At 30.2% G+C, this 72,089-nt stretch overlaps 1 protein-coding gene across 1 annotated transcript; it reads left to right on the top strand.

The window, feature by feature from the left end:
* Positions 1-36,113: 36,113 nt before the first annotated feature.
* Positions 36,114-39,794, top strand: LOC135955840 (basic proline-rich protein). Its single transcript, XM_065506209.1, has 2 exons — positions 36,114-36,303; positions 37,294-39,794. The coding sequence occupies exons 1-2, from the start codon at positions 36,301-36,303 to the stop codon at positions 39,523-39,525; spliced, it is 2,235 nt and encodes a 744-aa protein (XP_065362281.1). The 5' UTR covers positions 36,114-36,300; the 3' UTR covers positions 39,526-39,794.
* The last annotated feature ends 32,295 nt before the right edge of the window (positions 39,795-72,089 follow it).

A 72,089-nucleotide genomic window follows, 5' to 3' on the forward strand; every position in this document is an offset into this window, starting at 1 on the left:
CATTCGGTACAGTTTCCCTGTGATAGTTTGGCCAGATTTCAGCAGACCCTTTTGCTCTTTTATAGCGTTCAAGCAGCATTTCATACATACAAAATCGGCGTTCAACGTATCTCGGTCTCAGTTCGTATTGTATTGTTCCAAAGTGAAGCCTAACACAGAGAGAGCATTCTACATCGATCGAAACAAATAGAAATCAGACGTGGCAGGGTCTGGACTATACCACTTCTTTCTAAATATTTTTTAATAGCGTGTTTCAAGGTCTCTCAGTTTAAATTTGTATGGTACCCAATTTCCCTGCTTTTGGGTAAATCCTGCTTGCAAACGTTTTGAAATTGTTGATTGAGTAGCTCCCACTGATTTTGCAAGTTCTTGTTGAATTTTACAACAATATTCATGGTCTCCAATTCTTGATCTTCAAACTTTTTTGGCTGGCCTGAGCAATAATTGACTTCCGTGTCAAAATCACCAATTTCTCGCACGTTGAAACCGATAAAACACATTTACCGCAAGGCTCCGTTCTTTATCCTACTCTATTCCTTATTTTTCTAAACGATCTTCTACGTAAATCTTGAAATCCTATATATTATTTTGCCATTCATATTCATTCAATTACATGAATGATTCAAAACATGAATGATTCACTTAATTAGGACCTTCAGACAATCTCTGAATGTGGTCGTGCGAATAGGGTCGCTTTCAACGCTCGCAAGACTGAAGAAGGATGGTATAAATATTGTGGAATCAGACGCTCTTGATGTTCTCGGCATGATAATATGATGTCCGCTGGTGTAAACACATTTTTCAAGTGTCGAAAGAAGCATTCAAGTATCTCGGAGATCTGAAACGATGTAGAAATTACTTCACTCAATCTGCTCTCCTCAGTATTTACATCACCTATATCCGACCGAAAATGTAATACAATTCCCATGTATGGGCAGGGCCGATGCTTCAAAGTCTATTTTGAGCTTCTCGACAGGAGAGGGCGAAGGTGATTATTGGTGACAGTAGGGTATCCAACTCTATTGACTCGCTGAAGCATTGTCACAATGTGGGCTGCGTTTCAATTTTATATTGGTACTACAATGGAATGTGTTCTGATGAAGTTAGGGAACTTGATCCTGATACCCGCAGATTTTTATGTAATACACGTTTTTTATGAAGAACACATCCCTTTATGAAAACTCGTTCTTTAGCCGCACTTTACGTATGTGGAATAAACTTTCCGCTGCAGTGTTTCATGTCATTTTCAATGTAGGAAAGTTCAAATCGAATGTCCACAAACACTACTCCGTCTTTGCTCCCTCCCATAACCTATTTTTCTAGTTCCAACAAAATACTTCTGATTGCTGGTCCAAGAAGAAAAAAAAGTCCCAAAAAGGTGTTACAAGTTGTCAAAGCACTTCTTTTTATCTAGATTTGCAGAACATAATTCCTAGTATTAATAATTTCTCATAAAACCCCATTTTTATCTAAACTTTCTAAGCAACCAAATTACTCCCAGATCATGAAATTCCAAATATTATATATTTGCCTACAAACCACTGTACCTTCATGCATTATTTACTAATTTAGCTGGCTACTTAAATTATTAATTGTTAACGATTTGACAAGTATAATTTTTGTTTAGCATCAGCTAAGTTAGCAAATAAATTACACAACATTTTACTTAAGCAGCAACAGCATCATCATCTTTTACATGATTTGTTAATGACCATTGATTGCAAATGTCTTAAACAAAATCTGCATATTATTTAACACCTCTCAAAATGTGCAGCAGCAAAAAAATATAAAAAAAATTGGTGCCAAGTCTATGAAAACAAACTCAATGGATTGTGGAAAACATTGTTTTATAGGCGCAAATTGCAAAAGAGAAAAAGTCAAAGTCATAAACTTAAAATAAAGTCAAGCGTGTGTAAAGTACTTAATTTATACAGACAAAATCAAATAAGATATAAGACGAATATTTGAAATGCTATAGATTTACCTCCCATATTCATAATACAATTTTAAGTTTATCAAAAAAGGTTTATTAAATAAATTTCCTTAAAAAATTTGTTTTAAAATCTTTTGATATATTTAAACATGAATTATTAATAAGGCCTTTAAAACTTAAAGTTATATTCTCCAATAAAAGCTGAATATAGTCTAAATAAAATGCAATAATTTATATAAGTCTCTTTAAGATACGATTACACTATTGGTCGTCATAAATATATGCTCCTTTTTCTATTAATCAGACCAGCTATTGATTCTGATTTTTTGATGATGAACCACTCAATTATGTTTGCTCTGAGTGTCTATGAGTGCCGACCACTGGTCTGAGGGTTGCACAAATCGAGTGTGTTAATATTGATTATCTAAGACAGTCGCGGATTCAGGGGGTGAATAAAGAAAATCCCACCCCCAAAACCGAAAAGTTTTAATATAAAAAAGAGAAAAAATAAAAATATGAAACATGGGTCTGCACTGGGAAGTATTTGAATATTTTTTTTCAACTGTTTTACGTACACATTAAAACTAATGTAACCCACTGTAGTGCTTTATGTAGGGCACATTAACCCATAAAGTTATATTTTATGCAGTTTAACTTTTAAAATTTCCTTATGACTATTTTGTTTTGTTATACCAGTGTTTACCAGCCAGTCTGTCTGTCAGTCTATTTGTTTTTCTTAACAAAACCTCATGTTGTTCACATATGCAATTTAGTATTTTTAAACCTAAACGTTTCTTTTCAAGTTGAAAATTTAAAAGCAGCAGTAAAATATTTAATATTTATTTGATGCTTTTTTTTTTGTTAGTCACTTATGAAATATAAATGAAAATCGTGATTTGTTTAAAAATGGTCAAAAGTTTAGGTTTTTACCATTTCTACAGACATACAAATTTAGACTCATGGCGGATTTCCTTAATAAAATTGTTCACTGACATCATATAACCAAATCAAATTTATTTTCTGGGAATTGTTTGCAAATCATGCAAATAAGATTTTTTCAGGCTTTTGAGTTCGAGATTATTGTAATTTAAAACAAAAATCATTATGGCGTCAATTTTTGTTTAAGTTCCAAAATGTTTCCTTTCATTTCGTTGATCTTGGCAATATTAATGTAAAGATCAGTAAAGTTTTGAAAACCAAAAAAGTTTGACAGCTGACAGTTTAGGGTTAGTAAAAATTGAGCTACTGGAGAAAACAATTTGTTTTCATTGCTGAATAATATTTCAAATAGCATTCTAAGCCATGAACTCCATTTGGCAAAATCGTCCTAAGCAATGAATCTCATTTTCACCTTCATGACTTTGTTAATCGTCAAAATTGGCTCATTCGGCGTTCAGAGAACTCATATGTGATTATCGAAAAAACATCGAAAAGATTTTTTTTAAATTTGTACATCAAAAATTAAAAATAAAGTATAGACTTTTTTCCACCCAAAAATCGATTTCGACTTTTCGATATTTTTCAGCAAAAAGTCGATTATTTGAACATTCGCTCCCGTTTCGGTGATCAGAATTGGCCTCCTACATCATGTGATTTAATAACTAAAATTTTGTGAAATTGAGCGAATTCACTTAATTGTGAAGAAATTCGATAAGAATCCACCCATTTTTATGATCAATATATCATTTTGTTCCCATTACATGTGGCTTTACGATAATGTAATAAATCTGAATAATTGTTGTCGTTTTCGATTTTTTATGATTTTTTTAAAACAAAAAAAAAAATTTTTTCACGTAAAAATTATATTTTTTTCTTCAATTTGTTATCATAACTCGGAAACTACTGAGCCGATTGAAACGCAATATATATGTGAAAATTTATGCATAGCATGATGAAAATGTTTTCAAAATCCAATCAATCGAAAGAAGAACTTTAACTACTCAATTTTATGTATATCAAACAAAATACAAAAATTTTGTGAAAATGAGCGAATTCACTTAATTGTGAATAAATTCGAAAAGAATCCACCCCTTTTTATGATCAATATCTCATTTTATTCCTATTACATGTGCTTTGCGATAGAGCATTAAAACTGAACAATTTCAGCAGGTTTAGATTTTTCATGATTTTTATAAAGCAAACAAATTTGCTATTTTCAAGTAAAAAATATATTTTTTGCTTCAATTTGTTTCATAACTCCGAAAATACTGAGCCAATTAAAGAGCAATATATATGTGAAAATTTGTGCATAGCATGAAGAAAATGTTTTCAAAATCCAATCAATCGAAAGAAGATACAAAAAACTAAAATTTTGTGAAAAATGAGCTAAATCACTTAATTGTGAATAAATTCGAAAAGAATACACCCATTTTTATGATAAAAATATCATTTTGTTCCCATTACATGTGGCTTTGCTATAATGTAATAAATCTGAATAATTTATGTCGTTTTCGATTTTTTATGATTTTTTTAAAACAAAAAAAAAAAAAAAATTTCACATAAAAATTATATCTTTTTTCTTCAATTTGTTATTATAACTCTGAAACTACTGAGCCAATTGAAACGCAATATATATGTGAAAATTTATGCAAAGCATGAAGAAAATGTTTTCAAAATCCTATCAATCGAAATAAGAACATTAACTACTCAACTTTATGTATATCAAACGAAATACTCAATTTTTGTGAAAATGAGCGAATTCCCTTAATTGTGAATAAATTCGAAAAAATCCATAAATATTTATAAACAATATTTCATTTTGTTCCTATTACACGTGTCTTTGCGATAAATTGATAAACCTAAATAAATTTTGCCGTTTTCGATTTTTCATGATTTTTTTAAAACAAAAAAATTTCCTATTTTCTCATAAAAATATATTTTTTCCTTGCATTTGTTATTATAACTCCGAAACTACTGCGTCGATTGAAACGCAATATGTAAACGGATTAAAGGCCATGTAAATTCCAGTTTTAATAAGTTTATTTTAATAATATTGGACTAACCGTTTTTGAGTAATCATTATGTGGAGAAACGTTTAAAAAATTCACAATTTTACTTAAATTTTTTTTTTTTAAAAAACCTATTCATAGAATTTAAAATTTGGACCATATTTATACCACTGGAACCACAATACATCAAAATGGTATAGTGGTTTAAAAAGCCTCTCAAAGAACCTAAGTTTGTTGTCAAAAACCTAAGTCTTGCAACAACAGAATACATGTAAGTATGTAATCGAATTTTGGTCCGAAAAATGGGTGATCACAGATAGAGCTCCTTTTCTTGATTCAACGGTAATGGCCAAGTTATTAGCAAATTTAGATATTTTGAGTTTTTATATAAAAAATCGATTTTTGTTAAGAATTATGAGTGATCACAGAACGAGCTACTTTAGATATTTTGCGTTTTTATATAAAAAAATCGATTTTTGGTCAGAAATATGAGTGATCACAGATCGAGCTCCTTTTCTTGATTAAACGCTTATTGGCCAAGTTATTAGTGAATTTAGATATTTCGAGTTGTTATATAAAAAATCGATTTTTTGTCAGAAATATGAGTGATCACAGATCGAGCTCTTTTTCTTGATTTAACGCTTATTGGCCAAGTTATTAACGATTTTAGATATTTCGAGTTTTTATATAAAAAATCGATTTATGGTCAGAAATCACAGATCAAGATCCTTGTCTTGATTAAATTCTTATTGGCCAAGTTATTAGCGAATTTAGATATATTGATTTTTTATATAAAAAATCGATTTTTGGTCAGAAATAACAGATCGAGATCCTTTTCTTGATTAAACGCTTATTGGCCAAGTTATTAGCGAATTTAGATATTTCGAGTTTTTATATAAAAAAATTGATTTTGGGTCAGACATATGAGTGATCACAGATCGAGCTCTTTTTCTTGATTAAACGCTTATTTGCCAAGTTATTAGTGAATTTAGATATATTGATTTTTTATATAAAAAATCGATTTTTGTTTAGAAATATGACTGATCACAGATCGAGCTATTTTTCTTGATTAAACGCTTATTGGCCAAGTTATTAGTGAATTTAGATATTTTGAGTTTTTATATAAAAAAACGATTTTTGTTAAAAAATATGAATGATCACAGATCGATCTCTTTTTCTTGATTAAACGCTTATTGGCCAAGTTATTATCGATTTAAGCTATTGTAAGTTTTTAATCAGTAATCGAATTTTGGTCTGAAATATGATTGATCGCAGACCTATGTATTTTGCAGATGTATTTAATAAGTGGGCGTGTTAGTGGACATGGACAATTTTTATTTATGTAAAAACTTTTGCGGACTATGTATTGCGAACATTAAAAAAAATAGTTAAATCGGTCTATGCGACCATGCGTTTTTAGATATATGGAAAAAAAATTGGAGTGGTCAATTATTCTTTCAGTACAAACTTAAATTGGATTACTATGATCATTTAAACAAAAAATTAGCCAAATCGATGTAGACGTTTTCCGATTTAAGATAAATCGAAAAAAGTGGGCGTGGTCAATTTTTCATTCCGTAAAACCCTATGGCTATGACCAACATTTTAAAATTTGTCTAAATCGGTCCGGCCGTTCTCTACTGATGCAATTACCAATGAACGACATTTGATTTTTATTTATATAGTATGTAGATGACAATACTCAGCAGTTAAGCAAGAATCCCTTATAGACAACAAAAATCACTAATGTCTGATCACATGTCTAACTACAATTTATATATTTTAGGTCATATGACACTTATAAGCTCCTTGTAGTGCAGAGAGAAGTCAATTGATTACTTTATACATACCATGTAATCTAGCATGAAGGCAATTGACACTTAGGTGTCTCTAAGTAATCTGGAGTGTAGTCACTTTAAACGTTTTTTGTGAGTTATTCGTACAAACTTGTTTTATATAAATTGTGTTGATATAATTCTCATACAGTTTATTTTCTTTTTGCTTAAGTGTACTGACATCCCTTTTAATCTGGCGTGAAGTCAATTGTCTCTTCAGTGTAATCTAGAGTGTAATCACTATAAACCTTTATTTTGTACTGCCCTTTAAGGTATTTATAGACGGCAATACTGAGTATTAACACTTTTCAAATTTAAAATATTATTGAAATCAGTCGGTATTTCAAAAAATCGTTTCGAAAAAACATTTATTGTTTACACGATAGTATTACAAATATTTTATTTCTTTGTTGATTGATATTTTTCTGAAAATTTTATTTTTAATTTATATTTTCTCGACATTTTTATTTGCCTTATTTGTTTTTATAAATACATACCCGATACATATGAAAATAAAAAGTTTTTGAATTGTTTTAAACAAATTTTCAATACCGACCGTAAATCAAAAAAATCATTTGTATTTTTTGAAAATCTAATACAAATTTTGTTTAGACGATGAAATTGTATTATGATACTTGAGTTTTTGACAAATATTAATACTCAGTATTGCCGTCTATAAATACCTTTAGAAAGTAGTTATTTTAGCCACCAGAAATAATATATTGGAGATTTGTTTGTTTGCAAGCAATCGGTTATTGCACTATCTATGAGATGTCTTTTTAACTGACTATTTCCTGTTTAGGACATACAAGGGTTAAAATAACTAGTCACGTAGCTAGTTATGTAGCCAATTGTCACCCTAAATTATGGGTAAAATCACTAGTTCTGGACAGTCTCCTAGAACTGCTGTGCAGTTTCAAATTTAAATTGAAAATTGTTTGGATATGTATAAACTTTTATGTAACACCCTTGAGATGGATTTTACTAATTAAAAAAATAAGTAGATACTTACAAAGCATTTCGTGTTTATTGGCAAACACGAAAAGCCAAATTCTTTTATATCATTGTAAGATTTTGTTGTGAAATTAGAAACCAAGAAGTTCAAGGGTGTACGAAAACTTATGGCCTTGACTGTGCATGTTTATAGATTTAAGATTTAATACCTAAATCAAAGATTTGCTCATTAACTATGCGACCTTAAATTAAATTTGTTTGTATAATTTTTGTTTTCTTTTATATTTTTATTTATAAAGTATTTATTAGCTCCATAATCTTAAGCAAATGGGCTAATTTAAAAAGATTTTTCATTAACCAATTGTTTAAATGTCAAACTTTTAAAAGTCTCCTTTTAATAAATTTTACCCAGTCTTAAATTCCTTTAAGACTGCTTAAATTCTCTTGAAATTGACACCTTCTTTTTAGGCCAATTAGTGTAAATTATTAATTTAGTCGTTCTTAATTAACACTGGCTTAATCCAAGAAAAAATCTTTTCATTAAACAATTATTATTTTATTTTTTTGTTTTATTCTAAAATGTTGTTTTTGATTGTTGTTTTTTTTTTTTTGCTTTTTTGAGCCATCATTAACCACATCTTCTACTTGACTTTTCCATTGAATTTTTATGATTTTTTTCAAGTACAAAACTTTAATGGTTAATTATATTATTATTAATAATATTATTTGTGGAATTAATTAAGCTTAGATTTTGAATGGCAAAATTCATTCATTCAATCAAGTTTATGCATGCATTTATGTTAATCATATGTTGAGTTTTGTTTTATTGTAATTTAATTTTATTAATTATAATTTTCAGCGGAGGTTTCTATTAAATTTTTTTCAAAAAAGTATAAATTTGTCTGACAGTTATTGGTTTAATATGTGACATAAAGATGTAATATAGAGATAATAATGAAAAACCCTGAAAAAAGAATTTAAATACATTTTTGCGAATCACAAAATTAAAAAAACAAGTAAGAGTGCTATATTCGGCTGTGCCGAATCTTATATACCCTTCACCAAATTATACTTCAAAATTTGAAATATTTTTAGGAAACAAAATTAAATTTTTTTTCCAGTTTTTTTTTCATTTTTTGGAAAAAAAAATTTTTCGATTGTTATTTTAAATTTTTTTTTTTTAAATTTTAAAATTTTTTTTTTTATTTTTTAAATTTTTTTTGTGAAAAAAAAAATTCGGGTTAAAATTTTTTTTTTCCGATTTTGACCCATTGTAGGTCCAACTTATATACGTCGTTGCAAATGTCTTTAAAATATCTATCATTAGATATCCATATTGTCTATATTAATGTCTTAGTAATCCAGATATATGTAGGTCAAAAATAGGTCAAAAATCGAGGTTGTCTTGGTTTTTTCCTCATATCTCAGCCATTTGTGGACCGATTTTGCTGATTTTAAATAGCAAAATTCTCGAAAGCATGTCTGACAGAATTATTGAAGATTTGGATCCCGAAGATATCTGGGGTCTTCAGAAAATTGATTTCAACAGACAGACAGACAGACGGACATGGCTTAATCGACTCCGCTATCTATAAGGATCCAGAATATATATACTTTATAGTGTCGAAAATGAAAAATATAGAAATTACAAACGGAATGACAAACTTATATATACCCTTCTCACGAAGGTGAAGGGTATAAAAATAAATTGTGGGAGGGAGTATTTTATTTATTTCAATTGCAAATATCTATAGCTTCGATGCAGCAGCCAAACATTCATTATTGGTTATGCTCCATTTTTACTCAATCTGTTTAATTTACTTGTCAACGCTTTACAAGTTACGCAAATGAAGGCAATTGAAATCATGAAAGTGTGAATTATTAACGCGATCGCGTTCGGCTCCTGGTGACTATTAGTGCCGATCACTGATCTATATCATTAATTTTACACAGATCTTCAAATGAAAATAGGATAGGACGATAATGATCTAAAGACCTTCAACATAATGTGAGTGCACCTTCTCGCCTTCAGAATGAAGACAACACTCATTTCATTCAAAGCATAAATAAATATTTATTGTTATAAACTCATATGAATATCTTGTCAAAAATATTCTCGCATCCGTACGTTTTATTACCGAGTGATTAAAAAAACCACAAACGACTTAACAAAGTACATACAAGATGTCAATGGTGTTGATGACGAATTGATGATAGTGATCATAGTAATTGCGATCTTCAAACGGAGTTGCAAAGGCGGTAGCTAAAGCTAAAATATATATGTACGTACATATTAAAACAAGAAACCACAAAGATAAACATGATTTGAAGATCTGTGAGTGCTGGTTAATTGCATTACATTAATACATCAAAATGTGGTGTGTGGTTTTTATCAGGTGCACAACACTGCACAAGAATTGGAGGCATTACTCCATGAATATTGTTGTAAAAGTCAACAAGAACTTGCAAAATCATTGGGAGCTGCTCAATCGGCAATTTCAAAACGTTTGCAAGCAGCAGGATTCATCCAAAACCAGGGAAATCGGGTAGCATACAAATTGAAACTGAGGGGCATTGAAAGACAATTTTGCATGTCCGTAGTGATGCTTAAATCATTTTTGCACGAATCAGTACTTGCGATGAAAAATGGATCCATTACGATAACCCGAAGTGTTTCAAATAACTACTCAGTTTTATGTACATCAAACAAAAAACTAAAAATTAATGAATTCACTTAATCTATCAATGTATATAAATAAAAATCAAAGAACGGCCGGACCGATTTAGACAAATTTTTTTTTTAAAATCTTGGCCATAGCTCAACTTAGGTTTTTACGGAATGAAAAATAGACTACGCCTACTTTTACGTCCATTTTTTTTGATTTATCTAAAATCGGAAAACGGCTACATCGATTTGGCTATTTTTTTGCTTAAAAGTTTTTACTGAAAGAAAAATTGACCACGCCAATTTTGTTTTCTGGTCCGATTTAAATATTTTCTTTAATGTTCGCAATAATAGTCCGCAAAAGTTTTTACATAAATAAAAATTGTCCATGTCCACTAATAATCCCACTTATTAAATACATTTGCAAAGTACATCGGTCTGTGACCAATCATATTTCAGACCAAAATTCTATTACTTTTATAAAAACTCACAATAGCTCTTAAATCGATAATAACTTGGCCAATAAGCGTTAAATCAAGAAAAAGAGCTCGATCTGTGATCACTCATTATTTCTGACAAAAAATCGTTTTTCTATATAAAAACTCAAAATATCTAAATTCACTAATAACTTGGCCAATAAGCGTTTAATCAAGAAAAGGAGCTCGATCTGTGATCACTCATATGTCTGACCAAAAATCGATTTTTTTATATAAAAACTCGAAATATCTAAATTCGCTAATAACTTGGCCAACAAGCGTTTAATCAAGAAAATGAGCTCGATCTGTGATCACTCATATTTCTGACCAAAAATCGATTTTTTATATAAAAAATCAATATATCTAAATTCGCTAATAACTTGGCCAATAAGCGTTTAATCAAGAAAAAGAGCTCGATCCGTGATCACTCATATGTCTGACCAAAAATCGATTTTTTATATAAAAACCCAAAATATCTAAATTCGCTAATAACTTGGCCAATAAGCGTTTAATCAATAAAATGAGCTCGATCTGTGATCACTAATATTTCTGACCAAAAATAAATTTTTTATATAAAAACTCAAAATATCTAAATTCAATAATAACTTGGCCAATAAACGTTTAATCAAGAAAAGGAGCTCGATCTGTGATCACTCTATTTCTGACCAAAAATCGATTTTTTATATAAAAAATCAATATATCTAAATTCGCTAATAACTTGGCCAATAAGCGTTTAATCAAGAAAAAGAGCTCGATCCGTGATCACTCACATATCTGACCAAAAATCGATTTTCTATATAAAAAATCAATATATCTAAATTCGCTAATAACTTGGCCAATAAGCGTTTAATCAAGAAAAGGAGCTCGATCTGTGATCACTCATATTCTGACCAAAAATCGTTTTTTTATATAAAAAAAATATCTAAATTCGCTAATAACTTGGCCAATAAGCTTTTAATCAAGAAAAAGATCAAAAAATCAATTTTTCATATAAGAACTCAAAATATCTAAATTCGCTAATAACTTGGCCAATAAACGTTTAATCAAGAAAAATAGCTCGATCTGTGATCACTTATATATCCGACCAAAAATCGATTTTTTATATAATTTATAAATTTTTTATATAAAAACTCAAAATATGTACATTGATTTACATGTATTATGTTGTTGCAAGACTTAGGTTTTTGACAACAAACTTAGGTTCATTGTCTCTATTAGCCCTTCTATGTATATTTTATTCTATGTCCTATATGAATAAAAATTATCTTTCAATAATACGTTTTTTTTTCTTTTTAACTATTTTTACCCTTTTCAAACCGCTTCTCACAAATTCACAAATCGAACACAAGCATTCTAGTTGTAAGCTAGTTGTAAATAAATTCGGAAATAATCCATCGATATTTATGATCGATATCTTATTTTGTTCCTATTATATGTGGCTTTGCGATAAAGGCATAAATCTGTAAAATGTTTGCCGTTTTCGATTTTTCATGATTTTTTTAAAACAACTATATTTATACCCTACACCACCATAGTGGGGAGGGTATTATGCGTTTGTGCAGATGTGTGTAACGCCCAAAAATATTGGTCTAACACCCACCTTAAAGTATACCGATCGACTTAGAATCACTTTCTGAGTAGATTAAACGATGTCCGTCCGTCCGTCTGGTCGGCTGGCTGGCTGTCCATGTAAACCTTGTGCGCAGAATACAGGTCGCAATTTTGAAGATATTTCGCTCAAATTTGGTACATATTATTTTTTTGGCCCAAGGACCAAGTCTATTGAAACTGGCTGAAATCGATCCATTATTTCACCTAGCCCCCATACAAATGTCCTTCCGAAATTGGACTTTATCGGTCATAAATATTTAATTTATAAATGTATCTCCACAAATTGCACTCCAAATAAGTTTTATATATACACAATTCATGTCACCAAATTTTGTTACGATCGGTCCATAATTACTCGTAGCCCCCATATAATGCCCACTTCCGAAAATCACTCAAAAATACAAATTATTGAAATTTTAAAAGAAAAATGTTTTTACTCTTTTACTTAGTGTAGGGTATTATATGGTCGGGCTTGACCGAACATACTTTCTTACTTGTTATTATTATTTATTTGGAGTTTTTCGTATGAAAATGTAAAAAGAGAATAATTCATTATTTCTTATTGAATCATTCTAATTTCTTCAAATCCATAACAAAATAGCTTCAAAAATTTATTAAATGATAAAATTTTTCTTCAATTAAAATCTAGTACAAAAAAGTTTAAAACATTTTTTTTCAATTAATTTTGTAAATGATTTGATTTAACAAAAATTTATTCATTAAAAGTTTGAATAAATTCTGTTATTAATTAACTTTAATATTAATTCAGTTTAAACAAAGGCTTTGGAATGAATCTAAAAAATTAAATATTAGGAATAAATTTATGGAATGAAATGCTGCCATTTTTTAATTAAGGATTAAGATTTTAGTGAATTAAACTCAAATTTTATTAATTAATACGAAGCTCTGATATTTAATGATTATAACACTAAGTTTTTATATGAAATTTGGCTATAATATTCCTAATTTACAGTATCATTATATATTTCGGGAATAGCCGGGTATCCGGGAATGTAGAAAAAAATTTCCCGATTCCCGGAAATCAAAAAATGTCGGGAAATTAAAAACCATACCTGTGCTATCTTGGAAGTAGACTAATGTAGACAATGTTATCTTGCACATCTTTCTAATATAATTTATTATATCCTGCTTAATAATAATAATTCATAATTTATTAAGGAAACTTTATAATTAAATATTGAATGATTAATGACACTGTAATAAATTCTTTATCAATATTCTTAATTTATTTTATTTTGTTCTTCATATAAAATATTTTCTTTTAATTAAACAAACATAATGTTAAATCCTCCAAAGCATAATTAACAAAATTGTTTTTGAATAAAACTGGTAATAAATTAGAATTAACTATTTTGTTTTTATACTTAAAAGTGTTAATTAAAATACTAAGAAATTATTAAACAATAAGAACTTGCGGTTAAATAGTAAATTTATAAAAGGAATTAAACTTTTTAGCAAAAAAAAATATTTACTATATTTGACATTTTCTTTGTAATTCCAATAATCAATTATCATTAAATGATTGTATTGCGAGAATATTATTGTTTTAGGCTATTTTCAATAATTATTTTATTCAAAATTTAAACTATTTAATTCTATCTGAATTTGCATTTCTGTATTTGAACGAAAATGTCGTTTAACAGGAGAGCAAAAAGGAATTTATGTTTTACCTAGAAGCCATGTAAAATACATATTAATGTCTTTAATGTAGTGGTCGGCACTCATAGTCACCAGTTGCCCAACATGATCGGTTAATTACGTGTAAAAAACGAATATCACCTTTTCATGTTCTCTTTATGCTCGTTTCGCAAGTAAATGGACTCGAATAAAAAATATTGGATCGTTCCGGAGTGATGATCCAATTGTGGTGGAAACGAGACATAGGGTATTAGATATTAGTTATTTAAATATATTTAGTTTTTATATGTATTTCTCTACAAATTTGCAAATTATAAATTAGTGTGGAATTATGAATATGTGCAACTAAAATTAAAATCCGATAGATTATCATTATCTCAATGATAATATAAACAATGTTTCAGCTTTCAGTCAAACCGTTAATAATATTTAATTAAATGACAATAGACTAATACCAAATTAATAATAGAAATCATGGTTTTAGCACTACCCAATACAAACTATAAATAACATATGAAGAAGCTATAATTATTGAAGTCGATGACCTAATGAATAGATAAAATATGCGCAATATAAATTTTTAAAAAAAAACATTAATAAGGAAATCTCTAAGATATTTTAAAATGCGAAAACTTTAATTGTCTAAAGAAAATAAAGAGCATTTGTTTAATAAAATGAAAATGGAGCAAAGAATGAGGATCAAGGGTCTGGATGGCAAAATAAATGATAATATAAAGAACTGCCAAAGTAGTCGTCATATCTCTATAATATCAGGAGTAGGGTTTAGCTTTTAAAACATAATTTGGTAGATTGTCTGCCAATGGTCTCTAAATCAAAATATTGCTTATAAAAAAGATTTGTATTGCGCATTTGCAAAATCAAATAAAAAAGGTTTAATAATAAAGGGTCTTCCAAAAGGTACTTCTGAACTTTGACAGTTGATAGCGGCCATATTGTTGAAGCAACATCTTTCGAATTAGCTGTCATTTATTCAGTTTGTTTTACTAAATGACCATGGACGAATATAGCGTTCAACAACACGTGCATATAATAAAATTGTGGAATGGAAACAGGCCCTTTTTTTACAAATTTTCTTAATGTGTTGACTTGTGTTGAATAGCGCCACCCCTGGAGCATTTGTAGGGCCCATCTAAGCCAACATAAGCCATGTCACCGGTTGTCAAGAATGAATCAGAGAAGCATCCATTACATCATAAGAGAATCTGGTTGGTTCACCTTTTTCTTTTAAAATTTCAATAATTTATATTTTTTGAGTGATTTTCGGAAGTGGGCCTTATATGGCGGCTATGACCAATTATGGACCGATCACCATGAAATTAGGTCGTGTGATTTATGTCTATATGAAAGTTTACTATGTTGAATTTTGTGAGTACACCAACATTTTTAAGCGATTTATGCACGTTAAAGTGATTTTCGGAAGCGGGTCTATATGGGAGCTATGACTAATTATGGACCGATCGTAACAAAATTTGGTGACATGAATTTTGTGTATATAAAACTTATTTAGAGCGGAATTTGTGGAGATACATATATAAATTAAACATTTATGACCGATAAAGTCCATTTCCGGAAGGACATTTGTATGGGGGCTAGGTGAAATAATGGACCGATTTCAGCCATTTTTAATAGGCTTGGTCCTTGGGCCCAAATTTGATCGAAATATCCTTAAAATTGTGACCTGTACTCTGCGCACAAGCTTTACATGGACAACTAGCCAGCCAGCCAACCAGACGGACGGACATCGTTTAATCGACTCAGAAAGTGATTCTAAGTCGATCGGTATACTTTAAGGTGGGTGTTAGACTAGATTTTTGGGCGTTACAAACATCTGCACAAACGCATAATACCCTCCCCACTATGGTGGTGTAGGGTTTAATAATAGTCAACTTTATGGACTTAAAATCGATTTTAAGGCTTTCGTACTTAGGCTGTTATACTCCATACGTAATAGGCCTCGATAGGTCTTAAAAAAGAATATATCTCAAACTTACTTTGTTTTATTTAAATTTAAAGCTACCCAGTAAGTACCAAAGCCTCAAAATTTCAAGCACTTGAACATTTTGTTGGAATTTGACTTGAATTTGAATGCAAATGTAATTATACATACTTGAAACATGAAAAATATTTGAAAATTTATTTATTTTTCAAACCAAAAACATATGGCTTGAATTTTTGTTTCCTTTTTACTGGAGAATGCTATTGAAATAAAGTGTAATACAACTGTAATTCATTTGCTTGACTATTATTCAAGGCTTGAATTACACTTGCTTTCAACTTGAATTCCAGTAAAAATGCTTATTGTTTAGGAAGCCGTTTAATGAAACACCCTTTATTAAAATTATTTCCTTAATCAATACAAATTAAACAAAAAGCTCAAAAACAAATGAATAACTACATTTGAGATTAGATAAATATTTATAAATTTATAAAAAGTTGAACTTTTAACCTGATGAGAATTCGAAATTTTTAATTTCATACATAGATGACCAGTAATATACTCAACCAGTTCTGAAAAATGATCATACAAACAGTTTTAAGTATCGTATGGTATAAACAGAATTATTTTTATTATTATTTTTTTATGTCCGGTACCTACTACGACATATGATGATTTATAAAAATAGATAGACGATGGATGGCTAGTTTATGATTTTGCAAATAAATCATTAGTTTGCAGTTGTTAGTTGGTCATAAACTTGTATTGGGGAAATTGACGACTTTAATGTACACGATTGTACCATGTTCTAATGATGCCATTAATTAAATTTATTTCTATAAAGGTATAAATTTTATAATTTTCGCTTAAGGGTTTCTGTCAAAGTGTGCTAATTATGGATTTTTAAAAACAAACATAAGAGAAATTAATAACATCTAATGTTGAAAATAAGTATAATTGCGAATTATTAGATTTTGCTAAATTAAAAGTTATGAGCATGAAAATATTGAAATTTTAATTTTAAAACCTGGATTGTTTAAAGGAGAATAAGTTTTTATTTACTTGTTATAGAGTAAAGAACTTTTTTCAACCGCTGGGATTAAATATTTTCCCTATATCCATCTCTGCTTCACTTATCCACCATATTGTATTATTCCTAACACAACTCGCCACGAAAATCCCATTAAAACCCCATAAAAATCTATCGCCATATAACCGTTCACTATTCTGAAAAGATCATCATCATCATAAAAACATTTCGCTTAGCCAGGCTCTCTATTCAACCAAAACTGTAAACGACCTTGCTTAATTTAAACACTTTTTGTTTAGTTCGTTCTTTTTATGGTAAAAACAAACATTTCACAGCTCTTCATAAGTACAGACTTTCTTATTCAATCACACTTCTTAACTAATTAAGTATGTGGATAATGATTTAAAAATAAAATAAAATATAAATGTTAAAAAAAATCTACTCTAAAATGGTAATATTCTTTTTTATTATGAATAAAAAACAATAAAGAAGACTCTCGTGACTTAATTCTAAATGACTAATAAAAAAACCCCATTTAAAGTTGGTATGAAATAATCAAAACATGTAATAGTTAATTGGTAGAGTAAGTGGTCGAAAATTTTGCAGCTGATTGGGAATTAAACCTTATACTCTTCACCATTCCATGTGTAATATATACAATCTTTTTTTGTGATCCTAGAAATCAGAGCCTACCTAAATTAGAAATTGTTAAAATGAAATTGAAACAAGAAAGTATTAGTGTCGTTTTTTCATAAAGCGACACGAACCAGCTTTGTTGAAAGCTAGAAACCCGGCAGTTAAGCAAGTGGTCAATGTTTCCCTAATAGACAACAATTATCACTAAAGTGTAATCACTTGGTTATTTGACACGTATGTACTCTTTGTAAGACAGAAATAAGATAAATCCCAGCTAAAGTAGCTTGAAGTCAATTGTCACTTAAGTATCTCTAAGTAATCTAGAATGTAGTCACTTTAGATTCGTATACAAACTGTGTGGTTATATTGGGAGTAAGACTTAAAAATGCGGGATTTACAATAGATGGCGTATCTTTTGAACGCGGTGTTTTGTTTTCAATAATTTATATGTCATTTTGAAGGGTACATATTTGTCATTTATTCTTGCTTAGTTATTGAGCATTATAATATAAACAACAACGTATTTTTTTGCATCTAAAATGTCAAGTTTTGTGCCAACAAATAGTCATATGCGGGAAGTTTTGCTTTACATCTTTAATTTGAAAAAGAAGTGCTGCTGAAGCACTCCGATTGCTCAATGAAGCTTATGGTGAATGTGTTTCATAGGTATCAACGTGCAAGAGATGGTTTGTGTGGTAGTGGTGATTTTGACACGAAAGACAAATATCAACCAGGACAGTCAAAAAGACGATTTTGTATGTCTGAAACTGCAAGTATTTGCAGAAGTGTTTCCACTCAAATCGAAACTGGTGGAAGTCTGCTTCCAGAAGTAGTTTTTTGAAGTTATTATGACGTACTTGCTGGAAGAAATTGCAGACGTCTTTCCATACAATGTACAGTTTGCTGTAGAGTTTGCATTTTGATAATTATAGTATAAACAAATCTTGTAGCAAAATAAGATTGACAGCTGCCATCGCAGCCTGTTTAATCTTCAAAAACTTCAAAAGCAGGAAGCCGGCCAATAGGCCGGCTTTTAGTTACTCATAAAATAAAACAAAATAAAACTGAAACCAGAAGAGAACACCACCAACAGTTTACCGGGCGTATACCAGACTTCATCTGCAAGTCTTCAAAACACTTTCCACGTAATTGCTGCAAGTAACTTCTGCAAGCCGTTACTTCTGGAAGTCGACTTCTAGTACGTGTTTACACGACAAAAACTTCTGGAAGCAGTTTCAGCACGAAAACTTGGTAGTATACACACGGCTTTACCATAGCCCGAAGCGGAAAGAGATCGTATGTTAAGCCCGGCCAACTAGCCGAATCGACATCAAAGCTAAATATCAATGGCGCTAAGGTAATGCCCTGTATTTGGTGGGACCAAAAAGTTTCATATCTATTATGAGAGGCTGAAGTCTGGGCAGACCATCACTTGGAACATGTACCGAACGCAACTGATTCGTTTGAAGCGAGCATTGGCCGAAAAACTCAAAGAATATGCGGTCAGACTTGAAACCCTAATATTCCATCATGACAACTCTCGGCAACATGTTGGGAAGCCTTATTATTTATTTAGATCGATACAGAACACTCTATCTGGGATACTTCACTTCAGAACTGAGTATCCAAAATTGGCCAATACTTTTGAATAAATTTATATTGTACAAAAGTTGTAAAATAAAAGCTAAAACATTTAAAAAAATCCCGCATTTTCTAGTCATACAGCACATCCCAGATAATCTAGCGTGAAGTCTCTTTATTGTCTCTGAGTAACCTATAGTGTAATCACTTTAAACGTTCATTTTGCACTGCACTTTAGAAGGTAATTATTTTAGCCACCAGAAGTAATCTATTGGAGAGTTGTCGGGAGAAGTTTTGTTTACAAGCAATCAGTTATTGGATTGTCCTTTTAACCGACCATTTTAGGTCAATTAACTTCCGAAAATAAATAGTTATGTAGCTGCTCAATTAATCAGTTAGTTAGCTATGTATCGGTATGTGACTCCAATGCGTTGACTACTTTGGATCACCTATTAGAAAGTCTCATTGTAATTCAAAAAGGGTCAATTGACATCGTGGGCATGTACGTGTTAAAATAACTGATATCTTGTTATGTAATTAGTTGTAAAGTCACTAGTTCAGAACAGTGATGGGATGCTTCTAAATGAAATGTGTGTTTATTTTCAACTCTATGTTGAGTTCGAAATTGTAATTATGCTTACAAACCCATAATTACTATTAATTTCAGATGAAGTGAATTACTACCACATTTATAATTATATTCTAACAATGTTTTTTGGAGTTTATGCCAGAAGATATTTAATATTTGATCACAGTGAAATAATAATTTCCAATATACACAATTTATTCGACTTCACTGCTATTAAGCATTATTTAATTTAAATCATGTGCTCGACCGGTTCCTAAACCGTAAATATTTTTCAAAAATGCAATTTTGACATAGACACTTAAATGCTATGAAAACGGAAACAAAAACATTTTATTGATTTTTTGATAACAGATATGAATTTTAAATACATAAATTTATTAATAAACTTATGAATATTTAATACTGAATTTTAAGTGTAGCAAAATCTAAATTATTTACTCATAATATGTTAGAAGCTAATAAAATGTAACGATTTATGTAGATATGTATGTATTTGCATATTATTATGAGAGCTTTATGTGTGAAAAATAAGATATTTTGATAGAATATTAACCTTCATTGATTAATAAATTGGCATACTGAATTCTAGAGTGGGCTTATCTTCTTTACTTATTTATCAATAACTTCAGTTTCAGTATTTAAAATAAAATTTGCAAAACTCTACTAAATATCACCATGTTCAGAACTATGATTTTGTGAGGGTTATTTTATGATCGATATGATATGTCGTATCGGTTGTGAAGTTTGAGCATGCATTTGCAAGAGGGACAATTTCATTATGTGCAGCTTTTTGCATATTTATACCCTTCACCATGAGTGGCAAAGGTATATATAACATTGACGTTCGGTTTGTAATTTCTACATTGTTCATTTGCGACCCCACAATGTATATATGTATATTCTGGATCATTATAGATACCGAAGTCGATATAGACATGTCCGTCTGTCCGTTTGTATGCTGAAATCAACTTTCCATAGCCCCCAAATAACTTACATACATGATTCATACATCAATATATCGGGAATTCTTCCGGCTCAGTTGCTATTTAAAATCGACAAAATCGGCCCACAAATGGCTGAAATATAAGGAAAAAACCGGGACCACCTCGATCTACATATATCTGGATTAATAAGTGATTAATATAGACAATATGGATATCTAATGATAGATATTTCAAAGACCATTACAACGATGTATATAAGAATATTGTAAGTTGGGCCTAAAAAGGGTCAAAATCGGGAAAAATATTTTTTAACTTTTGCTAACGAAGTACTTCGTCTGCATTTACCGTCGGATGTATACATATGATGTAACGAAATCATGTATTTTTGTCAAAGATAATTCGACAAAATTTAGTACAATCTTTTCTATTACTCCAAGGACGAAGTCTATTGAATTTGGTTAAAATCGGTCCATTATTTCTCCTAGCCCCTATATAATTTACCTATCTGAAAATAGTAAAATTTATATTTTTCTTTTAATAATAAATATATTTCAAACAAAAAACTTGTTTTTATTGCATAATTTTGTTATTTTTAGTGCATATTTTCTGTCTTTATAGTGCATATTATAAGCGCATATTTTTAATTTTGTAGTGCATGAAAATCCTTGCCTTGTTAATGACTTTTTAATCGAGATATAGATCAAAAATTGAGGTTGCCCTTTTTTCTCAGCCATTTATGGGCCGATTTTCTCGATTTTAAATTGTAAGCGAGCCGGGTCTATAATGGATATATTGATGTATGAATCACGTAAGGGGTATACAATTCAATCAATAACTTGTAGTGTGTTTAAGTTACAAACTAACTGACTAATTTAATGCACCATTCGTCTTATGAACAAAATAGTTATTATTAGTAATACGATTTATTTAATAATTTCTACATTATTAAAAAATAATAAACAATTTTAAACGAGATCTTACATTTTTTTAATAACAACATGCATGCACATTGCTGCACATAATAATAATGAAGCATTTTGCATAATAAAAAACTATATTTAATTGAGAACTAAACGAAATAGTCATACATTAAACGAAAATATTTTAAATCATGCCCAGCAAAGAAAATAAATCCAAAATTGGCTGAAAATTCATTGACAAATTGCAAATGTTTTGCCACAATTGGAGTAGTTAATTCACGGGACTGGTATGTTAAAAAGGAGTTAGTTTGCTAAAAAGTTGTTAATAATTACTTCCAAATATTAGAAAAATAAGAACTTCCTTCAAGTGATAAAAATGAGATTTTCTACAAAACTGTTCTTTACTTTTCGCTGGGACACTATTATAAAGACTGGTGGGGTAGAAACACTAAAAAAACCAACAGCTACTAATGAAAAAAACCAAAAAATACATAAAACGTGCGCCAAATTAATTATATTAATAAAACACCAACAAAGTATTGGTACAAACAATACGTCTGTCTGTCTCTAAACGTACGTGTATTTTGTAGTACACAGAAAATAAGAAACAATAACCAAACTTGAAATAAACTATTTTACCCAGGTTACAACAATAATAACAAATTTGAATAAATAGCAGTAGAGTAATTGTTAATAAAACAAAAAAATAAACACAATAATTTTTATTTCTTCTACATCTTTAAGTTTTATTTTTCTTCATAGTCATCCTCTGTTTTTTATACCCTTCACCATGGTGGCAAGGGTGTATATAAGTTTGTAATTCCGTTTGTAATTTCTAAATTTTTCATATGCGATCCCAAGTGTGAGTAAACATCCGCGAATTTTTTGATTTTTTTAGGATCATGAAAATCATTATAGTCCGACTTAAATATTTTTTTTTCACAACCGAATCTATTATTCAACTCAATCTCCACAAACCTAAACATTAAAATTTGAATCGATAAATAAATTTTAGGATTCTCATTATCTTAAAAAAAATCAAATAAATTTTGGTGTATACTCACTTTTGAGGCTAACTGTATATTCTGGAGCGTTATAGAGCCATCTCCTTCTGTCCGCTTGTATGTTGAAATCACCTTTCCGTAGCCTTTAAACAACTTACATTCATGATTCATACATCAATATATCCGCTATAGACCCGCTTCGTTTGCTATTTAAAATCGAGAAAATCGGCCCACAAATGGCTGAGATATAAGGAAAAAACCAGGACTACCTCGATTTTTTTTCAGCTATATCTGGATTGCAATATGGGTATCTAATGATAGAAATTTCAAATACCTTTCAAACGATGTATATAACGCCATAGTAATTCGAACATACAGTGGGTCAAAATCAAGAAAAATATTTTTTAATTCGATTTTTTTTTCACCAACAAATTTTTTTCCAACATAAACTTTTTTCAGCCAACCAGAAAATATTGTTTTAATCTTTATATTTTTATACCTTTCACCTTCGTGAGAAGGGTATATATAAGTTTATCATTCCGTTTGTAATTTCTATATTTTTCATTTCCGACCCCATAAAGTATATATATTCTGGATCCTTATAGATAGCGAAGTCGATTAAGCCATGTCCGTCTGTCTATCTGTCCGTCTGTCTGTTGAAATCAATTTTCTGAAGACCCCTGATATCTTCGGGATCCAAATCTTCAATAATTCTGTCAGACATGCTTTCGAAAAGTTTGCTATTTAAAATCAGCAAAATCGGTCCACAAATGGCTGAGATATGAGGAAAAAACCAGGACAACCTCGATTTTTTACTTATTTTTGACCTATATCTGGATTACTAAGTCATTAATATTGACAATATGAATATCTAATGATAGATATTTCAAAGACCTTTGCAACGACGTATAAGACCATAGTAAGTTGGACCTACAATGGGTCAAAATCGGAAAAATATTTTTTAACCCGAATTTTTTTTCAACAAAAAAAAAATTTAAATAAAAAAAAATTTGAAATTTAAAAAAAACAATTTGAAAAATTTTTTTTTCCAAAAAATTAAAAAAACTGAAAAAAAAAATTTGTGCACTTAAAAATATTTAATTTTTTTATTTTGAAGTATAATTTGGTGAAGGGTTATAAGATGCGGCACAGCCGAATATAGCTCTCTTACTTGTTTTATTTACTTTGGTGAAGGGTATATAAGATTCGCCATAGCCGAATATAGCTCTCTTACTTGTTATATACAATAAAAAACACAGATTTATAGACTTTTTTCGCTACCGTATGAGATGTATGTGTCTCAGACTACTTACTTCTGATATAAATTCACTTGTTACTTCTGTGATTATTCGCATAATGTAAAAAAAAATCAGCAGAAAAAAGCTTCTACGAGCTGTGGGTAATTAATTTTAATAATGGTAATTATAATTTGTTTAAAACATTATAAAACAATTTAAATTAAATTATAGAAAGAAGAAAAAAAAACAACTATGTACTCGTACTAATGTAAACGGACGTAAAATCTTATTAAAACTCATAAATTGTAGAGTTTTTTTTTCTGCTTTCATACGTCTTAAACAAAACAAAATATAACAGTTGATGGTTTTATTAACAAGAAAATTTATTAATATTAAATTACTTAAACTAAAGACATTTAAAGCATTTTTCTTAACCTTGAACAAGGCTAAAATAAACATATAAAACTCATATTTTGCTCATGTTAGTTAGTTCCCACGATACGTACCAGAAGTTTCATTTTATATCAAGTAAATAAAATACGAAACATGAGATAAAACTAGATAAATTTAATTCAATTTAATGTATTAACTTTTGAATACAATTTGTATTTATTGTTTTCTTTTAAATATAAAAATAGCCATAGGTAATGTTAGGAGGTGTTTAGGCTTCAGTGTTGAACATGATTAATAAATTCGCCAAAGCCAAACAAACAACTCACTAACTAACCGACTTTATGAAACGTACTTGACCAATTTTTGTTTTCTTTTCTTTTGAAATAAGTTTATACATTAATCAATAAATAAATACTTTTTAATACTTTTACATGTAGTTGAGTTCTAAACACGGATCTTTAATATTTTGTACGAGGATTATTTAAAAAGTTTCAGCAAAATTGCTGAAAGCTTGCTTTATTTTAAATAAAATCAGCTATACACTGCGTGTCACAAAAACAAACTCATCTTATTATACCCTACACCACCATAGTGGGGAGGGTATAATGCGTTTGTGTATATGTTTGTAACGCCCAAAAATATTAGTCTAACACCCACCTTAAAGTAAACCGATCGACTTGGAATCACTTTCTGAGTCGATTAAACGATGTCCGTCCGTCCGTCCGTCTGGCTGGCTGGCTCTCCATGTAAACCTTGTGCGCAGAGTACAGGTCGCAATTTTGAAGATATTTCGATCAAATTTGGTACATATCATGAAATCGGTCCATTATTTCACCTAGCCCCCATACAAATGTCCTTCCGAAATTGGACTTTATCGGTCATAAATGTTTAATTTATATATGTATCTCCACAAATTCCACTCTAAATAAGTTTTATATATACCGAATTCATGTCACCAAATTTTGTTACGATCGGTCCATAATTAGTCATAGCTCCCATATAGACCCGCTTCCAAAAATCAATTTAACGTGCATAAATCGCTTAAAAATGTCGGAATATACACAAAATTCAACATAAGTAACTTTCATATAGACATAAATCACACGACCTAATTTCAAGGTGATCGGTGCATAATTGGTCATAGCTCCCATATAAGGCCCACTTCCGAAAATCACTCAAAAATATAAATTATTGATATTTTAAAAGAGAAATGTTTTTGCTCTATTACTTAGTGTAGGGTATTATATGGTCGGGCTTGACCGACCATACTTTCTTACTTGTTTTTTTATTCGATTCGAAATTTTCAGGAGATGGTTTGTAAAGAAAAAAAAATTAAAAATTACGGCTAAAACCGGCTTTTTTGAGTCCAGTCAACTGTAATAAAATAGCCCCTAAAGTATGCAGTACAAATTTAGATATTTTATTTGCAAATAGTAGTAAATGCTACCGGGTGAAGCCGGGGCGGTCAACTAGTTTTAAATAAAATCAGCTATACACTGCATGTCACAACTACAAACGCATCTTATTTTTCTCTTTATTCAAACTTAAAGACATGTTTTAAACAAACTTTTTATAGAATATTAATGTGCTATATATAAGGACTGAGATCGAAAAAACCTTAACCTATGGTTTTCATTAAAACTTTTGACCCAAGTATTATTTGATTTTTTTGGTAAATCATGTCAGTTATAATGTTTAATGACAATTATGTTCAATTGTTGTTAATCTGATTAAAATGAGCGACTAGAAAAAATTTCGTACTGAAATGATTAAATATTTTCAACAAAACCCAATTTGGTCCTATAAAAAGTTGGACAATTAAGGTAGAAGGTTCAGGTAGAATCGTGAATTTTTTCAATTGTTTCGAGTGTAGAGACCTCAACTAGGCGTTCAGAACGTACCTGTACGGCCACAACGAAATTCAGTAAACCGCTTGTTTACCATTGAAATTGATGGTGCAGAGTTCCCATAGCATTTTTTCCGCAAAAAAATAATGCTTAATTAATTAAACCAAATGTAAAAAATTTACTTGGCGCAGCTTGTTCAAATTTTTACAGGCGTCAACTGTCAGATGCGAGTTGACTGCAGTAGTGTTGCTCTTTCAGTTATGAGGCGGAGAATTAAAAAAGTCACGGACTTATTGACCCATCCTCGTATTTCATCTTTCGTTTTTACATGAAATTTGGTATTTGTTTGTCTTACATGCGTTTATATTGAGTATTTGACTTAAAATGCGGTATTTACAATAGATGGCGTATCTTTTGAACGCGGTTTTTGTTTTTAATAACTTATATGTCATTTTGAAGGGTACATTATACCCTCCACCTTCCTGTCTGTCTGTTGAAATCAATTTTCTGAAGACTCCAGTTATCTTCGGGATCCAAATCTTCAATAATTCTGTCAGACATGCTTTCGAGAAGTTTCCTATTTAAAATAAGCAAAATCGGTCAACAAATGGCTGAGATATGAGGAAAAAACCAGGACAACCTCGATTGTTGACCTATATCTGGATTACTAAGTCAATAATATAGACAATATGGATATCTAATGATGGATATTTCAAAGACCTTTGCAACGACGTATATAAGACCATAGTAAGTTGGACCTACTATGCGCGGTGGTAAATTCCGGCCAAAAATGTTTTTTTTTGGTTTTTTTAATTTTTATAAAATTTTGATGGTAAATTTTTCTTAACACTTCAAAATATACAGTATCGTAATTATTTTGGCTATAAAGTAACTATATGATTATTTATAGAGCTGTAAAGTCAAAGGTTTTTTCTTGTCATTTTAATATTAGAAAACTGTGATTTTTTTAGTTTTGAATTGAAGTAGGCTGTGCTTTTTTCTTTAAAGTTTTTTTTTGCAAATTTGCTTTTATAAAACAGTTAGCAGTTTTTGCGTGTTATTTTTTATATAAAAGTGAAATGATTTGTAACTAGTTTAAAATCTATAGAAACTAAATTAAAAAATTTTGAAAGGCCAGAACAAATTAAAAGGGGCTATTAGAGGTTGTGTGTAAATTACATCTAATACTGTAAAGTATCAAGAGTAAGTACTATAAATTTCAGCTGCAAATACTTGCCATTCTAATAACCAGCACGATTTCAGTGCCTACATATTTTACACAATTTTTTTGGTATTTTTTTGGTCAATTTCAAAAATTTTGTAAGTTTGAGAGTTATTTACGTCTATGCTGAATTGGCCAAACCATGTATTTGTATGTCGAAATTTTTTCAATGGATATTTTATGTTATTTTTAATTACAAAAATTACATACTTTTTTCGATACTTTTATAACGTCAATGTTTATTTGTCCAACTCCTATATGCAATTTATAATATTTTTTGCGATGGATCAAGTGTGTTTTTCTTAAATATACACCAAATTTCAAATTTTACATGAATAACCTAACTTCTTCGATAATTTCAAAACGTCTACGTTTGTTTGGCCAAACCCTGTATATGTATTCCGAAATTTGTACGTCCATTTTTTTCAATCACTTATGCTATTCTTCATTATTGGACTAAATTTCAGGCATTTACATGAATAACCTAATTTTTTCGATGCTTTTAAAACGTCCATGATTGTTTGGACAAAACCCTGTATATGTAATTCGAAATTTGAATGACCGATTTTTTTCGATCACATATTTTATTCTTTATTTTTGGAATAAATTTTAGCCGCTTACATGCAATTTTTTGATACTTTTAGAACGTCCATGCTTTTTTGACCAAATCCTGTACACTTGAACATCGAAAAAAAAAATTAAAAAAAAAATTGAAATAAAAATTCGAAAAAAAAATTTCCAAAAAATTAAAAAAAACAACTGGAAAAAAATAAATTTTGTTTACCTAAAAATATTTAAAATTTGTATTTTGAAGTATAATTTGGTGAAGGGTATTTAAGATTCGGCACATCCGAATATATCTCTTTTATTTGTCAAACTCAACAAGTGCTTGCACAATCATTGGGAGCTACTCAGTCAGCAATTCCAAAATTCTTGCGAATTCTGCATCCAAAATCAGGGAATTTGTGTGCCATACGAATTGAAGCCGAGAGACCTTGAAAGACGATTTTGCATGTCCGAAATGATGTTTGAACGCTATAAAAGAAAATCATATTTTCATCAAATCATTACTTTCGAAGAAAAATTAATTTATTACAATAACCCGAAGCGTAAGAGATAGGGTTCCTAATTTCCCGAACTTTTTCCATTCCCGGGAGGAAATTTAAATATCGTTTCATTTCCGGGAATTCCCTGGAAATTTGTAATACCAAATTAAACCAAAATCCAGTAAATTTCTTTTTGCGAATAAGAAGTCTTAGAATTTTTCCAGCGTTTTAAAAGATGTATGAAATAACTCTATTTGGTTGGTCCAAAACATTAAGGTTTTATACTATAATAGTGGAATTGACCAGTCTGGCCACACACGTAGTTTTAATCGGTTTAAAATCAATAAAATATATTGCAAAAAACTTAAAATTTAAACCACTATTATTGTTAATATTTTCTCTAAATATGAATATCCATAGAAGTTGTAGTGTTAGGCACACTAATAATTCCTTTAAGAACATACAATTTAAATTTTATTCATTCCTATTGATCAGATTGATCTGCTGTGGTTGAAAAATTGTAGTTGGGTGACAAAAATTCGTTTATTTCAACAGTGATGCTTCTTTGCCAAATTTATGTTGCTAGAACCGATAAAAAATTAGGAATATAACGTAATCATTCGATTGGCAACAAATTTGACCTTCATAATCTGAATATTAAAAAATTCCCGAAAAATCCCGACAAAAATTTCACGAAATTTTCTAAAAAAATATTTGCGGGAATTCCAGGGAAATTTTTCCCGCGTAGGAACCCTAGTAAGAGATCGTATGTGAAGCCCAGACAACCAACCAGTCGCATCGACACCAATGCCAAATATCCATGGCACTAAGGAAATCCTTTGTATTTGGTGGGACCAAACGGGTCCTACCTATTATGAGTTTCTGTCCAAACCATCACATGGAAACTATACCGAACACAACTGATTCGTTTGAAGCGAGAATTGTGCAAAAAAAAACGCCCAGAATATGAGGCCAGACATGAAACCATAATATTCCATCATGACAACGGTCGTACCCATGTTGCAATACCAGTTAAAAAGTATTTAGAATGAAGTGGTTGGGAAGTTTTATAGTCCAGACCGTGCCCCGCCCGACTACTATTTGTTTCGATCGATGCAGAACGCTCTATCTGGACTAAGCTAACAATGGCCAATACTTTGAATAAATTTATATTGTCAACCTGACAAACACCAATTTATCAACCCACGTACTTCTTAACTAATTTGCCATTGAATAATAACCATTTGTCATTAAACAAATTACGAATTCCTAGCAGTGCTTTACATTTCTATAGATTTAAAAAGTAATAAGTATGTCAACTCTAAACAAACGATTTAGAAATGAACACAATTAGTAACTAATTTTAAAAGCAAAACAGAAAACATGTTTTCGTTTAGAAAGCATACAAAAAAAAGCAAAGGTTTTTGTTACAAAATCAGTTGCATTTAAATAAAGCTACAATATATTCTAAATTCCTCCTAATCTTTCTAATTTAGCGTTTTTATTGCACTACTAAAAACATTTCAGAACAATAATTCCCACGAAAAAGATTTCCATTCACTGTCATGCTAGAATCAAACAAATCAATTCAAATTTGCATTTTTAATATGAGTAGAATGAAGATGAGGTGTTTTTTATTCATCAAAATCAAATTAAATTAATTAAGGAAAAGACAAAATATTTCGGAAATAGGCAAGCACATACATGATTAAAGAATTGATTATTAAAATTTTATGCAGTCTTTTAATGTGACGTAATTTTTCTGGTTTTTTTGTTTTAATATTTAAGAAGTAGGAAAAGAAACAGAAACTAATTAATAATTTCAAAAACAACATAATTAAAAAAACAAACAAAATTTTTAAAACACAAGTAGTAGCGCCACAAAATTATTTTTATTATTATTATAAATGAATCATGAGGCCTTTAATTATGGAATTTTTAATTTCTGTTACATCTTAATGACATCCATATAAAATACGTTTTATAAATTTTAGTAATTCTTTATTTATTTTAGTTTTTGTTTTTTTCTTCTAACATTTAAAAAACATTAACCATAAAAATTCTTTTCATTGCCCAAAACTAATCATAATTTATTTGGCAATTTTCAATGTTTTACACTAATTTCAGATTCAGCCATCAATTGTTAACTCTAATGTGATTTTAAATACATAACAAATGTTATTGTTAAGTTTAAGATCTTAGTTTAGTACAAGTTGTAGGTTTGATATTTAAAACAAATCAAACAAAATACTAAATTTAAGCAGAAAAAAAAATTATGATTTTTAAAACTTCATTAACACACAAAAGCGAAACAAATAATTATTTACCCAGGCTCGATTGTTTTTCAACTAATAAATGTGCAATGAGAAAAAGACCCTAAATTTTAAAATGTATAAAATATTTGTATAATAACAGGTCATATAGAGCCCTACAGTTATTTCTGTAATGTCATGAAATCATGTCAGCTAGAATCGGAGAATTTTTTGTAACAAGCGAATCCTTGTTTAAAAAATATTTTCGATTGAAATTTATGGTTAAAAGTACCTAAAATAACCAAGATTTTTCTCTTTTAATCGTTTGAAAAAACATCTTGTCAATGAAAATTTTTTCACGCCCTTTATTAGTGGGTGTGGTCATTAAAAAACTGTTCAAATAATGATAACAACATAATTTATGAATTTTTATATTAAAAATATTAAACTTTTTATTTGGAAGTTCAGGCTATAGGCAATATATTCAACGTCCACGCTCTTCTGCTTGTCTTTGAATTGACAGTATTTAGGCTGACACTTGTTACACAGTTTAATAAGTCATTTAATATGCAATTATAAACATTTGTTCTAATGTAAAAACCTAGCTTTATGGTTATTTTAAAATTTATTTTAAAATGTTGCTAAATTTAGGCAATTGGTAAATTTCCTTTTTAAATACATCACATTCGATTCCAAAAATTTCTTGCTCTTTTTGTTACTTGTCATTACATGCAAATGATACTTTAACACTAAAACATTTCATTTATTTCGTTAGTAACACTATTCAATTACAATTCCCCCAAACATCTCCTTTTATAGGGTGATCTTAAAAATACAAAAACATTTGTCATTTAAACTTTAGTTAAAAACTTGTGTTTAAGGAACCACAATTGTAGCAAAGATGCCACAAAATGTATGAATATTGTAAAACAAATGCTATTCTTTTTTTCGACTTGAAAGGTGAGCAAATCTCAACAAAAATTTTGGATTTTTTTTAGAGAAAAAAAAATATATTCAAAACAGAGACAGATGTTAAACATTTTAGCAAAAAAAAAGCAACAAATACAATGTATCCAGTAAGTAAAGAGTTGAATATAAATCTCATCATCATGAATTAAGAGATGTTTGTTGTCTACAACTAACTACTACGTTAGACTTGTCTGTCGGCGTTTGTTAAGGTGGCTGGTGGGGGTAAGGTATAATGATAATGCCTAAAGTAGTGGTGGGTACGTGAGGCGGGTTTATAAAATGTTGTTTTCCACACGTCATGTTTTTTCTCAGAGTAAAGTCTTTCTTGATCCAATGGACATGTTTTGCTCTGCTCTGTCATAAACAGTTGAAACATGGAAATTTAGTGTACCCACTTTGTTGTCCTATCAAGAAATGAACCATTTTTAAATCGTGCCATATAACCCATTGGTGATCCGAGTACTTAAGTTTTTTTTCTAAAACAAGATCTACGTATTGATACTACAATAGGCACAGCTGCATGTTTATTTCTAAAATCTAGTAGAACTCATTTAAAGCTTCGCTTTCGATTTCTTTCTTTGAGTCTGGATCTCTCTTTACAAAGGTCAAGATCTCTTATCAAGTCACTTAAGGAATATTGTGAAAAAAGTCAAGGCTTCGTTAACACTTAAAAATCACTGTCTTGTTCATCTGAAAAAACTTACACCATCTCTGTGTTCGACAAACCGGATAGATGTTGATTCACATGTACAGTAGAGTGCATTTATCAGATCGTAAATCGGGATATGTAAATTTCCTGTTGTTCATACCATGTTATTAAAAATAGCAGTCATCATTAAGGTTTTTTGGTTCTGTCCACATCGTAGATACACCAACTTTCAAATGACTGCGTTTACCGCTTTCCCACTGTCATTTATTCTCACTTAGTTCTTGTACATTATAGCGTAAACAACAAAGTTTTTTTTTTAATCGAAAATGTCGAAGTTTGCACCAAGCGTCATATGTTCTTCAAATTAAAAAATTAATGAGTTCCATCGGTTTCAATGTGCGAGAGATGGTTTGGGTGTTCAGAAGTGGTGCTTTTGACACGGAAGACAAAGATCGCCCAGGCCAGCCAAAAATGTTTAAAGACCAAGAATTGAAGGGGTTAGTCCATGAAGATTGTTGTAAAACTCGACAAAAAGCAGCAATTTCAAAACGTTTGCGAGCAGCAGGATTCATCCAAAAAGAGGTAGATTGGAAGAAAATAATTTTGGGGCCGAATCATTACTTGCTATAAGAAATGGATCCATTACGTTTGTGAAGCCCGGCCAACCAGTAGAATCAACAACAAAGCTAAATATCCATGGCGCTAAGGTAATTCTCTGTATTTGATGGGAACAAAAGTGTCCTATCTACTATGAGCTGCTGAAATGTAGCCAGACCATCAGAGGGAACCTGTACCGAACGCAACTGATTCGTTTGAAGCGAACATTTGCCGTAAAATGCCCAGAATATGCGGCCAGACATGAAACCGTAATATTCCATAATGACACAGAGGTATAGAAAAGAAAATAGAGGGAAATAAATCTAGACGCTTAGTCCCATTTCAATATCGAGTTTAAGTTTTTAAGTATGAACCTCATGGACCCACCAGATGTGAGGTCAGGTGTCCCCAAAGTAGGACACCTCGAGTAGGTTACATTTTTAAAATGATCGTATTTCTTCATTTGTGTTCCGATTAAAAAAAAAAATACCTATAACGAATTTTCTTGTCGTGCACTATAAAAAAAACATCGACGTAGCTACCAATATTCGCATTTTAAAATTAAATTTTCAAAATTTTTACCCACCCTATTCTACTTTTTTGATAATAGCCGTTCCAAAATATTTCCCGATTTTCTTAATTTCTCCTTTATTGGACTAACAAGTAATGTATATGTCTAACAAAAAAAAAATAATTGTTTAAATATCGTGACCGTTTCCATTTTAATATAAAAAATTTTAAAAATGCGATTTTTCGATAGTTAGCTAGTTTTTGTTTGATAGTTTTTGTGAAAAAAGTACTTTTTTTCTTTTTAAGTTATCTAAAAAAATTTTAAGAAGATGTATAAGGAATTTATACTTTCTAGAAAGCTAAGATTACATGAAATATTTTAAATAAAAAAAAAATATTGTAACCCAAATATGTTTCAATTATTTTGTAAAGGCTGGTATGGATATTACAGCCAAAAACTAAAAATTCCCATTTGAGAGATTTTTCATCACTTTTTTGGAATTGCAGGATTCGTGATTACAAATTTAGAAATTGGTTTTAATAATTTCATTTTCATTAGATATGTATATAACTGTAAAATTTCATTAAAAAATATTCATAAATAAAAATTTAAAAAAGCGTTTTTTGTCATATTTTTAAAAAAGTATTTCATGAATTCTTTAATTGTCAAAAGTTATATATATTTTTGAAAAATAGACAAAATCCACAACCCATTTATATATAACATTAGCCAACCACATTCTTCAATAAGTCGAATGGGAAATTCCACATCGATGGGGTTTTCAGCATGATAATGACCCCAAACACTTGTCAAAGTTGGTCAAATATTGGTTATCACAGCTAATGGGATTAAAGTTTTGGATTGGCCAGATCATTCTCCAGACATGAATCCCATAGAAGAACCTTTTCGGCATTTTAAAGTGCAGGGTCGGAACTCTCCGTTTTATCTGGACCTGATGAATTGCTTAAAATCAGAAAATGAATTGCTTTAAAACCGCATTATGTCATGATTTTTTAAAATCGGCTTGTTGTTCACTAACAAACGTTACTTTATTTTTTGTTGGAATTCATTTGGTCATCATGAAATTGAAAGTGAAATTGAAAAAATTTTAATAAATTTTGAAATCTCTGATTTTTCAGATATAGAACAACTGGAAAAATAGATATTTTACTAGATTTAATAGAAACCTTTGACCAAAATGATTCATTTGTCAGACAAGAAATTTTGCGGGAGGATAGCTATGATGTTAATATTGAATATGAAGAAACAGAAGTTGTTGAAGATCTATCTTCGGAATATGTTGTCAAAAAATTGGATGACTTTCGATTAAAAAAATGTCCCTGGACTACACCAGAAGTAGGGCAGAGCTGCAAGCGTCCAATCTTTTACGAAAAATTGTAGGTAAAATATTTCTGTACTATTTAAAATTAATTTATTTTAAGATTACTTGCAAAAAATCTTTAAAAATTTAAACTTGTAAACAAAAATTTTTTAAAATCAATACGAAAACCCAAAATTTGTTGTATATTGAAGAAAATTGTTGCCCTATGGCAACAGTCTAAAAAGACATTTAAAAATTTTTTTTTTTACATTTGTGTTTCTTTGATCAAAACTATGTCATTCTTATAAAAATATGATGCGAAAGGGTTAAAAACAAGTAAGAGAGCTATATTCCGCTGTGCCGAATCGTATATACCCTTCACCAAAGTTGTTTTTTTCATTTTTTGGAAATTTTTTTTTTTCAAATTGATTTTTTTTAATATTTTTTTTCAAATTTAAACATTTTTGTTTTTTCAATTTTTTTTATATTTAGCGAAAACAAATTTTTGGTGAAAAAAAAAATTCGTGTTAAAAAATATTTTTCCGATTTAGATCCATTGTAGGTCCAACTTACTATAGCCTTATCTACATCGTTGCAATGGATTTTGAAATATCTATCATTAGATATCCATATTGTCTATATTAATGACTTAGTAATCCAGATATTGGTTAAAAATCGAGGTTGTCCTTATATCTCAGCCATTTGTGTACCGATTTTCTCGATTTTAAATAGCAACCGAGCTGGAAGAATTCCGGAGATATTGATGTATGAATCGTATATGTAAATTATTTGGGGGCTTCGGAAAATTGATTTCAACATCAACATACAGACGGACAAATAGACGCAAATGGCTATATCTACTCCGCTATATATAACGATCCCGAATATATATACTATGGGGGTCACAAATGAAAAATGTATAAATTGGAATATGGAATATATGAATTAAATATTACGTTTACTAACAGTTGAGGGTGAAAGCCAACATTTAACAGATTATATTCATGAGTATGTGAACAAATTTAAGACTGAAAAAAACCCCATCACTTGCTCATCTCTAGTCTAGAGTAAAAATACAAAAAAAAAGCTAAAAACCAGCAACAACAATAACTGAAAAAAAAGTTTGTGTTTTTACTATTAATAAGTTTTTTTTCAGCTTCTTTTCATGCTATAAAAATTGTGGATGTTACTGTTGTTGAACGAGTCTGTAGTTGTGTCTAGTAGATTTTTTTTTGTTTATATATTTTTATTTTGGAAATTCCTTATGACGGATTTTATATAAAAGTGGCAAAGGGAGAACTTTAGTGCATCATTCAAACATTTCAACTTAAACAGACAACAACACTAAACGATAACGCTTGAACTCAGAGGTTTATCAGTTACTTGGGATACGAAAATAAATAAAAAAATCTTTTTTTCAAAAGATTTTATGGATTTTTAATAAAATCTTAATAAGAATTTTAACAAAAAAAAAACAAACAAACTATAATTTTAGAAAAAAAAAGTTACAAAAATGGTGAGTGAAGAAACAACTGTTATAAAAGAATAAAAACTTTAAGAATCTCATGAAAGATTAAGCTCATCAAGCACAGTGTCTAAATTAATGTTGTAATTCTAACATGACATTTATTTTGTGTGTGTAAAAATTTGTTAAAGTTACAAAGAATTAAAAATAAATAAAACAAAAACCATCTCAAGTATAAAACCAACAACAAATAAACGCATTTAATAATCTATAAAGTAAATATTACAAAATCCCTATGAGATCTAAGCAAAGAAAATCAACTGAAAAAATACTATAGTCACCCAGACAGTTAGTCAGTCAGTCACTCGGTTAAATACAATAAATAATGAGAATTTTTTGCTGTAACTGAATTTATTATTACTTGGTGCCACAACAAGTAAAGTAACCCATCATCCAAAGTCGTGACAAAGTTTTTTTTTCTCTGTTTTCTTACAAACTGCAACAGTTTTATTTTTCCCTCGTTTTTGTTTTAAAGTGAATTTTGTGTGTTTTTTTCTGCTATAAAATCCAAATTTTCTTCTTACGGTTGCAATTGTATAAAGAAGTGATTTAATGATAATTTCAACAGTATTTGGTTGCTTTTGTTGTGGGTATTTTATACCAAAAAGGGTTTGTAATTCATGCTGACAAATGCTTTTGCTTTTTTTTCTCAACTGATGAGGTTGAAGCTGCTGCTGCCGATGATGGCATCATTTGTGTATTTAATGCAGTCATTAGATAATAAATATTTCTATTTTGAATTTGCATTTGGTTTCGTAGAAGATAAAAATCTTAATAAAGTTATGAGTGCAATAACTTAAGTGAAATTTATGACTGGCCAAAATTTACAAACGATTTATGGTGACAGTTTTAAATTGTCAAAACAACAATTAAGGAATAATAGCCAAGTTATAGGTCAACATATGAAGGACCAATTTTGTAATAATTCGCAAAACCCCTTTTAATTCAATACATTTTAAAAATAATTTCATCTCATTACAGAAATTATTTGTCACGCTGCTAGCGCTTTTGGCAGCTGTGAGTGTCCATGCTGATGTCTCACATTTGGATACTGACTTGCAAGAAGATGGTTATCATTATAAGCTGCCCACGGTGCCATTTCCCCAACCTCCCTCAGGTAATGGTATAGACGATGACTACCAGCCATCAGGACCAGGACAACCATCGGGCCCAGCACCTGGCTTCGGACCATCTGGTCAACAACCCTCGTCACGTGGACCTCAACAACAGCCTGGTAGACCCAGCGGACCTACTGGACCACAACCTTCAGGACCTGGTTCAAGTTATATACCGCCAGAACAACAGCCAGCCGGACCTTCACCCAGTTATGGACCACCACAAGGAGGACAAGGGCCAGCACCAGGACGTCCCGGCCAAGGACCTTCATATCAACCATCAGGACCTGCACCAGGACCAGCTCCAGGACCTTCGTATCAACCTTCAGGACCTGCTCCTGGACCTTCATATCAACCATCAGCACCAGCTCCTGGGCCATCTTATCAGCCTTCAGGACCCGCACCAGGACCAGCTCCAGGTCGTCCAGCCCCCGGACCATCTTATCAACCTTCAGGACCCGCACCAGGACCAGCTCCTGGTCGTCCTGCTCCCGGACCTTCCTACCAACCTTCTGGTCCAGCCCCAGGACCAGCTCCTGGCCGTCCTGCTCCCGGACCTTCCTACCAACCTTCTGGCCCAGCTCCAGGACCAGCTCCTGGCCGTCCTGCTCCCGGACCTTCTTACCAACCTTCGGGACCTAGTCCCGGCCGTCCAGCACCAGGACCTTCTTACCAGCCATCGGGCCCAGAAGGCGAAGGTCAACCCGATTGCGCTCCCCAAGGACCTCAAAGACCTGGTAGCCCTGCTCCTCGTCCACAGCCCGGTTGCCCCGCTCCTTCAGAACAACCAGGACGTCCAGGACAAGGACGCCCAGCACCCGGACCAACGCCTGGTTTGGAATACTTACCTCCTGACCAGAAACCTCAAAGACCAGGAGCCCAGCCAAGACCCCAAGCACCCCCTACCAGAGGTCCAGCTAAACCACAGCCAAGTGAATCTTCAAGACCGGGACAAGGACCAGGACCATCCCCAGGGCGCCCAGCACCCGCACCTACTTATCAACCTAGACCACAACAACCCGATTGCTCTCAACCTGGCCAACCCGGTTGTCCTGCCCCAGGACCAGATTGTACACAACCCGGACAACCTGGATGTCCTCAACCAGATTGCTCTCGTCCAGGACCACCACAGCCAGGCTGCCCAGCCCCTGGACCAGGACCAAAGCCACAACAACCTGGTGGCAGACCTCAACAGCCAGGCTCCAGACCTCAACAACCAGCTGGTAGACCACAACAACCTGGACCTAAACCAGGAGCTCCCGGTAAACCTGGTTTGGAATATTTGCCACCTCAAGGCAATCAAGTAGAATCTACAAATGGCCAGAGACCACGACCAGGACCTAAACCTCAAGGACCTGCCCCAGGACCTAAACCAGGACGTCCAGCACCTGGTCCAACATATCAACCTAGACCCCAACAACCTGATTGTTCTAAACCTGGCCAGCCCGGTTGTCCCGCTCCACAACCAGACTGCACTCAACCCGGCCAACCCGGATGTCCACAACCAGATTGTTCGCAACCCGGTCAACCAGGCTGTCCTGAACCAGACTGCACACAACCCGGTACTCCCGGTTGTCCAGCACCCGATTGTTCTCGTCCAGGACCACCACAACCAGGTTGTCCAGCTCCCGGTCCAGGTCCAAGACCTCAGCCTGCTCCCAGACCACCAGCACCTGCACCCAGACCACCAGCACCTAGACCCCAGCAGCCTGCTTCCAGACCTGGAAAACCTGATGGTGAATATTTACCACCCCAAGACAATGAAGTTGGTGCTCCAAGTGGTCCAGCACCACGACCTGGTCCCGGTCCCAGACCACAACCACAGCCCCAACCTCAACAGCCTTCATATCCCGCACCTCAAGGTCCCTCACCAGGCGCACAGCCATCTGGTCCAGGACAACGTCCCGGTTCCAGACCTCAACAGCCTTCATATCCCGGTTCACAAGGTCCAGCGCCAGGCCAACAGCCATCATATCCTGCACCACAACAACCTCAACCTTCATACCCTGGAGAAGCGCCCGGTGCTGGTGAAGACTCTGGTTCCTTGGGTCCCGACGGCTACAACTACAACAAACCCAGCAATCCCTTTAAATATTAGAAATGTTTAATACTCATAATCTTAATAATTAAATAATGATAGACATAAAAAATAAAGTATTACCACAAGAACAAAATTATTTAAAAAAAAAATTATCCAAAAAATTTATTTTAACTCAAGTACCTTGACCCCAACATGATAAAAAAATATGAAAAATCCTAAAAACCCCAACAAAAAAATTAAGCAAACAAATGTTATTTAAGCAATTTTATTAATAAATTTTTGATAATAAAACATAATGTTAAAAACAAAAATGTTAACAAGCAAAATTTTAATTCTTGAATTTTAACTTCTATCTAAAGATAATAATAATGACACCACAAATTCTTGACCTTTTGTTTAGAAATAACACACAACAACAGCAAAAATTCTCTAGTAACTATGACAGCTGTCAAGATATAATATAATGATTTATAAGATTTTCATTTAACGGCCACATAATTTGCTAGAATTTGTATGTGAAATTGTATGTAAGTGTTCCTTTTATGTGCAAAGTAATTTAAAAATAACTTTGTAATTTCAAGTTTATGATTTAAACAAATATTGTTCTAACCTTTATGCGAAGATCTTGAGCCAAACAATACTCATTTAATAGCAGTTAGTCTCCAAGTGCAGTGGTCAGTTTACAAAAAAAATATCAGTAGGTCACGCTGCCACATACGGAGAAACATTAGGTTTTCCAGCTGGCTATAAAAACAAAGGAAATAGTTATTAATTTTTTAAATTTTTATAAACAAGTTTTTGTTTTGTTTCATTACAATGAAGAATCCGTAAATAAACAAAATAAAAACAAATAATTAATTTTATACTTGAGTATAAAATGAAAATGTTTATGGCTTGAGATGACATTTATCAGGTTCGATTGCAATTGAATGTCACTTAAAACGTTTAAGGCCTACTGGGAAACTTTTCGTTTAGCCATGTTTGACATGTTTGTTGTCTATAAATTTCATTAACAATTTGTCTATGAATCAAAATTTGTCAATCGTTTATTTGTTGCCTGTCCAATGTGATATACAGTCAAGGACAAATGTTTTCTCACTGTGTTTGTGCTGCCATATATGTAGCTTCATTGTTTTAGGAGAATTATGTTTTTATAGAATCATTTCAAGGAGAAAGGCTTGTAGACAATATTTTCGGTTTTTGATTCATATTGATTTTTATCTAGATTATTAGTAAAGGGAGCTGAAAATGTGCTCAAATTTCAAATGGTACTTTTTCAAAAAAGTTTTTTTTTTGGTACTTTCCCTAGAATAATCAAAAACTACACAATTTTATGCATTTCATTAGATTTTTAGTAAAGGCAGCTAAAAATATTTTAAAATACCAAAAAGTTATTTTTTCAAAAAAGTACCTTTTTTAGTACTTTCTTTAAAATTTTCGAAAACTACACAATTTTAAACTTTTAACTTGTTTTTTAGTAAAAGCAGCTGAAAATTTGTTAAAATACCAAATATATAATTTTTTTAAAAAGTACTTTTTCTGGTACTTTTTAAAACATGTTGAAAAATTATAATACATAGATTTCTAGCTTGATTATTAGTAAATGGAGCTTAACATGTGTTAAAATACCAAATGGTACTTTATCAAAAAGTACCTTTTCTAGTACTTTTCCTAGAATAATCAAAAACTACACAATTTTATGCTTTTGTTTAGTTTTTTAGTAAAGTCAGCTAACATTTTTTAAAATACCAACAAAATAATTTTTCCAAAAAGTACCTTTTCCAGTACTTTCTCTAAAATATTCCAAAATTACACAATTTGAAATTTTTAACTTGTTTTTTTAGTAAAAACAGCTGAAAATGTGTTAGAATACCAAAAATTTGCTTTTTTTAAAAAATACTTTTTCTGGTACTTTTTCAAAACATGTTGAAAAATTATAATACATAGATTTCTAGCTAGATTATTAGTAAAGGGAGCTTAATATGTGTTAAAATACCAAATGGTACTTTATCAAAAAAGTACCTTTTCTAGTACTTTCCCTAGAATAATCAAAAACTACACAATTTTAAGCTTTTGTTTAGTTTTTTTAGTAAAGTCAGCTAACATTTTTTAAAATACCAAAAAAATATTTGTTTTTAAAACGTACCTTTTTTAGTAGTTTTTCTAAAATTTTGCAAAACTACACAATTTTAAGCTTCTAACTTGTTTTGTACCAAAAGCTGCTGAAAATGTATTAAAGTACAAAAAAAAAATAGTTTTTTTTAAAAAAGTACCTTTTCTGTAACTTTTTTTAAAACATGTTGAAAAATTAAAATACATAAATTTTTAGATGGCTATTTGTAAAGAGAGCTCGAAATGTGCTAAAATTCCAAATGGTACTTTTTCAAAAAAGTACCTTTTCTAGTACTTTCCCTAGAATATTGAAAAACTACACAATTTTATGCTTTTGATTAGTTTTTTTAGTAAAGGCAGCTAAACATTTTTTAAAATACAAACAAAATTATTTTTCCAAAAAGTACCAGTACTTTCTCTAAAATTTTCCAAAACTGCACAATTTTAAGCTTTTAACTTGTTAGAAAAAGCAGCTAAAAATATGTTTAAATACCAAAAATTTGTTTTTTTAAAAAAGTACTTTTTCTGGTATTTTTTTAAAACATGTTAGAAAATTAAAATACAAAGATTTCTAGCTAGATTATTAGTAAAGAGAGCTGAAAATGTTTTAAAATACCAAAAAGTTATATTTTCAAAAAAGTACCTTTTCTAGTACTTTCTTTAAAATTTTCGAAAACTACACAATTTTAAACTTTTATTTTTTTTTAGTAAAATCAGCTGAAAATGTGTTAAAATACCAAAAAATAGCTTTTTTAAAAAATACTTTTTCTGGTACCTTTTCAAAACATGTTGAAAAATTATAATACATAGATTTCTAGATGTGTGTGAAGTTAGCTCCGTCAGTTAGCTCCGTTTTTTAACATTACCTATGTTAATGTGTAAACTAACATACTTCGTACTCAAAGACTGTTAGGTTAACAGAGCTGCATTAATATCAGCTCATTTAACATTTTATGATATAAAATCAAAATAAAATGGTTTTACCGATCATTCAGTTTAAATATATAATCACAATTTTTTTAAAAATTAGATAAAAAAAAATTAAATATTTATTTATGAACTATCGTTGATTTCTTTGCTTTTAGCATATTTTTATACCAGATACATGAGAGACACATGGACATGAAAAAAAATTAAAAAATTCTAAATTGTGGTAAAACTAGTCATAATAGGGTGGAAAGGCTTGATTTCAGAAATGTACAGTTTATATTCAGAATTTATTTCATATTAATTTAAATAGTGAAATTTCACATTTTGTTAAAAGGGCAGATGGAAATTTGGAAAAAATGGTTAAATTTTGGAATTGTGCTCGATCTTGCCCTAATACGGTGGAATGCCATTACTTCAGAGAGTTCAGAACTGTTTAGCATATATTTAGAATTTATTCCAGATCGGAGTAATTACACTTTTAAAATAGTGAAATTTCACATTTTGTTAAAAGGGGCACATTGAAATTTTGAAAAAATGGTTAAATTTTGAAATTGTGCTTGATCTTGCCCTAATGGGTTGGAAAGCCATCACTTCAGAGAGTTCAGAACTGTTTAGTTTATATTCAGAATTTATTTCAGATCGGAGTAATTTGACTTTTCAAATAGTGAAATTTCACATTTTGTTAAAAGGGGCACATTGAAATTTGGAAAAAATGGTTGAATTTTGGAATTGTGCTCGATCTAGTCCTAATGGGTTGGAAAGCCATTACTTCAGAGAGTTCAGAACTGTTTAGTTTATATTCAGAATTTATTTCAGATCGGAGTAATTTGACTTTTCAAATAGTGAAGTTTCACATTTTGTTAAAAGGGGCACATTGAAATTTTGAAAAAATGGTTAAATTTTGAAATTGTGCTCGATCTTGCCCTAATGAGTTGGAAAGCCATCACTTCAGAGAGTTCAGAACTGTTTAGTTTATATTCAGAATTTATTTCAGATCGGAGTAATTTGACTTTTCAAATAGTGAATTTCACATTTTGTTAAAAGGGGCATATTGAAATTTTGAAAAAATGGTTAAATTTTGAAATTGTGCTCGATCTAGTCCTAATGAGTTGGAAAGCCATTGCTTCAGAGAGTTCAGAACTGTATAGTCTATATTCAGAATTTATTTCAGATCGGAGTAATTTGACTTTTCAAATAGTGAAATTATTTCACATTTTGTTAAAAGGGGCACATTGAAATTTTGAAAAAATGGTTAAATTTTGAAATTGTGCTCGATCTAGTCCTAATGGGTTGGAAAGCCATTACTTCAGAGAGTTCAGAACTGTTTAGTTTATATTCAGAATTTATTTCAGATCGGAGTAATTTTACTTTTCAAATAGTGAAATTTCACATTTTGTTAAAAGGGGCACATTGAAATTTTGAAAAAATGGTTAAATTTTGGAATTGTGCTCGATCTAGTCCTAATGGGTTGGAAAGCCATTGCGTCAGAAAGTTCAGAACTGTCAACCGTATATTCAGAATTTATTTCAGATCGGAGATATATAATTTTCCAAATAGTGAAATTTCACATTTTTTAAAAGGGGCACATGGAAATTTGGTAAAAATGGTTAAATTTTGGAATTGTGCTCGATCTAGTCCTAATGGGTTGGAAAGCCATTGCTTCAGAGAGTGCAGAACTGTATGGCTTATATTCAGAATTTATTTCAGATCGGAGTAATTTGTCTTTTCATATAGTGAAGTTTCACATTTTGTTAAAAGGGGCACATTGAAATTTTGAAAAAATGGTTAAATTTTGAAATTGTGCTCGATCTTGCCCTAATGGGTTGGAAAGCCATCACTTCAGAGAGTTCAGAACTGTTTAGTTTATATTCAGAATTTATTTCAGATCGGAGTAATTTGACTTTTCAAATAGTGAAATTTCACATTTTGTTAAAAGGGGCACATTGAAATTTTGAAAAAATGGTTAAATTTTGAAATTGTGCTCGATCTTGCCCTAATGGGTTGGAAAGCCATCACTTCAGAGAGTTCAGAACTGTTTAGTTTATATTCAGAATTTATTTCAGATCGGAGTAATTTGACTTTTCAAATAGTGAAATTTCACATTTTGTTAAAAGGGGCACATTGAAATTTGGAAAAAATGGTTAAATTTTGAAATTGTGCTCGATCTAGTCCTAATGGGTTGGAAAGCCATTGCTTCAGAGAGTTCAGAACTGTTCACCGTATATTCAGAATTTATTTCAGATCGGAGATATATAATTTTCCATATAGTGAAATTTCACATTTTTTTAAAAGGGGCACATGGAAATTTGGAAAAAATGGTTAAATTTTGGAATTGTGCTCGATCTAGTCCTAATGAGTTGGAAAGCCATTGCTTCAGAGAGTTCAGAACTGTATAGCTTATATTCAGAATTTATTTCAGATCGGAGTAATTTGTCTTTTCATATAGTGAAGTTTCACATTTTGTTAAAAAATTATATATCTCCGATCTGAAATAAATTCTGAATATACGGTGAACAGTTCTGAACTCTCTGAAGCAATGGCTTTCCAACCCATTAGGACTAGATCGAGCACAATTTCAAAATTTAACCATTTTTTCAAAATTTCAATGTGCCCCTTTTAACAAAATGTGAAATTTCACTATTTGAAAAGTCAAATTACTTCGATCTGAAATAAATTCTGAATATAAACTAAACAGTTCTGAACTCTCTGAAGTGATGGCTTTCCACTCCATTAGGGCAAGATCGAGCACAATTTCAAAATTTAACCATTTTTTCAAAATTTCAATGTGCCCCTTTTAACAAAATGTGAAATTTCACTATATAAAAAGTCAAATTACTCTGATCTGAAATATATTCTGAATATAAGGTGAACAGTTCTGGACTCTCTGAAGTAATGGCTTTGCAACCCATTAGGACTAGATCGAGCACAATTTCAAAATTTAACCATTTAACAAAATGTGAAATTTCACTATATGGAAAATTATATATCTCCGATCTGAAATAAATTCTGAATATACGGTTGACAGTTCTGAACTCTCTGAAGCAATGGCTTTCCAACTCATTAGGACTAGATCGAGCACAATTCCAAAATTTAACCATTTTTTCCAAATTTCCATGTGCCCCTTTTAAAAAAAAATGTGAAATTTCACTATATGGAAAATTATATATCTCCGATCTGAAATAAATTCTGAATATACGGTGAACAGTTCTGAACTCTCTGAAGCAATGGCTTTCCAATCCATTAGGACTATATCGAGCACAATTTCAAAATTTAACAATTTTTTCAAAATTTCAATGTGCCCCTTTTAACAAAATGTGAAATTTCACTATTTGAAAAGTCAAATTACTCCGATCTGAAATAAATTCTGAATATAAACTAAACAGTTCTGAACTCTCTGAAGTGATGGCTTTCCAACCCATTAGGGCAAGATCGAGCACAATTTCAAAATTTAACCATTTTTTCAAAATTTCAATGTGCCCCTTTTAACAAAATGTGAAATTTCACTATTTGAAAAGTCAAATTACTCCGATCTGAAATAAATTCTGAATATAAACTAAACAGTTCTGAACTCTCTGAAGTGATGGCTTTCCAACCCATTAGGGCAAGATCGAGCACAATTTCAAAATTTAACCATTTTTTCAAAATTTCAATGTGCCCCTTTTAACAAAATGTGAAATTTCACTATATGGAAAATTATATATCTCTGATCTGAAATAAATTCTGAATATAGACTATACAGTTCTGAACTCTCTGAAGTAATGGCCTTCCGACCCATTAGGACTAGATCGAGCACAATTCCAAAATTTAACCATTTTTTCCAAATTTCCATGTGCCCCTTTTAAAAAAAATGTGAAATTTCACTATTTGAAAAGTCAAATTACTCCGATCTGAAATAAATTCTGAATATAAACTAAACAGTTCTGAACTCTCTGAAGTGATGGCTTTCCAACCCATTAGGGCAAGATCGAGCACAATTTCAAAATTTAACCATTTTTTCAAAATTTCAATGTGCCCCTTTTAACAAAATGTGAAATTTCACTATTTGAAAAGTCAAATTACTCCGATCTGAAATAAATTCTGAATATAGACTATACAGTTCTGAACTCTCTGAAGCAATGGCTTTCCAACCCATTAGGACTAGATCGAGCACAATTCCAAAATTCAACCATTTTTTCCAAATTTCAATGTGCCCCTTTTAACAAAATGTGAAATTTCACTATTTGAAAAGTCAAATTACTCCGATCTGAAATAAATTCTGAATATAGACTATACAGTTCTGAACTCTCTGAAGCAATGGCTTTCCAACTCATTAGGACTAGATCGAGCACAATTTCAAAATTTAACCATTTTTTCCAAATTTCCATGTGCCCCTTTTAAAAAAAATGTGAAATTTCACTATATGGAAAATTATATATCTCCGATCTGAAATAAATTCTGAATATACGGTGAACAGTTCTGAACTCTCTGAAGCAATGGCTTTCCAATCCATTAGGACTATATCGAGCACAATTTCAAAATTTAACAATTTTTTCAAAATTTCAATGTGCCCCTTTTAACAAAATGTGAAATTTCACTATTTGAAAAGTCAAATTACTCCGATCTGAAATAAATTCTGAATATAAACTAAACAGTTCTGAACTCTCTGAAGTGATGGCTTTCCAACCCATTAGGGCAAGATCGAGCACAATTTCAAAATTTAACCATTTTTTCAAAATTTCAATGTGCCCCTTTTAACAAAATGTGAAACTTCACTATTTGAAAAGATAAATTACTCCGATCTGAAATAAATTCTGAATATAAGCTATACAGTTCTGAACTCTCTGAAGCAATGGCTTTCCAACCCATTAGGACTAGATCGAGCACAATTCCAAAATTTAACCATTTATTCCAAATTTCCATGTGCCCCTTTTAAAAAAATGTGAAATTTCACTATATGGAAAATTATATATCTCCGATCTGAAATAAATTCTGAATATACGGTGAACAGTTCTGAACTCTCTGAAGCAATGGCTTTCCAATCCATTAGGACTATATCGAGCACAATTTCAAAATTTAACCATTTTTTCAAAATTTCAATGTGCCCCTTTTAACAAAATGTGAAATTTCACTATTTTAAAAGTGTAATTACTCCGATCTGAAATAAATTCTAAATATATGCTAAACAGTTCTGAACTCTCTGAAGTAATGGCATTCCACCGTATTAGGGCAAGATCGAGCACAATTCCAAAATTTAACCATTTTTTCCAAATTTCCATCTGCCCTTTTAACAAAATGTGAAATTTCACTATTTAAATTAATATGAAATAAATTCTGAATATAAACTGTACATTTCTGAAATCAAGCCTTTCCACCCTATTATGACTAGTTTTACCACAATTTAGAATTTTTTAATTTTTTTTCATGTCCATGTGTCTCTCATGTATCTGGTATAAAAATACGCTAAAAGCAAAGAAATCAACGATAGTTCATAAATAAATATTTAATTTTTTTTTATCTAATTTTTAAAAAAATTGTGATTATATATTTAAACTGAATGATCGGTAAAACCATTTTATTTTGATTTTATATCATAAAATGTTAAATGAGCTGATATTAATGCAGCTCTGTTAACCTAACAGTCTTTGAGTACGAAGTATGTTAGTTTACACATTAACATAGGTAATGTTAAAAAACGGAGCTAACTGACGGAGCTAACTTCACACACATGCTAACTGACGGAGCTAACTTCACACACATGATTTCTAGCTAGATTATTAGTAAAGGGAGCTTAATATGTGTTAAAATACCAAATGGTACTTTATCAAAAAAGTACCTTTTCTAGTACTTTCCCTAGAATAATCAAAAACTACACAATTTTAAGCTTTTGTTTAGTTTTTTTTAGTAAAGTCAGCTTACATTTTTTAAAATACCAAAAAAATGTTTTTTTTTAAAAGTACCTTTTTTAGTAGTTTTTCTAAAATTTTGCAAAACTACTCAATTTTTAGCTTTTAACTTGTTTTTTACTAAAAGCAGCTAAAAATATGTTTAAATACTAAAAATTAGTTTTTTTAAAAAAGTACTTTTTCTGGTACTTTTTTAAAAGATGTTGAAAAATTAAAATACATAGATTTTTAGCTTGATTATTATCAAAGGGAGCTAAAAATGTGTTAAAATACCAAATGGAACTTTATCAAAAAAGTACCTTTTCTAGTACTTTCACAAGAATATTCCAAAACTACACAATATTATGCTGTTGATAAGTTTTTTAGTAAAGTCAATTAAAAATGTTTTAAAATGCCAAAAAAATTTTTTTTTCCAAAAAGTACCTTTTCAAGCTTTTAAATGGTTTCTGTTTAGTAAAGACAGCTGAAAGTATGTTAAAATACAAACAGAAACATTTTTAGTACTTTCTGTACACAATTTTCTCTAAAATATTACAAAATTATGCAATTTTAAGCTATTTATTAGTTTTCAGCAAAAGCAGCTGAAAATATGTTAAAATACAAGAAAGTACTTTTTTAAAAAAGTGTAGAATATTCCAAAATTTTAAAATTGTAAGATCTTTGCTAGTATTTGAGTAAAGTTGGCTATAATTTGCTTCAGCCACACAAACTTGCAGCTCTTTAATGTCCGATCTTGAAGCAATCAATCAATCATGGTCCCAAGCAGTTTGGTATTGAACATCAACAAAATCTGTTTAAGAGAAAAAAAGTTCTGGAACAAAATGTAAACTATTTCTTTTTTTATTTTCCTTGAAACGTAGACATTTTTACCTCCCCACGTTGATTGCTTCAAGATCGGACATTAAAGAGCTGCAAGTTTGTGTGGTTGAAACAAATTATAGCCAATATATAACTATTTTTGTTTGAATGTCATTTATTGTATTTGTAAAACATTAAAATGTTTGTCACAGACCCACATTTGTATATATATTCTAGGTCCTCATAGGATTCTAAGACGATCTACTTATGTCCATCCGTCTGTCTGTCTTTTGAAAACACGATAGGGCCCAAACGAAAGGAGCTAGCTGATTGAAATTTTCTACAAATACTCTTTGCTGATAAAGTTTGCTTGGTATCCTCCGGAATACTGTCTGAGCGGTTTATTATGCGGCAAGCCTGAAATTATATACAGTATGGCTAAAAAAAGTCCCCAAACAAGGCCCTACTCCGAAAAGGACTTGAACATTCATGTCCAAAGAGAGTGTTCTGCATCGATCGACAAAAAGAGTAGTTGGACGGGGCACGGTCTGGACTATTACCCACCACTTCATTCCAGCGTTCAAGCATCATTTTGAACATGCAAAATCGTCTTTCAAGGTCTCTCGGCAATTACTACAATAATATATATGTATGATTGCTACAATCATGTGAATGATATCTTAAATATATTATGGTTACCGCAATCATGTAAATAATTACAGTGACAATAATATTGTTAAAGAACTTGTAAACTTTAACACCTTTGAAAGTGGTTAGAAATACCTTCCAAACAACAGCTAAATTATAACTTACTTAAGTGACGAAAAAGTTACTTATTGAATTTTAAAGATCCTAAAATGTTATTTTATCAATTCCCAATACTTTTTTGTTATTATACCACACTTTCGTTATACTTATTTAATACAGGAAAAATACTTTCGATAACACCTACCTGTTTGGAATAAACAAACATAATTTAATTACCAACAAATATGATAATTTTGATTAAAAAATTCTTATTGAATAATCGATGTGTTTTGACATCTGTTAGATTGATAGAACAGAAATCGAAAAAACCAAAAATAGATTTATGATGATATGCGGTAAATTCATGCTAAAATTGTATTGAAATCATTCACGCATAGTAATTTCATGCTTCTCTCTCTCAGTATCTCTGTCTTTCGACAATGTTGTACAGTGCGAAATACTAAACGTTCATAAAATTTGAGATATATTTCCTTGTTTGCATAAATTCCTCCACCCATTAAGAAAAAAACAACACATTTACATACATTGATGTAAACTAATCAAAGTAACAAAAAATTGGTAGTAAAGGCTGTGGTCAAATTTAAATTTATAAAGAAAACAGATCTTTGTAATTCAAAATCAAAGTTCTATTTTTTGTTTAAGTATTGAGAAATTTATTTTAGTTAGAAATTTTAAAATCTACCATTTAACTTAAATTGTCCATCACCTGTATGGTGCGTGCTTTGATGTGTTATAACTACTAGTAGTTTACCACTTAGAAGCGTTTGTAATTTTATTTTACCTTTTGTATTTCAGTCTACTATGATCGTTTTTTTACACTCATAAATCTACAAAAAACTGTAGTAAAGTGTTTTGCATAAAGCAAACAATACAATACACGCAACGCACTTTTAATACAAAAAAGCCTAATTTTGTTATGGCTGGTTGAATTTTTCTACACATTTTCCACAAAAAAATAAAAAATATAGTCAGTCATCTCTAAAACAATTTCAAAGTAAATATCTACGAGTACTAATGTCTATACACATGTCTGTAATATTTACTAGTTTTTAGTGCAAAGATTTTGTTTTAGTTGAAAACAAAGTAAAGTTTTTAAATTTAAAAACAAACCCTGACCTATAATGGGATGTTGTACAAAAAAAAGTGTAAAAAATAATCAAAACAAGTAAGTAATAGATGTTAAAATTGTGGAAAATATAATGAAATATTCTAACGTTCTATTTTATTAAGTCTTTTATTACTGAAATTTGAAAAATTCAATAAGAATTTGGTTCTTATGTACTTTTTTATATTAAAAATAATGGCCCATAATCATAGTCAGAAATAAAAAATACTTTAAGAGAATTAAACTCGACTTTACTCAAGAGTGGACTTTAGGTCTATCATAGACAAGTTAAAGTATACTTCTGACGTTGAAGTCGACTTTAAATATAAAACTAGCTGAAGCTGTTATTAACTCGTTTAACAACAGCATCAGCTGTTCTTCACCAAGTAAAAAAGTTCGGCAGAAAGTAAAAATGTTTAAGTTACAAGATATTGGTAGAGATTTTGCCATTATTGAACAGTTATCAATAAAATTAGTACCAAAATATTCTAATTATGATATTCATCTTATATATTTCATTTTTCCACAACAAACAATTTTTTTCTTTAGTTGTCCCGGTTACTTTTATTGTTTACCTTTTTGTTTTTTGTTTTTTTTTTTAATTTTGTATGTCAGCTGTTCAGCGATGCCACTTGTCTGTATTTTGTTGTATATTGTATGAAAACATTTTCTTCATTTGCGGTGGCACCCAGTTAAAGTCGGTTCAATTTAAAACATACTTTAATTTTGACTATTGACTATGGTTGCAAATTAATAAAAATCAGGTTTTTATTTTAAAGTTGTTTTTAAAAAGAACCGACTTTAGTGTTTGACTATGATTATGGGCCAATTTTTTTAACGAAAGTACATTTTTGAAAAATAAATTTTTAAATTTTAACTACTTTTTTCATGTTCTACTACTTTAAATACAAAAATTATTGAATAGATAATTTTCGTAATTGAAAACACAAAAAATAACAAAAATGCGTTTTCAATTACGAAAATTATCTATTCAATAATTTTTATATTTAAAATTCAACCAATAACGAAAATTGTGTATTCAATTATCAAAATTATCGAATTCAAAACTCAAAATTCAATAGAAAATATCAGAAAATTTTGTTTTTGAACACATGAATACTTGATTCAATTATGAAATAATTGAAACCAGTTCAATATGTGACAAATATTTGAATTGAAACGGTTTAAGAAATAGTTTTTTCTGTATATATAGTTAAGTATGTTACAATTTTAATCTTTTAACTAGTTTTTCACTAAAGGCAGCTGAAAATATGTTAAAATACCAAACATTACTTTTTACTACCTTTTATCATTTTTGAAAAAGACACGTTTAAGTACATTTTGAAAAAAAAAATATTATTTTTAGAAAGTACCTTTTTGGAAAAATATTTTTTTAATACCCTTTCAAAAAGTAACTTTTCAAAAGTAGACAGAAAGTACCTTTTCGATAGATGACTTTTTTAAAAAGTATCTTTTCTAAAAAGGACATTTTACATGAAAATACTTTTTTTAAAAAAGTACCTTTTCTAAAGCATTTCAAAATTTCAGATTTGTGCATATGTTTGTGCATATGTTTGTACAATGCGTTTGTGCATATGTTTGTAACGTCCAAAAATATTGGTCTAACGCCCATCTTAAAGTATACCGATCGAATTAGAATCACTTTCAAAAACTCAATAAAAAGCATTTTTTGTCATATTTTTCAAAAAAGTATTCCATGAATTTTTGAATTGTCAAAAGTTATATACATTAGACAAAATCCTCTATCCATTGATATATAACATGTCTACCTTGTGTTTTTTACGTGTCCAATAAATTACGGAAAACTTAACAACTAGCTGAGAATAATCAGGAATCCCGCAATTCCCAAAAAAGTATTGAAAAATTCCAAAAATGGTATTTTTTTGGTTTTTGACTATAATATCCATACCACATGCGGGGTTATCGGAACCCTTTACAAAATGATTAAGAACATATTAGGCCATCTAAAATAGGTTACTATATTTTCATATCGAGTATGCGATTTGAGAATTTTTGCCCTAAAGTTGAATTTTACATAAAAAATAGGCATTTTTTGAATGAATTTTTTAGGTAACTTAAAAAGAATAAAAGTACTTTTTCCCCAAAAAATTGCGAAAAATCGCCTTTTTTAATATTTTTTAAATTCAAATGCATGTAACTTTGGACTCAGTCTTTCTTTATTTGATATATATATTCTTTGTTAATCCTATAAAAGAAAAATGGATAAAATCGGAGAATATTTGGAACCGCGGTCACCAAAAAACTGGAGTAGGGTGGGTAAAAATTTTGAAAATTAAATTTTCAAATGCGAATATCTCCTAAGCTATAAGAGATAATTGATAGCTACGTTTTATGTAGTGCTCGACGAGGAGATTCTATAGTGTAATTTTTTTAAAATCGGAACACAGACGAAGAAATAGGATCATTTTAAAAATTGAACATAACCGAGGTGTCCTACTTTGGGAACCTCTGGTCCCGCTCCTGGTCATGATGATTCAAAACTTAAACTCGACTACACTTCCTCTTTGCGCATGTGAAATTTCATTCAAATCGGAGTAAGGGTTTAGAAGTTACAGATTTATTTCCCTCTTTTTTTATTCTCATACCACTGTGCGATGTTCGCCTGTCTGTCTGGCTGGTTGGCCATGTAAACCTTGTGCGCAAAGTACAGGTCGCAATTTTGAAGATATTTCAATCTAATTTGGAACATATAATTTTTTCGACCAAGCCCATTGAAACTGGCTGAAATTGGTCCATTATTTCACCTCGCCCACATACAAATTGGACTCTATCGGTCATAAATGTTTAATTTATATATGTATCTCCACAAATTTCGCTCCAAATAAGTTTTATATATACAAAATTCATGTCACCAAATTTTGTTACGATCAGTTCATAATTAGTCATAACTCCCATATAGACCCGCTTCTGAAAATCACTTTAACCTGCATAAATATCTTAAAAATGTATACACACAAAATTCAACATAACTAACTTTCATATAGGCATAAATCGCACCACCTAATTTCATGATGATCGGTCCATAATCGATCATAGTTCCCATATAAGGCCCACTCCCGAAAATCACTCACGAATATAAATTATTGATATTTTAAAAGAAAAATGTTTTTCTCATTTACTTTGTGTAGGGTATTACTCTATACTTTTTAATTTGTTTGTTAAGGAAATTTGAAGATATTTATGGGAAAATGCATGGTGATAATAATAAAAAAAACATATGGAAAAATCGTACCGTTCGCTACCGGAGATATTTTATTGCGTAAATTGTAGATAGAGACCTACATTAATCAACTTTTAAAATAAATTAATTACTTTTAAATATTCCATGCCATTTTGCGGATTTTTACATTTCATTACTGTCATCCAAAGTTGTCCGTACGTTCGTTGCCACATGTTTATAACTATCATTATGATAACTTAAACTCGATGAAATCCATGTTTTGCACTAAACATAGAACTACCAAAATGCTAGCGAATCTCAAAAAAATGCTAGGAAAAGTTGTGTTTTCTATATTCTTTGGACAACAAAAGCGTACCAACGTACGTTCGAGACCCCAAGAAATGCCCATATGCAAAATAATAGGGTTTTTGTTAGGAATACAAAACATAAACAAATATTATTAAACTACACTTAATTCCGTTTTGCATTTAATCATTGTCATCGGTTTTCACATTTGTTTATAATAATTCATATTGACAAACAAAACCTGTCAATTTTATTTAATCTTGCTTTACAAATTTTTTAGCCAGCTGCTCTGACATCTGATCATTCTATCATTTGCAAATTTTAGCAAAAAAAAAAATCTTCAATGATCTATTGCATCAATTGCATAAAATCCGTATGCTAATTACAGTTTGTAAGTTTAAAAATGAGTTAGTCAGAGAAACTTGATTTGTTTATTGATACATACGTGGTTAATTAACATTTAGATCTTTATTTAATGTGTGAAATGAGTTAAATTTTGTCATCATTTCAATTAGCTACTCTACCATCAGTTATGAACGACAAAGATTATAGCATTTTATTATAATCTAATTTATTGAAGCAGCAACGAGATATTTACCTCCAAAGCAGAAGATAAATTTTAGAAATTGTCATTATAATGAACTTACTCGTACATTCACTATAATTGATTATTTTTGAACTAAAAAAAAGAGAGACCGATACAATAAATCACGCGATCTAATTTCATGGCGATCGGTCCATAATTTATCATAGCTCCCATACAGGGTTTACTTCCGAAAATCACCTTAACGAGCATTAATCTCATAAAAATGTTGGTGTCCAAATAAAATTATACTGAAAGAAGTTTCCTATAGAAAGAAGTTCATGGCGATCGGTAAACTCCCAAAAATCACTCACAAAAATAAATTATTGAAATTTTAAAGTTATTGCAGTTATTCATTATTCAAATAATATTATTTGAGAAGAGTGTCATAGCTGCGTCAGCATCCTATTTAAAAGTTCTGTTTCATTTGTTAGATTCTTAATTAATGTTAATAACACTTTAGTATATTAAAAAATAATACAACTTAAAATAAAACAAATTGACATTAGATGTCATTAGACATGACAAGTGATAACTTTGTTAAAAAGTACCCAAATAATTTATGGTTTTAGCAAAGAATTTAGACACAACAAAGGAAACAAGTTAATAATCAATATTTTATATGAAAAAAAATTATAATTAATAAAAAATTAATTAAAATTTTGTTAAAATTCTACGATTAAATGGTTAAATCCAAATATTTTAACAAATAAACAAAGAAATTTTTAAACTAAAAACCATGAAAAATTTGTGATTAATTAAATTTCCTTTAAATTAACAAAAAAAATCTAATAGAACAATCTCATTATTTTTAGCTAGATGCAAAAAAAAAAATTAAACAAAAATCTAATCAAATAAAAGAAAGTAAATTGTTTTTTGTTTATTTCTAGTAAAAAATAAATAAATATGCAAATTTCCAGTTAATAACATCATAATGATGTTGTAAAATAATTTTAATAATTATTAATGAAATTGGCGGGAAATTACAACCGGATTAAAGTGTAGATTTAGTATTTAATTAATTTATTTGTTTGTTATACCCTTCACAATGAATGAGAAGAGTATATAAAGTGTGTCATTCCGTTTGTAATTTCTACATTTTGCATTTGCGACCGCTTAAAAAATATATGTTCTGGCTCATTGTAGATAGCGTATATAGCCATGTCCGTCTGTGTGTGGAAATCAAATTTCCATAGCTCCCAAATAACATGCATATATGATTCATACATCAATATATCCGCTATAAACCCGATTAGGTTGCTATTTAAAATCGAGAAAATCGTCCAACAAATGGCTGAGATATAAGGAAAAAACCACGACAACCTCGACCTATTTTTGATCTACATATACACTCAGGTCTCGTTTTATGCGGATTCAAATTTATGCGATTTTTAAATAAAATTTTTTTTAGAACTTCGAAATTTTAGATATTTTTTAAAGCTTTTTTACCGTTTTTAAATTAAACCAAATTTGCATATCTGGTATTATAGTTATAGTTTGTTTTTTACAAAATCAAATTCAGATACGGAAAGAGCATTAAAGTTTTATCGCGGACTGACTAATCAATTTTCCGGATATCAAGAGTTGCATAATCAACTTAAAAATCCAAAATCGAAAACTTTAATGACAAATTATTTTGCAAGAAAAGTAACAATTGAAGCCCCTAAAAATTCTTTGATTCCAAAACGATGCAGACAATTATTCAGTGATTCAGATTAATCATACATATTTACAGAATTTCCTGAAAAATTGTTTTATCTCATTTTTTGGACCATTTTCACTTTTTCTGTAATTAATGAATTAATATTATATTTTGTTTTATTTTTTTTTATAACGTATTTTGTTTTTATTGTTTAAGTAAATTAAATAAATATATTTTTGTCTGAATTTATGCGGTTTTTCAGAATTTTGGAACGAATCACTAGTTTTTATATGAACTCGTTTTATGCGAACTCAATTTATGCGAATTTTTTTGGAACGCATCTATCGCATAAAACGAGACCTGAGTGTATCTGGATTACTAAGTTATAAATATAGATAATATGGATATATAATGATAGATATTTCAAAGATGTATTAAGTCGGACCTATATTAGGTCATAATCGGGAAAAATATTTTTCAAACCGAATTTTTTTCATACAAGAAATTTTTTGCCTTACAATTCTGTTCACTAATAAATTAAAAAAAAAAAACAATTTTAAAAAAAAAAATTATTAAAAAAATTTTTTACCTAAAAATATTTTTAATTTTTATTTTCAAAATCGGGAAAAATATTTTTTTTACCATTTTTTCACTAATAAATTAAAAAATTAATTAAATTTTTTTTTCAAATTATAATTTGGGGAAGGGTGTTTATGATTCGTCACAGCCAAATATAGCTCTCTTAATTGCTTTTTTGTGTTTTTTTCATACAGATTTGTTTTACAAATGTTTAAATGTTTAGTTCATTCATTCAATAAAATTTATTTACTATTTAATATAAACTTATGCTAATAAATGTTTATACCCTACACCACCATATCGGTATACTTTAAAGTATACCGATCGACTTAGAATTACTTTCTGAGTCGATTAAACGATGTCCGTCTGTCCGTCTGGCTGGCTGGTTGTCTGTCCATGTAAACCTTGTGCGGTAAGTACAGGTCGCAATTTTGGAGATAATTCGATCAAATTTGGTACATATAATTTTTGGCCCAAGGACCAAGCCTATTGAAACTGGCTGACATCGGTTCATTATTTCACCTAGCCCCCATACAAATGTCCTTCCGAAATTGGACTTTATCGGTCATAAATGTTTAATTTATAAATGTATCTCCACAAATTGCGCTCCAAATAAGTTTTATATATATAAAAATCATGTCACCAAATTTTGTTACGATCGGTCCATAATTAGTCATAGCTCACATATAGACCCGCTTCCGAAAATCACTTTAACCTGCATAAATCTCTTAAAAATGTTGGTATACACACAAAATTCAACATAGTTAACTTTCATATAGACATAAATCACACGACCTAAGTTCATGGTGATCGGTCCATAATTGGTCATGGCTCTTATTAAGGCCCACTTCCGAAAATCACTCATGAATATAAATGATTGATATTTTAAAAGAAAAATTGTTTTGCTCATTTACTTAGTGTAGGGTATTATATGGTCGGGCTTGACCGACCATACTTTCTTACTTGTTTTAATATTTTATTAGTTTCCTTAATGTTCGCTGAGTATGTTTAAAATGCCATAAATTATATGTTGATATTTAAACAAATTTTATTTAGTTATTTTATTATTCTTTTATATGTCAGTGATGTATGCTTAATTTTGTTTAAGTTAAGTTTAATAAAAACTGAAAAGTTTCTCATAGTTATAAATTATTAAAGTCTTTTGTTTTTGAAGTTGAAGTCTCATGTTAGAATAATTTATCTAGATCAAGTTAGAATTTCATAAATTAGGAAGTCTTTAGTTGGAGTTCTGATATTAGAAAATCTGTTTATTTTGTAACCCAATCTTAATAGAAAATTGTATAATAAAGGACATTTTATGTAACTTTTAAGGATTAAATGATTTTGGTATTGATGTTATAATGATATCAATGTTGTACTGTGTTAATCCAAACAATTCCAAATTAACTATTAACCAATGTTGGTTAAAATACCCTGGATTACCGTTACCGCTAAGCTATCGTTACCAAAATTACTGTAATTACCATATATGATATAATAGAAAATACCTTTACCGCTATTCTACAAAAGTTACCACTAACTTTTATAGATTCTAACTCATTCAGGACCAAAAATCATGAAATTGGGTACATTTCATGATTTTTGGTTCATTCTTATAGAAAATTCAAAAAGTAAAGAATAAAAAGTAACATTTGTTCTAATTTTTTTGGTGCCATAATAACATTAAGCCTCCTATCCTTGATATTTTATTTACCCGGAAGCACATCAGCCAACTATTATGTATATAAGTTAATCTATATATATAAAAATGAAATGGTCCATGTATGTAATGGCATCACGTGAGAACGGCTGGAGCGATTTGGCTGATTTTTTCTTATTCGATTCGAAATTTTCAGGAGATGGTTTGAGAAAAAAATTCAAAAATTCCGTGTAAAACTCGGAATTTTCTTTTTTTTTTGAGTCCAATAAAAAAGCTCCCTAAAGTATGCAGTACAATTTTAGATATTTTATTTGCAAATAAATAACTACCGGGCGAAGCCGGGGTGGTCGGTCAACTAGTATATTAATAAAGTACCATTGTAAGAAAAAGTACCAATTTTCCTTTTTCATCTTGAACTCCACTGAAGTTTGAAATTTCAAAGTACTTCATTTTGGCAAAGTTTTTTGTGGCATAAATATGTCTCAAACAACTCAAATCTGCTTTCATATGCCCAAGAAACAATAAAAATATATTTTCAAAATGTACCCGGATTTGCTCCAATTTCCATTCGTTCCAAATAAAATCATGTTACTTAATTTTTTTATGGCTATAGGAACAAATTATTTATTGTATAAAAAATCAAGAGTATTGTTGAAGCTATAAAATCAGGCTGGAGTATGAGGGAACAGAGTCCCAATTTTAATACTGGGTGTATGACCTAAAAATGGGTTGGCTTTTATTTTGAAACATTTGTGCAATATAAATTTATTCAAAGTATTGACCATTGTTAGCTACAACCTTTTCCCATTTTTCTGACAACATATGGATTCCGAGCCAAAAGAACTGCTCTCTGATTTCGGATCAGTTGCTTTCGATATAGGTTCCCTGTGATGATCTGATCAGATTTCAGCAGCTCATAATAGATAGGACACTTTTGCTCTCACCAAATACAGAGTATTACCTTTAAGCCTTGGATATTTGGCTTTGGTGTCGATTCAGCTGGTAATCCGGGCTTCACAAACGATCCCTTTCACTTTGGGTTATCTTAATGGATCCATTTTTCATGGTAAGTAATGATTCGGTGCAAAAATTATTTTCATTCATAGCTTTCAAGCATCATTTCGGACATGCAACATGGTTAATGGTCTCTCAACTTCAATTGGAATGTTACCTATTTTCCCAGCTTTTGGATGAATTCTGCTGCTCGCAAAACGTTTTGAAATTGCTCTTGTTGAGTTTTACAATAAATGGAGAATGAATTGTTTGTCTGGCCTGGGCAATCTCTGTCTTCCGTATCAACATTACCACTTCTGAACCAAACAAACCATCTCCCGTACGTTGAAACCGATGGAAAACATTCACCATAAGCTTTGGTGAGCAATCGGTGCATTTCAGTGGCAATTTTTTATAAATTGAAGAAGTACTTCTCGCATTTGACGCTTTGTTGGTACAATATTCAATATTTTCGAAGCAAAAAAACCTTTCTTGCTACACTATAATGTTCAATAATTAAGTGAGAATTAATGAAAGACCTTACAAAATTACATCTAAATTATTAAAAAGAAATTCCGGCTTCAAAGATACGCCATCTATTGTAAATCTCATATTTTTAAGTCATAAACCTAATACAAAACACCTGTTTGCTAATTTTGTAATCATATAAGGATGATTTTTAAATATGTTTGGCATCTGTATTAGTTTAGAAGATATAAGGTTACCGAATTTATCATTTTTTATCCCCTTCGAAGTTCCAAAAATTACTTGTTAGTCGATAAACATAGCGAGAGGGAAAATTTCATGTCTCTAAGTTTTGGCTTGTGGGATGGGCCATGTTGAATAGATTATAACACAATTACAAATTGTATTCTAACATAATTTACCGAGCAGAGTAACGAAGATTTTATTCCCGTTGTAGTGAAACAGCCCAGAGTCTCTGGTGGGAAACGAACCCGCAACCCACATCTACCGGGCATCTTGATATTAGGAAATATAACGCATCTAAATGTCCAAAAGACAGAATCTATAGACTGATGTGGACGACCACAAATGGTGTCACAAGCCATACAGTCCTGGTGTTGCAATCTTTCGTTTCTATGATCAGAACTGCAAGCCAATTTCCTGTGATTTAACACCATTGGATTTCATTTTATGTGACTTTATAAATATTATTTTTAACACATATTCCAAGAAATTAAAGAAAATACCAGCCATAATTCCTACAAATATGGCTAGTGATATGTTAACAATTTTGTAGTGCGGATTGCCTGACTACAACATTTTAATGATTATAATTAAAAAACTAATTGAACAAACTAAGTTTCAATTAAAAAAAATACCGCAATTTACCTTTAACTAAGCCCCACTGTATTTTGTCAAGCAATTATGTTTTGAATACTAAAAATAGCGACATGCACATGTCAATAAAAATAATAATTTCAAAGAAAAAAAGGTAGGTGTAAAAAAAATTAATTCATATAAATTCATAAACAAAAAACTAAATAAATAATAAACTTTTTAACAGCTTTAAAAAAGAAAAAACAAAAACGTTGGCAAAAAATTAACACTTACCCACAGATGTTGCAGGCAAAAACATATTGCAACTGTAAAGAAATACAAAAAAAGAAAAAACTAAAAATTAATATGAATAAATTAATAATAAATAGCAGCAAAGTATTATTGTTTTTTTTTTTGTTAAATTTTACTGATCAATAAATTATAATTACTAAAGATATATTTCATAAATTCATATTAAAAAAAACCCAAGAAGCTACAGAAACTTCACAATATTCAATAACACAAAATCTACGATTTTGCACAATAAATTAAAACAAAAAGCACAATTCATCAACACAATAGAAAAGATGAAACAAACAAAAAATACAAAAATTAAATAAAATAAAACGACAAACATGTCAGTATTTCAAATTAATAAAAATTTACTAAACTATGTTGCACATACAAACACCAACACGCACATATGTATGGATGTATGGATGATGTTACCCATACATATTCATATTAAGGGGCACATAAACATGCAACTCGAACTAACAAACACCAATAACAACAAAGTAGTGAGAGAGATACGAAATAAATGTCATTAATCAGTCAATATGGCGACATCATCAATCTTTTGACATGCTGTTGCACTGAAGTGTCTGATAAGTTCATACTAACATGGACAGACAGACAAATAAACATTTCTACATTTATAGTTGTACATGCAACATTAAGTACAAACTGAGAAACAAAAATATATTTAAACAAATAAAGTTTACAAAAACAACAGCAACAATATTATTAATAAAATAATACAAAAACAATGAAAATAATAAAATGAAACAACAGTAATGTTTAAATGACAAAAGTAATATAAATATGTTATTATGCAAGTACTTATGTATGTGCACTGTACCTACCCCAGCAGTTCTAGGAGACAGTCCCGAACTAGTCATTTTACCTATGCTGCAGCATGCTGTAGGGTGACAACCAGTTACTGTCCGATAACTGGTCCAAAGTCAACTCTTTGGATTCACATACCAGTTACATAGAGTCAGTTATTTTACTAGCTACCTAACTGGTTACTTGATCATTTACTGGTACTAATTCACTCAAATAGTCAGTTAAAAATACATCTCATAGACAGTCCAATAACCGATTGCTTGTAAACAAACAAAATATTCAACTAAAAACATAGTACTGAAAAGTACTGAGGAGTATCAACCACATATAAATAAACATAAATCAGAAACTCTCCTGTCAAAGACCTAATTCAGTTGTCAGATTCCTCACCAAAACTTATGTTGAATGTATTCCATCGGTTTCAACGTGCGAAAGACGGTTTGTGCGATTTAGAAGTAATGACTTTGACACGGAAAACAAAGATCGCCCAGGCCAGCCAAAAAAGTGTGGAGACCAATAATTGGAGGCATTACTTCATGAAGATTGTTTTAAGACTCAACAAGAGCTTTCAAAATCATTGGGAGTTACTAAATCAGCAATTTCAAAACGTTTGCGAGCAACAGGATTCATTCAAAAGCATGGAAATTGAGTACCATACGAATATTAGCCGTGAGACCTTGATAGACAATTTCGTATGTCCGAAATGATGTTAGAACGCTACAAAAGAAAATAATTTTTGCACCGAATCATTACTTCCGATGGAAAATGGATCCATTACGATAACCCGAAGTGTAAGAGATTGTATGTGAAGCCCGGCCAACCAGCAGAATCGACACCAACACCAAATAACCATGGCGCTAAAGCAATTATCTGTATTTGGTGGGAGCAAAAGGGTCATATCTTTATGAGCTGCTGATATCTGGATAGACCAGCACATGGAATCTTTACCGAATGCAACTGATTCGTTTGAAGCTTACATTGGCCGAAAAACGCCCAGAATACACGGCCAGATATGAAACCGTAATATTCCACCTATTAAAAACTATTTATAAGTGTGAAGTGTTTGGGAAATATCGCCTAATCCGCCTAATAATTCATACCGTACCCCGTCGGACTCGGTTAACTTTCTGGGATACGGTTAACTTTGGATATCCGAAATTGGCTTGATTCGTTCTTGACCTCAAATGATGATGGTCCATGGGATTACTTTGGAAATATCTATAGTCTATATGGTAAATCTGATATCTACTAAAAATCTGCAATTTTAATAAAAATTAAATAAGCACAAGAGCGAGAATTATTAAAAATAAAATGAATAAATTCTTTAAAATCACTGAAATTGAACTAGTCGAACAAGTACTTAAGGTTTGCAATACATATATCCCACCCAATAGTACAAATACAATATCATCATTGTCATAATCACAATCGACGCCATCGTCATCATCATCATCGTTATAAGCAACATTTAAAAATGTTTGTTTTAAGGAATTTTATTAATATTTATTATAAAGTAGCACGTAACTAAGTAAATTATATAAAATCAAATAAAATAAAATACATACGAGTATGTTTTGTTTTTTCTAATAATTTGTTTTCATAATGTTCACACGTTATAGAAACATCTACAATAATGTTAATTTATTTTGTTAATTTGTTGTATAGCCAGCACTAAAATACAATACATTGTGTTAAAAAGGCATTTATTGTTAAGTAGAGATTTTTTTTGCTGTAGCCAAATGAGTTTTATTTAAACATAAATAGTTTTTTTTATTAAATCATTATAAAATTGTTAACATATTATAGTTGGTTTTCAATAATTGTTTATAATTAATTTATGCAAATCTTGTCATTGAACAATTAAAATCATATCAAAATAATTTATGCATCAATCAATTAAATACGGCATGTTTTAAGTGATATTAATTTAATTTGTTAAAATACAAATGAATTAACGCTTTAATAATATGTGGAAAGATAAAAAATATACTATTAACGCCAGGCAGAGTGTAAAGTAGTGGTAACTTTATTGATATGAAAAGTAAAGGAATTACTGAAACTTTGGATTACAGTGATAACTGCAGGTCTACACTCGTAATTTTTATGTCTTAACCCTCTAACCGGCCAATTTTATTTTGAGGTAAAAAAATATACCAGGTTATTGTTTGAATAACGTTGGAATAAAAAAAGACAAAAGACAAGTGCACGTTCATATTTATCACAATAAGTAAATTCTTTGTCTTTTTACACATATTTACGGGAGAAATAAGCAAATGAAGCAGCATTAAATACATTTAACATACCCCACCTAAAGGCAGCCTTGTCGGTTAGGAATTAAAGACGTCAGAATAGCGGAACTTTAAATTATTGAAATCTCTAGTTTACAGGGAATCATAAAGAATAGAACAATTTCTCCATACTGAATCATTAGAGATTGAGAGAAATTGAGCTAGAGCTCTAAAATATTATATAACCCCCTGCTTAATCCACAAATATAAGAATAACTGACAGTTCTATTTGAATTATAGGTAACTACGTAATTCCGTATTTCTCAGACAAAGCAATGTAAATCGCAGACTCAGAACACTTTCCAGTTTAGTGGTCACTTTTCTAACCACCTTTTCTAGAGTCTTTAAACAATTTTTAGTGACATCTATTGGCATTTTCTAAACAAATAAATTTTTTTAAGTCATCGTTTAAGTTTTTTGGCAAACCTTTGCCGCCAGGTTGCTCTGCTTCAATTAATATATTAATTTGAAAATATTGTAAACCGCAGTTTTTCTAAAGGGGTTTTCCCCATTCAATAAAAAAATCACAGAGTGTTTATTGTTCATCAAATTCAGTGTTACTAAGATATTTAGTGTTTGTTTGGTTGGCTTGTGCTAAAAAAGTAATATTTTATATTATAGTCTTTGATAAATAACGTACATAATAAGGTGGTTAGATTACTAACCACTGTGACTGCAATACGTTTTATATAAAGTGTTTCTCTACATAATATTATGTTATTTTGTAAGGGTGCCGCCTGTACCCAATGAACATTAAATTAAAGATATTTTGCTCAAAGGTATACCTTACGATTTGAATGTTTCTGCAGTCTTGAACCCGACGAAGAAGAAAATTATTAGGAGCATGTCGATCTGATGATGGTGATCGGTGACATACCTTCGGGGCTCCAGTTAAAATATGATAAAATTTGGCTAATGCTTCTGTTAGTGACTTATTTATTCAAACTGCTGTGGTGGAACCAAAATAGTGAAAACATTTCTGATTGGAAAAGCCGGTTGATTACACAGGAGATGGGGATATAGCAAATGATATAATAAAATTGGAGAATATCTCACCTAAACAGCTATTTCGTTTGTTTTGTTCAGAAAATTTAGGCAAAATTATTGATTATCACAATTATTTTTAATGCCAACCGCCATGGTGGTTAATAAACTAACCACCTTATTCCATAAAATCCTTTCAGTGTATTTTTATGTTTTCTTATTTTTCATAATATATAACCCCTAATTAAAGTAAATATGCAATTGTTTTGATTATAGACTTATACACATAAAACTGTGGCTGATTTGACAACATAACAAAGGCTACGGATTATCTAGGAATATCACCATCAAAGAAACCAAACTATCTTTAAGTCCAGAAATATATCATCATCCTTATAAAGAGGTTCTCTCTTCTCTGTCACCTTTGACATACAATAGAACAGTTAACATTCACACTTCTTATAATCTAAAGTACATACTTTACAGTGTATACAGTTTATTGTAATCTAAACTTTTTTACTTTTTCCCCCAACACAATATTTAAGTTTTCATAAAAACAAAACATCAATATTATGCAAGTTCACAGCGGCTACCTCCTCTCCTCATACCTTTAACATTTATCTAAGAAATTGTGTAGTTTTTTTTATTATTTTTCACAAGTTTATACTGAACTTTCAATTTTACATATTCGATAGTGTAAATGTACACGACGACATTGTCTATCAAACATGATTTATGAATAACATTTTGTCTATAGGGACGTTTTGTTTTGTTTTTTATCAATTGATGGAGACACACGTCAAAATACTCTACGTTGTGTCACACTCTTCAAAATAGATAAAAAGAAAAATATAATGATCGTAGCCACAACGAATGATTGAAAATGCCGGTGCATTGTCACAATGAAACTAGATGTTTTTTATATTAATATGTTAATTTTTCCACAGATCTTCCTTAATATTTACACAACTAATAGCATAATTGATTTGACTCACCTTAGCATTTGGTCAATTCAATTCAGAATAAAATGTTTAGAATGTCACCAACTATTGTAAAAACGAATAATGCCTTTAAAAGTCATATAACTGAGGTCATGATGGATGATTGCTTTATTTTAAATGGAAATTCTAAACAAAAATACGGTATATTTAATGATATTTTTAAAACAAATTTTATACTTTTAAGATGCCTTAACTATTAACCCACAGTTTTATGCGTATAAGTTTATAATTATAACAATTGCATTTTTATTTTAATTAGGGTTCATCTATTATGAAAACTAAGATAAAATAAAAATACAGCTAAAGGTTTTTATGGAATAAGGTGGTTAGTTTATTAACCACCATGGCGGTTGGCATTAAAAATAATCTTGATACAAATTTTCGTACCGTATAAATTTCATTGAAAACTTATCATTTTGACAAACATTTTTTGAACACACCAAATATCATTCTAGATGAGGCATTCTCCAATTCTTTTACATCATTTGGTATACCCCCACCTTCTGTGTAATAAACCGGTTTTTCCAACCGAAAATTTTTTCAATATTTTGGTTCCACAGCAGCAGTTAGGGAACACAAGTCACTAACAGAAGCATTAGCCAAATTTTATCATATTTTAACTGGAGCCCTGAAGGTATGTCACCGAAAACCATCATCAGATCGACTTCCTCCGAATACTTCTCATCTTCGTTGGGTTCAAGACTGCAGATATACATTCGAACAAAATATCTTCTATACGAACATTGAATACATGCGGCATCCTTACAAAATAACATAATATTTTGTAGAGAAACACCTTATATAGAATCTATTTTAGTCACAGTGGTTAGTAATCTAACCACCTTAAAACTTTCGTCATTTATCAAAGATTATAGTATAAAATATTACCTTGTTAGCACAAGACAACCAAACGAACACTAGATAACAAAGTAGCAATGAATTTGATGAACAAAAAACACTTGACCTTTTTTTATTGAATGCGGGAAAACTCCTTAGAAAAAAGGGGTAACCAGAGCAAACTGACGGCAAAGTTTTACCAAAAAACTTAAATGATAAATTAAAAAAATTTAATTGTTTAGCAAAATACCAAAAGATGTCATTAAAATTTCTTTAAAGACTCTAGAAAAGTTACAATAGAAAAGTGACCACTAAAACAGAATGTGTTAAGAAAACCACAACAAATTTAAAATGAATGAACTAAACACAGCGAATTTTAGTTTCATCTTATTTGAAAAATTAGCAAATTATTCAATACAACATAATGAAACTTAATGCTATGGGGAGCATGACTTCAAAATACGCTATTTTTTTAAATGTTTAGCTTTTATTTTGAAACATTTGTACAATATAAAATCAAAGTTTGGCCATTGTTAGCTATGACCTTTTCCCATCTTTCTGGCATCATATGAATTACCTGTGAAATCGATGAAACACATTTACTTTTTTTCAAATTAAACTGTTAAAATATTTGTTAAAAGCATTTGGAAAAGCTTTTTTCATTTAAGTTTATAACAAATTGTTAAAAAAAACAAATCAAAAAAACCTTAATGCTGCTGTGAATGCCTACAAACATGTGAAACCACCTAAAATAAAAAGTGAAGCATACTGTAGGGCAGTTGCAAAATAAAAATGAGACATCAAAAACAAAAGACTTAAGAAACATAAATTTTTTAAACAGTTATTTTAAAGGTGGATGAACCAACTAAATGATTCGTTATCGATTAATTAGATCAGAGAATCAAATTTTGTATTTATTATTTATCGATAGAGTTTTATTGCAAACAGCAAACTATTACTAGACATACTAAAATTATTGTCTGCAAATTTGAGATGATCGTAAATTTGTTTAATAAAATTTTTTAAAAATTTGAAAATGGAGTTTTTAAGCTGCCGTTAAAAAAATATTTTTTTTTTGGTCATTCCTGTGAATAGGTAATTTTTATTTAAATATACCCATAGTTACTTTTGTATGAGTTTTTGTCTTCATAGGATACCATTCACAGAAATGACCAAAAAAAATTAATTTTTTTAACGGCAGTTTAAAAACTCCATTTTCAAATTTTTAAAAAATTTTATTAAACAAATTTAAGAATTTTGTGATCATCTCATTTGGGATTTATTGAGAATATATTAGGAAATAAAAATGTGAAAAAAATATCGCAGTACCTCCGTTTTTCAGTGATTCAAATTTTTGCGATTTTCGAGAAAAACTAATTTTTTGGCCATATTTTGTCGAAAGTGCCGAATTTCCTTACTGTTATGAATTTTATGTAAAACCTATTCATAAAAAACCCTTAAATCGTGAAGGTCAAAGGTAAAATTTTTCAATATTTGGAAATTCTCATGGAAATATAGCGAATTGTTATATATTTTAGGGCCGATTTTAATGAAACTTAAGAAATGTATAACATAAAGTACAATATCAGCACAAAAATGGAAATTAACCCTTAATATCACTTGGGGTTAAAATGACCCTAAACTTTTTAAAAACTCCAAAAATGCACCGTTTTTATTCCTTCAATAAATAAGCCGGAGCTCGCATTATGATCAATGTAGATCGTTACCGCACCATGACCAATTTTGTTTGATTTTTTTTTTTGAAAATATGGATATCATTGATCCGGGCGAGATGTGGTTTCAATAGGATGGCGCTACATGGCATAAGATGACTACAACCATTGATTTATTAACATACTAATTTGGCAGTAACTTGCTATGGAGAAATATACTTGTAAATTGGCCTCCAAGGTCGTCTGTTTTGACTCCTTTCGATTATGATAAACCAGCAACAATTGTCGCCTTGGAAGCCAAAGAAAGATAATTCAATATTCTGTATTATTTCCTTAATGATTATGTTTTCCTTTGTCACTTTTCATATCCTTATATTTTACAAAATTCTGTATAATACAAACTAAATTTTCTTATTTTTAAAATCTTTACTTTGTTAACTCAATACATACTAACAACCTGATCAAACTTAAACATATTCGTACATAAAAATCTTGATAAAAAAAACTACTTTCAAAAACAAACTTAAAAATAAACAACGAAATGCCTTCAAATTATTATTAATCAAATCATAACGTAGTAGTTTTAAAAGTAGAATTGGTAGTTTAAAATCACAATATTTTTTGTTATCAGTTTTCAAAATTTTTAAAGCTTAAATACAAAAACACAACCACTATCTGCTTAAGAAGCTCCACTCAAATGAGTAAAGAATCTTCAGCCATAACTAAAAGAATTAGAAAAGACGCACTTATATACTAAAAACTGATTAAATTAACATATTCAAATGAGAAAAAGAAAAAAAAAATCACCCAGCTATGATTTAACACGAGTCTTCTACGAATTCATAAGGTTTGGCCTGGCAAATTGTTGATGACAGTTAATGGTGGCTTTAAAAACTTTTCGATATTGATTTTAGTAGAAGAAAACATGAGTAAACTATTTAAAAACGGGCTTTAACAACGGCAAGATGTTAAAAAAAGAAACATTTAAAAACGTTAAACTATAATAAATTATTTATTTTATTTCTTAAATGTTTGTCTTTTCTTTATTATAAAACCCGATCATCATCACCAACCATCATTAATGTTTAGAACATAAAATTATTATTGATGGTTGTGGAAAGCAACAAAAAAGAAACGCTGACAATGCGAACTATGAATACAAGTAAACTTGTTGCCAAAATGTCTAGTTTGGTTTTTTATTTGGCTGACGGAAGAGAAAACACTCATTTTATAATTGGCAATTTGAATATTTGATCAATTGATTTTACAGACACGTGCCACTTAATTGTTGGTTTGACAATAGTAACTGAGTGGTGAAAGAATATAATCGATCTAAAGTAGGCACCCTACACAAAGCAATGGTTGCTTGCTGTCATGCTCAACATAAATTTCCTGAATTCGCTTTAAAATATATAACAGTTTATATTCAAACAAATATCAGCATGTTTTATTAATTTTAATTAATTAAACAAAATCAAACCGTTTTGTATGTCAAAAACACAACGGTTTTCCTCTTCAAAATGTTTTTTTTGTTTGTTGCGCTAAATTGATTAAATTTACATGAAAATAAATGGCCTTTAATGCATACAAATCTAAAGCAACAAAAAACAAATAACTTTTAAATAGAAACAACTAAATCAAAAAGTCATTAAATGATAGTATGATCTCTTATTGTCTTAGAAAAAGATACAACAAAAATCAAATCAAATTCAACATAACTTGTACAATACCGGTGACAAACAATGGGAGCACAGATTCACAAAAAAAAAACATTTGAATGAATTGTGAATGATTTAAACATTAAAAAAAAAACAAATATTTCATGGTTAAAGGCATAAATGACATGAATCTTTGTGTTGTAGCAGTAGTTAGTACCCTTCTTCCAACAAGTGGCCTAATGATTTACAAATAAATTGCCTTTTTATACCAGTATCTATGTATTTGGTTTTGTTTTAATAAATCTTGATCGTATTGTGTTAAATTAAATGTGGGTCGCTTTTGTTTAATATTTATGTTTGTTTTATGTGACTGATTATAACGATTAACTGTCAAATGTAGACATCTCGTGATGATAAGAAGTTAAGTGTTAAGTTGAATGGTTTGTGTGTATATGGCTGAAAAGTGTAAGACTTGTTGCGTTTGAGAAAACATCATTATCTAGCTCAGACAGCAGCCACAAAGATCTAAAGATTCTTAGACAGTAACATCAATTAAACAAATGCTGACAATCACCAAAAACAGAAACTCTTCATATACAAGTATAATGCTTCATTTTTAATAATCTGTTTGACCATGGCCTTAGTCACCAAAAAACACTGAAAACTTTTAAGTAAATAACAAAATTCGTTATGTCTAATTTAATGACGTAAAGGGCAGGTTGTTCTGTTAACTTTTCATCATGTTTGGTCTGTGTCTTGATTGTCAAAACCAACAACGAAGATGAAAGTATGCAGCCACTGAACTAGAACCTGAACTAGAACCTGAACTAGAAGCTGAACTAGAACCTGAACTAGAACTTGAACTAAAACCTGAACTAGAACCTGAACTAGAACCTGAACTAGAACCTGAACTAGAACTAGAACCTGAACTAGAACCTGAACTAGAACCTGAACTAGAACCTGAACTGGAACTGAACTAGAACTGAACTAGAACTGAACTAGAAATGAACTAGAACTGAACTAGAACCTGAACTAGAACCTGAACTAGAACCTGAACTAGAACCTGAACTAGAACATGAACTAGAACCTGAACTAGAACCTGAACTAGAACCTGAACTAGAACCTGAACTAGAACCTGAACTAGAACCTGCACTAGAACCTGAACTAGAACCTGAACTAGAACCTGAACTAGAACCTGAACTAGAACCTGA

This window comes from Calliphora vicina, chromosome 3, assembly GCF_958450345.1.
Source record: "Calliphora vicina chromosome 3, idCalVici1.1, whole genome shotgun sequence".
Classification (NCBI taxonomy): Eukaryota; Metazoa; Arthropoda; class Insecta; order Diptera; family Calliphoridae; genus Calliphora; species Calliphora vicina.